At 32.6% G+C, this 71,160-nt stretch overlaps 9 protein-coding genes across 10 annotated transcripts; 4 read left to right on the top strand and 5 right to left on the bottom strand.

Moving 5' to 3' along the window:
• The first annotated feature begins 10,853 nt into the window (after positions 1-10,853).
• On the top strand, positions 10,854-12,658 carry LOC107640748 (small ribosomal subunit protein uS17). The gene is made up of 6 exons (XM_088502206.1): positions 10,854-10,984; positions 11,104-11,144; positions 11,254-11,354; positions 11,937-12,081; positions 12,215-12,304; positions 12,390-12,658. Exons 1-6 carry the CDS (start codon positions 10,973-10,975, stop codon positions 12,478-12,480), a joined length of 480 nt encoding a protein of 159 aa, XP_088358332.1. The 5' UTR covers positions 10,854-10,972; the 3' UTR covers positions 12,481-12,658.
• A 6,038-nt stretch (positions 12,659-18,696) lies between these two features.
• On the top strand, positions 18,697-20,862 carry LOC107640753 (putative protein phosphatase 2C 27). Of its 2 annotated transcripts, XM_016344254.3 has the most exons (5): positions 18,697-18,919; positions 19,016-19,229; positions 19,458-19,661; positions 19,747-19,955; positions 20,079-20,862. In XM_016344254.3, the coding sequence occupies exons 2-5, from the start codon at positions 19,041-19,043 to the stop codon at positions 20,638-20,640; spliced, it is 1,164 nt and encodes a 387-aa protein (XP_016199740.1). In that variant the 5' UTR covers positions 18,697-18,919; positions 19,016-19,040; the 3' UTR covers positions 20,641-20,862. The 2 variants fall into 2 exon arrangements, with proteins under 2 accessions (XP_016199740.1, XP_088358331.1); XM_088502205.1 differs by lacking the exon at positions 18,697-18,919 and having other exon boundaries at positions 18,926-19,229.
• An 838-nt stretch (positions 20,863-21,700) lies between these two features.
• LOC107640763 (110 kDa U5 small nuclear ribonucleoprotein component CLO) lies at positions 21,701-26,736 on the bottom strand. Its single transcript, XM_016344265.3, has 10 exons — positions 25,824-26,736; positions 25,480-25,548; positions 24,197-25,390; positions 24,004-24,102; positions 23,728-23,886; positions 23,563-23,648; positions 23,270-23,468; positions 22,839-22,949; positions 22,482-22,688; positions 21,701-22,203 (listed from the first exon to the last, which is right to left on the bottom strand). Exons 1-10 carry the CDS (start codon positions 26,592-26,594, stop codon positions 22,105-22,107), a joined length of 2,994 nt encoding a protein of 997 aa, XP_016199751.1. The 5' UTR covers positions 26,595-26,736; the 3' UTR covers positions 21,701-22,104.
• Positions 26,737-30,366: 3,630 nt separating this feature from the next.
• Positions 30,367-33,776, top strand: LOC107640770 (uncharacterized). The gene is made up of 6 exons (XM_016344272.3): positions 30,367-30,811; positions 31,543-32,535; positions 32,662-32,835; positions 33,076-33,218; positions 33,321-33,431; positions 33,538-33,776. The coding sequence occupies exons 1-6, from the start codon at positions 30,686-30,688 to the stop codon at positions 33,611-33,613; spliced, it is 1,623 nt and encodes a 540-aa protein (XP_016199758.1). The 5' UTR covers positions 30,367-30,685; the 3' UTR covers positions 33,614-33,776.
• Positions 33,675-35,713, bottom strand: LOC107640777 (uncharacterized). The gene is made up of 5 exons (XM_016344278.3): positions 35,303-35,713; positions 34,584-35,228; positions 34,425-34,504; positions 34,279-34,350; positions 33,675-34,187 (listed from the first exon to the last, which is right to left on the bottom strand). The coding sequence occupies exons 1-5, from the start codon at positions 35,633-35,635 to the stop codon at positions 33,959-33,961; spliced, it is 1,359 nt and encodes a 452-aa protein (XP_016199764.1). The 5' UTR covers positions 35,636-35,713; the 3' UTR covers positions 33,675-33,958.
• A 21,227-nt stretch (positions 35,714-56,940) lies between these two features.
• Positions 56,941-57,743, bottom strand: LOC148578865 (uncharacterized). Its single transcript, XM_088500129.1, has 2 exons — positions 57,499-57,743; positions 56,941-57,417 (listed from the first exon to the last, which is right to left on the bottom strand). Exons 1-2 carry the CDS (start codon positions 57,655-57,657, stop codon positions 57,199-57,201), a joined length of 378 nt encoding a protein of 125 aa, XP_088356255.1. The 5' UTR covers positions 57,658-57,743; the 3' UTR covers positions 56,941-57,198.
• Positions 57,744-58,938: 1,195 nt separating this feature from the next.
• Positions 58,939-62,755, bottom strand: LOC107615397 (increased DNA methylation 1-like). Its single transcript, XM_088503239.1, has 3 exons — positions 62,739-62,755; positions 60,462-60,706; positions 58,939-60,371 (listed from the first exon to the last, which is right to left on the bottom strand). Exons 1-3 carry the CDS (start codon positions 62,753-62,755, stop codon positions 58,939-58,941), a joined length of 1,695 nt encoding a protein of 564 aa, XP_088359365.1.
• Positions 62,756-62,854: 99 nt separating this feature from the next.
• On the bottom strand, positions 62,855-65,729 carry LOC107615408 (beta-amyrin 28-monooxygenase-like). Its single transcript, XM_016317474.3, has 4 exons — positions 65,188-65,729; positions 63,890-64,317; positions 63,621-63,808; positions 62,855-63,157 (listed from the first exon to the last, which is right to left on the bottom strand). The coding sequence occupies exons 1-4, from the start codon at positions 65,727-65,729 to the stop codon at positions 62,855-62,857; spliced, it is 1,461 nt and encodes a 486-aa protein (XP_016172960.1).
• Positions 65,730-69,084: 3,355 nt separating this feature from the next.
• LOC107615415 (uncharacterized) lies at positions 69,085-70,384 on the top strand. The gene has a single exon (XM_088500134.1). It carries the CDS (start codon positions 69,412-69,414, stop codon positions 69,835-69,837), a length of 426 nt encoding a protein of 141 aa, XP_088356260.1. The 5' UTR covers positions 69,085-69,411; the 3' UTR covers positions 69,838-70,384.
• The last annotated feature ends 776 nt before the right edge of the window (positions 70,385-71,160 follow it).

The following is a 71,160-nucleotide window of genomic DNA, read 5'->3' on the forward strand; positions in this document are numbered from 1 at the left end:
CACCTCATTGTGTTCCAAAAAAGGCCCACTTATAGATAGCCTAGAAGTAACAAGGAAGCTCGAGTAGACTTCAGTGAGCCTCTCACCTCGGACCAATCAACCAACATGTAAGATATTAATATATATTATATTCAATAATTTATTCAAATATTTTATAATTTTTTTCAAAAGTACGCGCCACCACAACAAGTTGCAGTGCAAAAGCCAATCTCCTGCCTTACAACAAAAATAACTGTGGCTAGTAAAAATGGCTTTATAAAATGAAAATGACTTTTGATAGTATATTATTTAATTTAAAAGAGAATAATAGTTATGTAAAAGTAAGATAACGTTGGGGGATGAATCATTTACATAATCGATTCTCTCTCCTAAATCTATTCTCTTATTCTCATAAAATATTAGTATTGATTTGAATATCAAATTTGTTTTTGTAGATACTCACTTAACTTGTGTTTAAAAATAAATCAACGTATAGCTTATTTAGAGATAACAACGAAATTTGGATACACTTTCCAGAGCCTCTCACCTCTAAATATTTAACAATTATTTTTTTAAAAGTACGTGCCACCGCCACAAATTTGTAGAGTAAAAGTCAATCTCCTATTTTCCAACAAAAGTAACTGTGACTGATAAAAATGGTTTTATAAAATGAAAATGAATTTTAATAGTATATTATTTAATTTGAGAGAGAATAGCAGTTAAACAGGAGAAAACCAATGAAAATAAAAGTTCAAAGATTTACTCAAATTATAGAGTTATGTTACCACATTTAATCATTCATTCCAAACAAATTTTGAATATTTAGTAAAGATATATATTAACAAATACTAATTTGGATAATTAATAATCTTTATTGTTAATAAGAACCTGCAAAATTCAATAATTGACTTCATGCATGATTTTCCTCTCATAATGCTAACAGATGAAATATATATTTACATGTATAAGATAGGGTTAACCACAAAAAATATCCCTGAATTATTTAAACGCCGACAAGAATACACTCGAATTTTACTATTGACAAAAATGCCTTCAAATAATTTAAAAACACAATAACAATACCCAATAATAAATATATATTTTTAAAAAATACCTTAGAGATTGAATTTTGAGGCAATTTTTTGTAAGTATGATTATAAAAAAAAGATATTATTATACATAAAAATTGGTAATTTTTCGTTAAGTATATATATTTTTATAATTTTTTTTGTTAACAACCAATAATACTTTTAAAAAATCACAAAATAATATATACTTAACAAAAAATCACCAAATTTTAAGAATAATAACATCTCATTTTTTTTAATCATGCTTGCAAAAAATTACATCAAAATTCAATCTCTAATATATTTTTTGAGAAATACATATTTAATGTTAGATAAACGTTAGTTTTTTTGCAAGATTATCTAACATTAAATATGTATTTCTCAAAAAATATATTAGAAATTAAATTTTGATACAATTTTTCGCAAGAATGATTAAGAAAAAGAGATATTATTATCCTTAAAATTTGGTGATTTTTCGTTGAGTATATATTTTTCTTGTAATTTTTTTGTTAACAACTAATAATACTTTTAAAAAATCATAAAAATATATATACTTAGAAAAAAATTACCAAATTTTAAGATTAATAATATCTCATTTTTTTAATTATGCTTGTAAAAAATCACATCAAAATTCAATCTCTAAGATAATTTTTAAAAATATATATTTACTGTTGGGTATTGTTGTGTTTTTAAATTATTTAAAAGTAATTTTGTCGATAATAAAATTTGGGTGTATTTTTGTCAGTGTTTGAATAATTCGGAGACGTTTTTTATGGTTAACCCTATAAGATAATACATTTTAAATATGTACTTATTACTGGCTTAATTTTTATCTAAAATAATACATAGTTCATTAATATATATATATATATATATATATATATATATATATATATATATAAGTTGGCTAGTTGAATCCGGAAGAATAACCATAGAGAGATGGATAGCTGAGAACGTGCAGCTTGTCATTAAGCTGCAAGTGGCTTCAGCGCCACCGATCGGTTTATGAGGATCAAGCTGCAATTGATGGGGACCTGTGATCGGTTGACGAGGACTTGCATGCTCTTCTTGTCTTTCTCTATTTTTAACTTTTTATTATGAGAATTAATTTATATTATTTAGATTATTTTTTTATTAGTTTAATATTGATGGTAATTAATTATAACAAGAATACATAAAAAAAAATGATTTAACCACCAAAAATACCCCCAAATTATTCAAACGCTGACAAAATGCATCCGAATTTTACTATCGATAAAAATGTCTTTAAATAATTTAAAAACACAACAACAATACCTAATAGTAAATATATATTTTCAAAAAATACTTTAGAAATTGAATTTTAATGTCATTTTTTACAAGTATAATTAAAAAAATGAGATATTATTATTTTTAAAATTTTGTAATTTTTTTCTAAGTATATATTTTTTTGTGATTTTTTAAAAGTATTATTAGTTGTTAACAAAAAAATTACAAAAAAATATATACTCAACGAAAAATCACCAAATTTTAAGGATAATAATATCTCATTTTTTTAATCATGCTTGCAAAAAATTATATTAAAATTCAATCTTTAATATATTTTTGAGAAATACATATTTAATGTTAGATAATATTGCAAAAAAACTAACATTAAATATGTATTTCTCAAAAAATACATTAGAGATTGAATTTTGATACAAATTTTTACAAGAATAATTAAAAAAATAAGATATTATTATTCTTAAAATTTGGTGATTTTTTAGTAAGTATATAATATTTTGTGTTTTTTTAAATGTATTATTGGTTGTTAACAAAAAAATTATAAAAAAATATATACTTAACGAAAAATTACTCATTTTTATGTATAATAATATATTATTTTTATAATCATGCTTATAAAAAATTGCATTAAAATTCAATTTCTAAGGTACTTTTTGAAAATATATATTTACTATTGAGTATTGTTGTTGTGTTTTTAAATTCTTTGAAGGCATTTTTGTCGATAGTAAAATTTGAGTGTATTTTTATCAGTGTTTAAATAATTCGAAAGAATTTTTGATGGTTAACCCTAAAAAAATTTTATATCCTAAATTATTTAAGCTGCGATGTAAATAATTTGACAAACCAAAAAAAAAAGAGGAAGAGTGAAAGTCAAGAGAAGAAAAAAAATTAATTCTTCTTATTTTTGATAATTTTCAATAAATAAAAAAATAGAAAAGTAAAAAAGTCACCTATGCATGGTTTTACTTTCACAAACATTTTTTTTAAGTATTTAAATAAAAATTTATTTTTATATGCATAGTAAAAGAGGTGAGAGTTGAACTCTCAATCTCCTTCATGTGTAGTAAGTAATTAACCACTAAACTAGCTACTTACTTTAATAATATATTGCATTTGTATATTTATGAAGTTATCATAAAATAAAAATTAAACAAAAATAAAAATCATATATAATTCATGATTCAAAAATCACTCAAATCAGAAACCCTAAGACTAAGTGGGAGGCTGGTAGCGGCATAGCACCCTTTCTTCCCAAGCCATAAGCCTCAGTGCTTCACTGCAAGCTCCAACTCTCCTTCCTCGTTCCTCCATTACCGATTTGCCGCCACTCTTCTTCCTCCTCTGTGCTCTCCTCGCAACGCCGCTGATTCGTGACCTTCTCTCCTCTCTACGCTGTTGCTCTGTGCTCTTCTTGGTATGTACTTTGCGTTTGAATCTGTAAAAATTGGGGCTTTACTTTGCGTTTGAATCTGTGACTTTTGCTCCTTCTCTATATCTCTGCTATCTTCTTTCAATTCGTTTAAATATATGTGTATCAATCTTAATAATTATACTCATGGTGAATTTTGTATGCATATATTGCCTATTTTCCGGTCCATGCAATTAGATATTTATACTGGTGGTGAATCATAAGTCTTTCATGCTAGAGTTTGGTTAGATGATGTGATTGGTAGCTGTAAGGAAGTAGCTATACCAAAAATAAGAGAGAAAAAAAGAAAAGAAAAACCAAGTTCATGTAATTATTCGGTCCTACTATTACAGTTTATGCAATATGCATGTGTATATATATGCCTTTGCATTACACCATAATTATCTGTATTATTTAGTTTTATTCAATGCTTGCTGTGCCCAACCAGCTCAGTTTTGTTTTCTTGGAATGTAAATGCTTGAATTGATCAAATTTGTTGCTTCAGATTTATAGTTGATGTGAATGCAATATATATTAGAAAATTGTATTCTTAAATATTATCCTCAATTTAATCACATACGATTTTTCAATGTGAAGTCAGGTCATAAAAGAAATTTTCAATTTTTATAAAAGGATATTGTTTTTTTTTATCAATTGTATATTAGACAAAAGAAGAAGAAAAAAGGTTCATTTGTGAAGACGGAATTTGATCACTATGTAGAGGAAGATGTTCATCCTTTAACTCCTGATTTTGATATATTAGCTTGATGGAAGGTAAATAGAGTTAGGTTTCTAACTCTTCAAAAAATTGTAAGAGACATATTTGCCATTCCTGTGTCTACTGTTGCTTCTGAGTCTTCTTTTAGCACAAGTGGCCGTATAATTGCTACTCATTGTGGTAGTCTTCATGAAAATACGGTAGAAGCTCTTATGTGCAATCAAAATTGGTTGTGGGCAGAATATTATAAAAGAGGTTATTTATGTTTTCAAGTTTTTTAATTTATTTAGAAATTATAATTGTGTTAAAATTATATATAATAAAATTATTGTATTTAATTTTTAGGTGAAAAACCTGATTATCAAACTGCTAATGAAGATGATGATGCATTTTCTGAGCTGACGAAAGAATAATGTTGCAAGAACTTGGAATTAAAAGAAATGTTTGAAGACATTTATCTTTGTTTATGTTATTTTAATTTTATTAAGAACTTGATAATTATGCTATTTGTAATTTTATGTTGGATTTGTTTAGGACTTTATTGTTTTTAAATTTAATTTTAACTTAGTTTTTTATTTTATTAATATAACAATATGTATGTTTGTAATTTTATGTTGAATTTTTTAAAGATTTTATTGTCTTTTATTTTAATTTGAATTTAGTTGTTTATTTTTTATTTTATTAATATGTATGAAATTTTGAATGATTGAGTTTTATATTTATTTTTAAAAAAAATTAATATTTCTGCGAGTAAGGTAGGGTAGGGTAGGGTTTTGTAATTTAAAGTGCGGGTAGGGTTCGGGTTTAGAGATTCTCAACCCGCGGGTAGGGTAGGGTAGGATTTTATTGAGATTTTTTACCCGTGGGTAGGGTTAGGGTAGGATCCAAACCCTACCCTACCCTACCCATTGCCAACCCTACCAACAAAGGCTCGAGCAGGATATTCAGCCCATGGGGGATAATTCGGACAGACTATATCGTTTGGATGGAGTAGCTCATATAGTCGCGGTGATCAACGAAAAGGTTAGTACGTAATATTTTTTTTAAGTAGGAATAACTAACTTATTCGTTTAATTATATACGTTTTGTTAGTGGTTTTGTTAGTGGTTTTGCAAGTGATTTTGTTAGTTGTTTTGTTAGTGGTTTTGCAAGTGATTTATGTTAGTGGTTTATGCAAGTGGTTTATGTTAGTGGTTTTGTTATTGGTTTTGTTAGTGATTTATGTTAGTGGTTTTGCAAGTGATTTATGTTAGTGGTTTATGCAAGTGGTTTATGCTAGTGGTTTTGCGAGTGGTTTTGTTAGTGATTTTGTAAGTGGTTTATACAAGTGGTTTATGTTAGTGGTTTTGCAAGTGATTTTGTTAGTGGTTTATGCAAGCGGTTTTGTTATTGGTTTTGCAAGTGGTTTATGCTAGTGGTTTTTGTTAGTGGTTTTGTTAGTAGTTTTCGTTAGTGGTTTTGTTAGTGATTTTTGTTAGTGCTTTTTGTTAGTGGTTTTCTAATTGGTTTTGTAAGTGGTTTTAATTATCTGGTCCATCATATGTGCAGCCCCATCGATGCATCTCGAGCATGCGACGGCAGCAGGTCATGCGACTCGACGAGAGGTGCGTTTCATACTTGCAGATGGCGGGATTATACCATCTTGCGAGACTGAACGAGAGATGGTTCAGATTGGATGAGCCCCTAGTGAGTGCTTTCGTCGAGCGGTGGCGTCTGGAGACGCACACATTCCACATGCCGTTCGGGGAGTGCACGATCACACTGCAGGATGTGGCGTACCAGTTGGGGTTGCCGGTCGATGGACGTTATGTCAGTGGTTGCTTGACAGATTTTCAGACATACATCCAGGGTGGCCGTCCACCTTGGGTGTGGTTCCAGGAGTTGCTTGGTGTGATACCTCCTGCGAACCATATCCAGAAGTTTGTAGTTAACTGCAGCTGGTTCCAAGAGAAGTTTGGAGAGTTCCCTTAGGGAGCCGACGAGGAGACAGTCAGGCACTATACTCTAGCGTATATCATGATGCTGTTAGGTACTCAGCTGTTTGCCGACAAGTCCGCTACAGTTGAGATCAGCAGCGAACGACGGGGAGGCGACAGGCTCGACTGGAGGTTCATTCACAGGGACGAACGAAGATGCACCAACAGGTCTGGAATTAGAACCGGCTACCGTGCCTATAGTGTGGGTATTCCGGTTCGAACCCCCAAGCTAGATACCACATCAACCAACTTTGCCAACAGCTCAGGTATCCTAATCTCGGGAAACTGCCGACGACAATGAAACAAGACCTGCAAGTCCTCATCACTCCCGATCTTGAAACAATCATACTTCACGATTTCTTGCAGCACTGAGATTGGAATGCGATAGAAGAACTTCTTAACCCGTTTCACGCCTTGCAGACCAAGTTTCTGTAGTATAGAATTCACAAGGTCATCATAGCTCGTCGTAGGCCTCATAAAAATACTGAGAGGATCCTTATCTGTGAACTTCACACCAGATCGTGCTTTCCTCTTAATCGATCCTCTGTGATGAACCAACACTACAAAACTCTCCTCACTAGCCATTTTCTCACTCTAATGAGATCAATTCACGTTCACACTATATTTATACACGTCTGGCCCTGTATAATTCAAACCAGTGTAATTCGAATTAATCTTTGTGTAATTCGAATCAGTCAGGTTCAAACTGAAGATTGTGGTAGGCTTAGAGAAGGGGGTTGAATCTATGCTTCCTTTTAAGTTGCTGTTATGACCCTTTTAAAACAAACTTTCAATCCTGATTCTGTTTGTACTCAGCAGCGGAAATTTATGAGACAATTTATTTTTGTCTCATGAATATCAGAAAATAGAACTCAGCAGAGAAGAGAAAAGCTAACACCAGCATATATCCTGGTTCGGTTGTCTTGTGCTATGCAACCTACATCCAGTCTCCTCCACAACAGTGGAAGAATTTTCACTATAGTTAACAGTATTACATACACCAATTTCACAGGATTGACCCAATCTTTTCACACTCAAGTTCTAACCTAACTTGACATTGGCTATGCTAATACCTAACTATTCACTCTTAGTGCTAACCCAACTAAGAAAGGGATACCTCACAGGTACAAGATACAAGACACAGACATGCCTAAAGAAATCAGAAAATAACCCTAGGCTTTTCTCTCAAGTGTATCACTCAGCCTTTTTCCACTCATGGCTTTTACTTGAGCTTTCTCACAATGCCTTTTCTCACAAGAAATTACAGAAAGATAAACATAGAAAAGTACATCACAATCTGTAAAATATGAAGGAGATTGACTTCATCAGCAGCCTCTTTGCTATGTGCAAAACCAGATTCGTAAACCTCAGATACAGTTCTTCAGTATTGGCCGAATGCTTCTTTGAAAGAAAGCATTATCCAAGTAGAGGAACTTCTGTTCAGAACACTATTCTCGAACTCTGATTTTTTTCTCCTTGGTTCTGAATGAGCACAAAGTCTTCTTTTATCTCCTTGCATGTTGCTTGGTTCTTCTTCCAAGGTCAACACCTTGAGCCTTGAGCTTCACCAACCCACAGATTCACTTTTCCTCATTAAACCTTAGAGTGGAAACTTTTATTCTGACTTCCTCATCTTGACCGAAAGTCATAAAGCAGCAACCACAAGAGTCTTCTAATGGTCAACTTGATCTGAGCCCTTGAAAATCAACTTGGTCCCCAAGACATGTTTGAGACCGTGGATTTACAGCAGAGAAGAACAGAAATCTTCTTTTCCATATAACCCAAAATGGAGATACAGAGAGTTGAAGATGAAGAGAAGAAAGTGTGTTACATGTATGAGGAAATTGGTTACCTTTAACCTAAGCTTGATATGGTTTGAATTTTCTGATTAGACTTCTGTGTTTCAAGCTTGAACTTTCTCTTTCTTGCTTCTTTGATGATCAACTTAGGGAAGAAGCTTTCTCTTTCTCTTTCTCACTTTTCTGAGTTTGTGATTTGACTAAGACAGAGGAGAGAAGAACGTTGCTTTGGTAAAAGCAAGTGAGAGGGAATGAAGACTTCAATCTTGTATGAGAAGCTTGGTGGGATCAACTTGGATTTATGGATATGGGCTTGGATCGGGTTTGATTAGCTTGACCCGTTGGTTCCTTTGGCTTTGTTTCTTTTGGGCTTTGCTTGTTTATTGACCCATCAGCTTTGCTATATTATTTTCATACCAATTTGGGCTGCTAAACATATAATAAATAATTAGTAACATATAATTATTAGCACTCAACACTAATTATTTATTTTTCCCAAAAATAATGTTTGTCATCACTAATTAATTTAGTTAATTTCTTAACTCAACACAAACTACTTAGGAATGCGTGCTTGGGTGTAATTTGAATCACCCTGATTCGAATTACTGTATGTGTAATTCAAATCAGGTTGATTCAAATTAGTGTGTGTACGTGTGTGTAATTCGAATCAGAGTGATTCAAATTACATGAAAATGCAGTTTGAATTAGGTAGATTCGAACTATATAGAAATGCCTCTTGGTTGATTCATGAACCAGTTTTTGATTTGGCTTATTTGCGTAAATTTTTACTCCCCTTGGCTTATTGACGTGATTTGCCCTAAAAAAATTATACTGATAGTTATAAAATTAACTCAAAATTAATTTTTTAAAACAATTAAATCTTGATTCTAACTTTTAATTATAACATTAGTATTCTCTCCAAATTATATGTCATAAATATTTGAAAAAAGAGAAATGAAAATATATATTAAAAAGATAAGCGGTAAAAATTTAAAACTAAATAAAAAATTATGTATATAATAATAATAATAATATTTTTTATTTAAATTATATTATTTTGTTAATTTTATTTTCTGTAAAAGAGAAAGATAGAAAAAATAGAGAATGAGAGAAAAAAGAGAGAAAGATAAAGATGAAGAATGAGAGTGAGAGTAGGAGTTTGTTAATTTTGGAAAAAAAATTATTTTAATTGTAAAAAAATGTCGGATGACATATTTTGATTTGTCAAATTTCTAATATAAAATATAAATTCTATATAGAGTAAAAATAGTAGAGAGAAATAGAAAAATTGAGAGAGGTAGATGAGAGAATTTAGGAAGGGAGTTTATTAATTTTGAAAAAAATATTTTCTCTTAATTTTATTAAGAGAGTATCATGTGACACATTTGATTATTAAATTAGATAGTAATATATGATACATAATATATTTCAATTTCAATTTTAATTTTAATGCAATTAAAGAATATTATGTTACACATTTTGATTGTCAAATTAGTATTTAGTTATTGATATTGATAATGATATATAAAATAGATAGAGTGATTGAAGGAATGAGAGAAATAGAGAAAAGAAGAGGGAGGAGGGGAGAACTCTTTAACTTTAGAGGGAAAGATTTGATCTTAATTGTAACGAGAAAGTGACATGTGGCATATTTTGGTTGTAAAATTAGTAAGGATGAGGGAAGAATTCTTTAATTTTGGAGAGAAAAATTTAATTTCAATTACAATGAGAGAATGTCACGTGACACATTTTGGTTGTAAAATTAGTAAGAAGGAGAGGAGAATTCCTTAATTTTAGAGGAAAAATTTTGATTTCAATTATAATAAAAGAGTGATATGTGACACATTTTAATTGTAAAATTAGAGAGATATTAGGGCTGTCAAACAGACTAGCCCGGCCCATTAAACCCGTGGGTTAAATGGGTTGGACCGTTTAAGCCCATTTTATTCACGGGCCATAATTTTTCAGTCCAAACTGTTTATGATTAGCCCGTGGGTTAAACGGGTTAGCCCGTTTATCCTATTTTTTAAAAAATATTTTGACAAAAAATATTATTTTTAGGTCAAAAACTTTTAAAAAAATAATTTTTTTTTTGTTGATGGGTCGGATTTTCGGGTTAGATAGAGAAAAATATCGACTAAAAGTCTAAAAGTACTACTTTTTTTAAAAAAATGTAAAAAAAATTTAAACGGACCACCTGTTTAACCCGCGGACTAGCCTGTTTAACCTGTCATTTTTTGCGGGTTAATCGGACTCAACCTGTTTAGTCCAAAATTTAAACAAACTTAATTTTGGAGACAAAATCTACCCATTTAAATAGATAAACAAACTAGCCCGATAAATTTGGTCCATTTTGACGGCCCTAAGAGATATAATAGATATAATAGATTTCCGTTGTGAATGCGACTCGATGTATTCAAGTTGGTTAATGCGATTTTTTTTTTTTCGGTAAATTGCGATTTATTTTTTATTCTGTAATGTTTTTCTTTTGGCCAAATATTCAGTAATGTTGTGTTTAGCGGGGATATTTGTCATATCAGTTAAGGCCCATAATGATGGAGAATCCAAAAAGTTCCGTTTTGGGCTTAGAATTCAAACCAAGTTTAAGGCCCACTATAAGAAAATCAAAACAAAATGAAGATTCTCTGATGAAAGAAGAAACAGAGTGAGAACTGAGAAGTGAGTACAGATTAGGGTTTCTGAGTGCGGCTCTCATTCTTCGACTCTGCAACTTTCGCCGTTAACCCCCTTCACTCGTCACAATGGCTGAACAAGTAACTAACTTCTTTCTAGTCTTTATTTTCCTCTTTCCCAGTTCGTTTTCATCAATAGTTCTGAATTCTGTTGCTTCCTTTGGATCTTCCATTTATTTGTTTGAAATTGTCAATTGCAGACCGAGAAGGCTTTTCTCAAGCAACCTAAAGTGTTTCTATGGTATGCTATCACACAAAATTGCCTTTTCTTTTTTTAAACGGTTTTGTAGTGTTCTGTTCTGATTTTGATGTTGATTCTGAATGGTTCATTGTGTTGCGTATCTTCTCAGCTCGAAGAAAAGTGGGAAGGGAAAGAGGCCCGGAAAGGGTGGAAACCGTTTCTGGAAATCCATTGGCCTTGGATTTAAGACTCCCAGGGATGCCATTGAAGGTATCTCACACACTCTCGATAGTCGAGTATGATGTGGTCAATGTATATGTCCAACAATTATTTAATGTTATTATATGCACATAATTAGGGTAAAAGCTTAAATCTCCGGGTGCTGTATTTTGCAAATAGTGTTGAAAAATAGTTATAATCTAGCAAACAGAATAATGTTCATGAGTCCAGATTATTTTAGGATCCAAATTTTTAATGAGTGAGAATCTGATGGTTCTTGATATGTCTAGTCAAATCTCTTGTTCGTTTCGGTGGTATTTGTTCATATCAAAGTCCTTGTCAACCAACTTGGGTTGGTCGAGTGGTCAGCTCACTCGTTTGCTTAAGCAAGTGTCAGGGGTTCAAATCCCGCCTTGTGCATGCAGCAATCCATTGGCCAGCGGCAGACCCTTAAATGGAGCTCTGATCCGCGACGGATTAGTCCTTGGCCTATCGGGTTGGGGGATACCGTGGGCAACCAAAAAAAGAAAGTCCTTGTCTTTCATCAAAAGACTTGGCTATTTTGCCCTATCTAAATGCTTTTACCCGTGCCTCTTATACAGCTGATTTTGACTTGTGTTTTCTCCAAAACAGGAACCTATATTGACAAGAAATGCCCCTTTACCGGAACTGTTTCCATCCGTGGCCGAATCTTAGCTGGAACTTGTCACAGTGCTAAGATGAATAGGACTATCATTGTTAGGAGGAATTATCTTCATTTTATCAAGAAGTATCAGAGGTATTATCCTTTTGTACTTTAGGTGCCTAGTTTTTTCACATTTTGTTGTTGTTGTTGTTGTTCCGTATGTGGACACCTGAAGAGATGTAAATAATGATCAAATTTTGCTTTGTTTGCTTATTTATTTATTTAGATACGAGAAAAGACATTCGAATATTCCTGCACATATATCACCCTGCTTCCGTGTGAAGGAAGGAGATCATGTTATTATTGGCCAATGCAGGTAAGGTTTTAGGGTTTTATGTATTAACCTGAAGATCTTGTCTTTGCCTATTGTATGTGTTGATTGCATGTTGCTATCTATGCAGGCCACTTTCAAAGACGGTGAGGTTCAATGTGTTGAAAGTGATCCCAGCTGGATCTTCAAGTGGTGCAAAGAAGGCATTTGCTGGAATTTGAGATTTGATTCAGTTTTTTGTTGAAGGATAATGTTATCTTATTAGTTAGTAAAACTGATTCCTGGAAGATTATCATATAAAGATATGATCAATTTTGGATTTTTCCTTTAAGATTGTGTTTGTGAATGACCAAGTGTTATCCTTTTAAATTTATCAATTCTAGCTTGGTATCTATGCTATCTGTATGGTTGATATATGGTAAGTGAAAAATGACGTGCGATACACAAATTGCATTCAACCGATAGATCAACCACTTGAACTTTGTTACCTTAGCTACACATGATTTCTCTCATTCCCTTGCGTGAATTCGTTATTCTGTATTGAGCTGCTGTTACTTTTGGAGGATATTGTTTTTGTCCAGGGGTACTTTTTCCAGATACCTAAAGGGAGCATAAGGCATGCAATTTTTTTAAAAATATATGTTTCGCCACATTTTAATTTACATATTATAATCCTAGCTTGTATTTTTTTCACCGAAAAAAGAATAAATATTATGTAGTATAAAGGATATTTTTTATTCATAAATTTTTCAAAAATTTTAAAAGTGTTCTTAAGGTTTATCTTGTTTTCCTTTTATTTTAAAAGTTTTTGATTTGTATAAAATATATATTTAACCGCTAAATTTTTAAAAAATTTAAGTCTAATTTAGTAATAATGCATAACAATTATGTCTAATTTGATTGTTGTTTTTATGAAATTGTCGTTGAATTGGTTTTTAAGTTTTTTAAAAAATTAGCCATTTGATACAAATAAAAAATTTGAGATAAAATTAAAACTAAACAAAATAATTTTAACGATAAAAAGTAAACTTCATAAAATATAACATGAATTAGATCGAAATGATTAAGTTTTGAATCATTTACCTGGATTTTGTCCAAGGTGCCAATGCCCAAAGGTAAGGAGAGGAAGGCCCTGTTTCAATAAATCCATTCCAAAAATGTGTTTTTTTTTTTGTGTGACTAAATTCCAAAAATGGTTTAGAACAAGATCAAACCACCGAAAAAAAGGTTTTAGTCTTTAGTCTTTAGTCTTTAAATTGGCTCTTAGATTTTCTTTTTAGTTATAAATATTTTAAAATATATCTTTTAAACGTATACTCAATTTATAAGAACTTGAGAAGTCTAATTTCAGCTACTCATACTTGAACCTTTTTTATTAGCAAGTTCAAGATAGAAAATGAAAAAAGAAAAAAAAAGTAGAACACATTGAGAAAGTTGATAAAATTGCATGACATGAGGTGGCATGGATGCATATGTGAACTTATTTAACAATAACATGAAACATGCCAAACCGTTCGTTTGTGATGTGGCAGAATGCAAGGCAAGAATCTATTCGGAAAACATTATAACTGTGGACAGTCAACAAAAATTTAAGAACCAACCAAACCAAAATTGAACCATAAAATTTGCATGTTAGTTGTGTTTTTACTTTTATGACATGAAACTAAGTCTGAGTTGTTATCTGTCAGTGGTGTAAACAGTGGCATTATTGAGTATTGATGAGACATAGCTGGAAATGTTTTGTACCTCACTCACTCATGCCCTTCTTTGTGCCACTTGCTATGCTTTGTGCCCTATGCCCTAACTTTGTCACTTTCACATCTTGTGCCTCAGCTTCCTCAATCAATATTATTATGCTTTCAATTGAGGTAATTGCTATGACAATTATAATAATATTATAGGGAATTCTCTATTATGGTATGCTTTTAACTTAAGGTTAATGATTTAACAATGGGATCCGCAAAAAAAAAAAAAATTATCTGTTATCTTTAGTAGCTGATGATGTAATAGAGATTCTAATGGTCACAATTTTTATCTAAAGTCTGCTCATTAACTTTTCCTTTACTCGGAAAAGTTATATTCGGTTTACGCTGTGGTGCTAAACTCGCTCATTTAATTTTAACCATTTAAGTTTAGAATCTATAATCAAATTATTAATGTTATTTACTACTCATAATATATTTCATAATAAGGGGCCAGTGTGTTCTACAAATATTTGTTGTTGTTTGATGCTGAGTTGACTTTTTGATTTTGTTGGTCCTTTTGGCTCTTGTTGGTGTGTCCATTACCAATGAAATATCTCATAAAAAGTAGTATGTAAACCAAACAATCAAACATAGACGCAAGATATAGGATATTATATTAAATTATTAATTATATAATTTTCAAGGCCTTGATATAATGATGGAGCACAAATCTTGAGTGAACAACGTTGTCCCACGTGTTTGTCCAATAACACCCATTATTGTTCACACATTAAGCCATGAGAAAAAAAAAGATTCCTGTGCATTTCCATTTGCTATTGTCTTGGCAACTTCATACCCCTTCCTTTGGGGATAGCTTATGCCTTATTGACTTGACCATAAACATTATATGCTATGCGAATATCGCTAGGAAGCAATGCATATTTATACAATGTGTATAATGGACTGCTTATTTATTTAGTTTAATATAAGTTAAAAATAAAAATTATTCATGTTTATTCTAATTTCAAAATTATTGTTTATTTTTATGTTAACACCATTGTACATATTATACACCAATTATATTAACTCCTCATATTTTTTTTTATGCTAAATAATAATGGTGAAGTATAAAAAATATATAAAATTAGTCTCATATTAAAAAAAAGTAAAATAATAAATAAATTTTTAAAAATTTATATTTTGAATAGATTAATTTTAAAAAAATATTAATAAAATTTTTTAAAATAATAAATATAAATATATTATCTTTAAATTACTCTTTATAATTAAAATAAAATATTTTAATTTAAATTAATTTGTTCACGTTTATTATCTTAAATGATTTTATTGATATTTTTTTAAAAATTAATCTGTTTAAAATGTAAACTTTTAAAAATTTATTTATCAACTTACTCTTAAAAAAATAACAAAAAATAAAAAATTTATAAGATAAAAAATTTATTAATTTAATATCTTAAAATTTTAAATTAAATATGATATCTTTTTATTTTGTATTTTTTTTATTTGATTCTTTTTCAAAATTTGTCCGGTGGTCGAGAACTTCTCTCTAAATAATGATCAGTTATGGTCCTAGTTGGGGTAATACCCACTATATATTTATACTTCATTGATCGGATGAAAACAAAAACAAAAACAAAGGACAAAATCAATTCACTTCTATAGTTCTATTCCACTAGTATTGCATATTTTTATATGATTAACTCAACTATATGGCACTTGTATAGTTGTATTATTGTACGAGTGGTGGTGGGTCATACAGCACCTGAGTAAACAAAATCATAGAGCTATATATACGAAAATGCCAAAAGGTGCTGTTTTAATTTCTTGGCAAGAATACAACCATTGTGTGTATAGAACTTTAGATACATTGATTTTTTTATTATATTATTTTATTCAAGTAAATAATTTTAATTTAATTTATAAATAGAGAGAATAATTTTTTTCTTCACTAAGCAAATCCTTTATTTTCTCAACTAACCAATCAATGTTGTGAAACTTTCTTGCGTCATTATTCTTAAATTAATAATTAAACAAACTCCGCGGTCCAACTTGTCCTTTTAAACCTGTTATATTATAAGAAGAATTTCTAAGTGTATTGGAGAATACCGATATTTCAGTTATTTTAACAGTTGATTTTAATTAATATATATTATATATATTTTTTTATAATTCAAATCAACGGTTAAAAACAACCGACAATGTTCTCAATATACTTGAAATTCTTCTTATATTATTTTGCACCATCTTGCAATTACCTTTATTTTGTTTTGTTCGATTGTGAAGAGATCGGGCTTCAAATAAACAAAGCAACTTGCATAGATAAACCATACCCTAAACAAATTATAATCTTATTGGTAGCATGCTCTAATTCGTAGGCAAATTAATCCCTTCCTCAAAAAGTTATGATCTCCTCTCAACAATTCCATGGCTTTTTCTACTTTCCGTTTTTTCTCCCTTCTTACATAAAAAATAAAATATACAAATGTTGTTCTAGATAGAAGTGATTATTTTCGTATAATTATTTTTATTTAAAAATAATAATTAAAAATAATCAGATAATTTGATAGATTTGATTAAATTGTTATTTATTATTTTTTAACTATCCTCTTCGTATGAAAATAATTGTATGTGAATTTTTATTATATTATTTATATATAAATACCTTTTTTTGTATTACCAAATATTAAATGAATTTAATTTTGATATCTAATTATATAACGCCATATTAGTAAAAATAATTACATTTCACATTGATCGCGTGAATTGGTCGTCCAAACGAATGACGATTGTATAAAACGTTTTATACCGTCAATGTATTAAAATTAAACTCAATATTAAATATTAAAATAATTAGGTAGGTTTATACGGTCTCACCTAAAAGCATAGCATAGCCTTATTTAAGAAGCTAAGTAGAAAAGATGGCGTGGAATAATAGTACGTATAGTATGAAAACCTGGCCACTAAGTTAAAGATGGTTAACCAAAAGGTAGAAATATGAAATATCAAACATGGCTACCTATACAACCAGGAAACCTAACTCTTAAGAAATTATTTACTTATGGTTGCCGTCCTCAATGAACTAATTAACTTTGCGGAATTTCTTATAACTTTAATTTAGATTTACAAATGATGGTATTATATATTATTATAGTATTTATAGAGACAACAATAATTGGTGACAGATTGCTACCACAATTATTTATTATTTCTTTAAAAGAAAGAATAACATTATTTAACATTTATCGTGTATTAGGACCACAGGTATGACTATTTTTCATGTAAAATATTAGATGGATTTCTCAAGAGAAAATAAATTTGTTAGAATAATCTTTTGGTGGTTGCTGTAAATGTAGAATATCTATCTAAAACACAACTATTTTCGACTCCGGAAATATTTGGTAACTAAAGAAAATCAGCCAAAAAAGTCATAACTTATCTTATTTAACATTTTTTGGCTGTTTTTTTTGTCTACATAACATTATCCTTTGAATTTCTCGTATTTTCTGTAACTGCCATAAAATAACTAACTAGAGTAGAATATAATTAAGTAGCTAATCAAAATCTGAACACATTATGTTAACCGTTAAGATGTTGATAAAAAATTTGTCAAATTATTTAATATTATTAATTATTATATTCATATAAAAATATTTTTACATAAATAATCACTATATAATTATTAACGATAAAAGCCAATGAGTTATAGCTCATATAGCATAGTTTCTCATACTCACTTAAGAGGTCGCGAGTTTGAATCTCCATATCTTTGATAAAAAAAAGTTATTAACGATGAAAAGTTAAAAAAATTGTTTGTATACAAGATTTCAAATTTAATATATATATATATATATATATATATATCCAAAACCCTAAATTTTTCGACTCAAAAATATATAATCATTAAACGAGTGCAACTAGATATCCTTTAAATATTATCTTTTATTCAATCTTTAGAAGAGAGAGAAAATAAAAAACAAGTAACTTTCTTGATTTTTTGAACAACTGATACGTGAAAATGAATATTCAAATTAATTAAATAATAATAAATTCTTAAAAAAACTGAATTTTAAAAGACAATAGTAATTTTTTGTAAAAATTTTAACAAATAAAAGTTGTGGTCAACTGTTTGTGGTCAATTAAGCTTATTGAATTGTTTCCCAAACTTCCACACATGCTCTCCAAATTTTCTCAGAAAGTGTTGCTATTTTTTCCATCAGAATCACAAAAATGAAACCAATTAGAGAGACCAAAAATTAAATAATAACAATAATAAGAAGAAGAAGAAGAAGAAAATAAAAAGAAGTGGATATGATATGCAGATGCATAATATTTGGTATAAATATCTCAATATGATAGGATTTTTTCAATTGTGATTTTTTCTTTGGATGCTTACATAGGATGTGATTTGCATGATTGCAATAAAGGTAGGAAAAAGTGAAGGAAAATAAACAAATATCAAATGGATTGGAAGGGATGGGAAGGCAATTTGAATGTGATAAGGTATGCAAAGCAACATAGAAAACGACATCAACCAATCTTATTTCTCACTCTCACCAACAATATTTTAATACACCATACAAAAAATAAATATTTTTGTACACCGAATTTCATACCCATTTATTATCTTTTAAACTTTGACTAAGTCTTTACTTTTAAGTTTTAACACATTAGGTTGCATATGCTTAATTAGTTTCTTTAAACATATAATAAAGTTTTTAATATGCAAATAGTGGCTACATGATATAAAATTAAATAAATAAAAGGGACCAGAATTTGGGCCACACTTTTGATAGAAAAATCTGGAAGTTAACGGCTCACATTGTTTCTGAAATTTTGTTAAGCAATGTTATATCATAGTTATTTGGAACTCAATCTTTTTCCCCAACATATTCTGAGAATCTTCCTTTTAGTCACAAAACTCCATCAAGTTGGTCTCACTCTTACATGTGAAGAGGTTGTTACTTGTTTCTGTTTCTGTTTCTGTCTCTGTCTCTCTCTCTCTCTCACTATATTTTTTTTTTTACCTTCCAATTTTGTTCCATGCCTGAAGGTGAAGGTGCAAGTGCAAGTAGCCCATGACTGCAGCAGCCACCATGTGTGTTGAGGAAGCTGAGCAAGTTGAGCATCATGATCATCAAGATATGGAGAATACTAAGAAGGAGGACATGATTCATAACAAAAAGTGGCCTTTGCATTGTGATAATCATAATCTCTTGATGGACACCACCTCTTCTTTTGCATCTTCCACTGCAAACTCACTCCCTGTCAGTACTTTCTTCTTTCTCTTCAACATTGCTTTGTTTTCATGCTTCACCATAAATATGGCTGTTTTTATTTCACTGATTTATTGAGGTTTAAATTCTTGTACTGTTTAATAACATTAATTTATTGGTTCATAATTGTAAAATTTCTTGAGACCTTGGATAAAGTACAATTTCAGAATTGGAAGATTAGATTCCTATTATATGAATTTCTGGTTTGGCACATTGTAGCTGGAAAGCATATGTGAGGAGACAGTGATTGCAGACAAGAAACAGAACGGTTCAAGCTTTGTCCCGGCTCTGCGCTCCGGCGAATGGTCTGATATCGGAGGCCGGCCTTACATGGAAGATACACACATATGCATTGGAGACATGGCAAAAAGATTTGGATATAATAACAACCTACTTTCTGAGGAAGCTGTTTCATTTTACGGTGTAAGCATGAATGAATGAATGAATGAATGAATGAATGTGCAAGTGCAGGCCTTTGAACTGAATTAATGGTTTGATTTCTTTGCAGGTATTTGATGGACATGGAGGGAAGAGCGCGGCTCAATTCGTGCGCGATCATCTGCCTAGGATCATTGCTGAGGATGCAGGCTTTCCTTTGGAACTTGAGAAGGTTGTTACAAAGTCTTTTTTGGACACTGATGCAGAGCTTAAAACATACTCTCTTGAATCTTGCCTCTCTTCTGGAACCACTGCACTCACTGCAATTATATTCGGAAGGTATATCTTGAAACCGCTCGTCCCAAAATTAATGGTTATATCTCTAACAGTAACTGCACTGCAGTGCCTAATCTTGATTCTTGAATCATAGGGATGAGTTTATCTGTTTGATGTGTTGCACAGGTCATTGCTTGTAGCCAATGCAGGGGACTGCAGGGCTGTGTTGTCACGCCATGGCGCGGCAATAGAAATGTCCAAGGATCACAGGCCTTACTGCATCAAAGAGAGAAAGCGAATCGAGTCCCTAGGTGGATTCATTGATGATGGCTACCTGAATGGTCAGTTGGGTGTTACTCGCGCTCTAGGCGACTGGCATCTTGAAGGAATGAAGGAAACAGGTGGAGGTGGTGGACCATTGAGTGCTGAGCCTGAACTCAAATTGATGACATTGACCAAAGAAGATGAATTCTTGATAATAGCAAGTGATGGAATTTGGGATGTTTTCCGGAGCCAAAATGCTGTGGATTTTGCTCGGAGGAGGCTTCAAGAACACAATGATGTGAAGCAATGTTGCAAGCAAATAGTAGAGGAAGCAATAAAGAGAGGAGCAACAGATAACTTAACGGTTGTGATGGTGTGTTTTCACTCAGATCCACCACCCCCTGTGGTTGTGGAAAGAGCAAGAGTTAGAAGAAGCATATCTGCTGAGGGACTGCATAACCTCAAATGCCTGCTACAAGGTTAGGTTAGAGATTATGTACATACACACACTTTCATCTAATATATATTTACAGCCAATGCTCAACACAAGAAGGTGACACTAGATACTGCAGCAACTCATTGATTTGGTTGTAACTTGCAAGAATAATGTGTGTAGCATTGTACTATTATTTTTCAGGTATTAAAAGCAGAAATGAATTTGTAAATAATTGTTTGATGCTATCTATAAGAGAAATGATTTGGAGCACTTCTTTTTGTGTATATCTTTCCTTTTATCTTATCCCATTTCTTATTACTCACTTTTAATAAAAAAAAATAAAAATTATTTATACAAACTATCTATATATGTTATTAACTTCTCATTGTAGATGGACCAACACATGATTTCTCTAGCAAGCTACATAAGCATCAATAGCCTCTCTTCTTTTTTCCATGTATCCTTCACCCTTCGCTTAATGGTTGCTCTTGGCACATCTTTGAAGTGTAGACTGTAGTGGTGGCTATGTCACTTTTTTTTTTTTTTTGGTTTGCGTGGCTATGTCACTTAACCATGCAAACATCTTTATTTGTGAGTTTTCCAAGATGCTGTAAACGTTTTTTCGTTGAAAATTGCATCTAACACACAGATTAACAAGTGCCTCACTGTAATTGGAAGAGGCTTCTTTGAGCCTTAATAACACATCAAGAGAATGTAGAAAGCGACATTCAGCGAGACAAATGATGCCAACACATTGCACGATCCATAAACGTGAGAAAATACATAGATATGCGGCTGAATTACCTTTCCGTTTAGGGAGCAAGAATAGACAGAGAAAAGTGATCTACCAGAAAGGGTGGAATTAGCTCACTAGAAACCAATGGTTGCTATACATTTGTTATGTTTTCACCATCAGCGTATATTTAATGGAAACCACCCGTTTAAACGTGGATGAGATATATGTCATGAACCTGTTACAATCCAATTTTTTAAATTAACAATAAGAGATCATTATCATGCATGATGGTCACAACATATCCAACCTTTTTGACCAGAATTGGAACTTTAAGTAGCTACATGATTAGGCTGAAATTACTATAGCGGTAACTTCAATGAAAAGTAAAAATTTTGGTATCTTGTATCCTATGTAAGCATTGACAATACAAATATGAGCCCACTCTTACAATTTTTACGATTTGAAGGAAAAGGGAAAAGTGTTAGTACTACAACACTAACAGAGTAATGATCCATTCAATATTAACTTCTTGTACAAATGATGCCCTCACCGGGAGTGTGTAAAAACATTTTCAGAGGGCAGGTATGATGGTCCCTACTATTACAAAATTAATGGCACAGATGCTTTACTCCAGTAGGAACCGATTCGCAAAGCAAAGCACATAAAATTTAGCTTTTATCACCTTGGTTATTTGATTTCCACATCACAGTGGAACAGCCTAATGCCCAAACTCCTAAGAAAAATAGCACAGGGTGATGTCAAAACTTTATAAAGAATCACATCATTTGTTGATGAAGATCTGCTGCCTGCTGTGCCAGTTCCACCATCATAGCTTCATCGAAGAACTTGCTAATGCTTACATCCTCGCTCATTCCCTGCAAAATTGGGTGCAAGAGCATGTTAAATTATTGGCAGCTGGCATAAATGCTCTTCTCCGAATACATAATAAATATTTGTCGTAACATTGATCTAACTTCCTTACTATTCTCGAATATATTATTTATTGGAAAAAATCTCACAAAAAAAAGCAGCAAATGCTCAGCTAGAACTACTTCAAAAGAAGCATGGAATGAATAGTGAGGAAATAAATAAATAGAAGCATAGTAAAATTTATGGTAGTTAATGACTGAAGATCCAGGAGGAAAGGCTATACCTTTCTACGCCTTGTTTTCACCATAAACTCACGAGCAAGATGTTGAATTGGTGCTGGTTCAAGTGGACGCAAAACAATGCTTTTGTCCAGAGGATCTCCAGGAACAATAGCCCAGTGATCAAAAACAGAGAGGCAAAATGCTTGACCTTGAGTGTGATATCTCAGGTCTGTCTCGAAACCAAAAGATTCAATCACGGGCAAGAAAGCCTGCATAGTGAGGAACAAAATAAGTAAAACAGATTGATGGTGCACTAACAAATTCAGGCTTACTCAAGTTATCCTTATCATGGGAGCAACCTAAGAACAAGAAGCAACGCCAACTAAATCAGGTTACAGAGAAAAAGTTAACCCACCAACCTTAACAATATAAGCTGGGGTGCCTGGTTGAGGAACATCAGCAGTAACATGTCCACGCCTACGAGATAACACAGTGTAGATTGCAGATACACAATCTATTGGTGTTTGAATCTGATGGAAAGGTCCAAAAAAAGAATACCATCCAAGCATCAGTAAAATGGTAACATGACTGTTCTTAATAATCTATTTAAAAGAAATGCAAAAGCAAGTATTGTTTTAATGACTTTCATGAAACTATTATTCGAGCCTTGTTTTATTAGGGCATCATGTAAGCATAAGACATGAAAATCAACTTACTACTAGCTTGAATGCACAGCCTTCACAAATAATATGACCATGGGTTAGTCAGAGAGACAAAACCAGATAATTATTACATTCAATTACATTTGATATGCAGCCATCATTATAAGCTAAAAATAACAAGAATGTACCTCCACATAATATACTGGTTCCATAAGCCTAGGGGTAGCCATAAGGAAGGAAGAATAGGCCACTCGTCGTGCTGTTGGAATTAACTGGCCAGATCCCCTATGAAGTGGCTCAGGAGCAATTCTTGCATCAACAATCTTGAATTTAACATTTCTGATGGGTTCATCACACAGAGGTCCCTCTCGTGCACCCCACTGAAATCTGCTCCCAAAATATATATATATAGAACCTCATATCAATTTGCAATCAATTAATTAATCACTGAATAGCAATATAGTTCAATGCATTTATTTACCCCTGAACAATGGAATCCTTGACAGCATTCAGCAGGCTCTTGTCAACTTCAGTTGGAAGAGTGTCATCTAACAGAATATTGGGGCCCTGCATTATATTTGCACATATGACACAAAAGTTCAGAGACGGAACCATAAAAATAAAAGAGCAGAGCAAGTCAATTTACCTGCTTATCAGGGCCAAACGCCCAGATTGACCGTGCAGCAAGGAGATCCCAATCATACTTAGTCTGAAAGAATTCACCTAGTTTTTTCCGATTCCAGTCAGCACTAACAACACCATTCTCTATGTCCTCAGCAAGACCTCTTTCTAGTGGTTCAGCAATCTAAAGAAAAACCAAAAGTGAACAATAAATCAGCCCAGGAAAAAAGTACTCATGAAAACCATACACCATACGTTCTTGAAAATGCTTACACAACAAGTTTAGGAGATAGGTGCCTACCATAGTTATTTTGTTCTTCTTATTTGGTGTCTCGGCAAAACATTTCATTGAAGACGACTCGACAACAGTTTCACAGAATGATACAACAGGATCTGCCACCTATAGAAAAGCAAAGCAAAGTATAACTTTGAGTCAACAAATAGGAGGCACATTAATGATAGAAAAATTGAGTAGGGGTGAACAAATAGATTACCTTGACTTCCACTTCAGAATAAAGCTCCCTGAGGTCCTTCATGATTGAATCCAAGTACAGCTCACCAGTCCCTAGTATAGTGTGCTCCCCAGACTCCTCCACTTTAGTAATGGCTAGAGGATAACTTTTGCTGATTTTCCTGAGGCCCTCTACCATTTTCGGCAACTCACTTGGATTTAAAGGCTCCGTAGCTGTTTTAACCACTGACAGAGTATTGAACTGAAGAGGCCGGAATATATATACATCCTCATCATAATCTACATTACAAAGAGTGGCAGTTTTCATGATTGAAGCATCCACGCCTTCAATTAAGACCCAAGACCCAGGAGGAGCCTCAGCAATTGGCATCCTATCTCGAGCTTGATACACCCACAACTTTGTTACCTCTTTCACGGTCATGTCCTCCTCATCATCCGGTGAGTATCCTTCTCCTAGAACACGTACAGTTTGTCCTGTCTGTATCTTGCCACTATAAACTCTACCAAAAGCATCAAACACACTGCAATCAGATTTGGGGTACAATTTGGTTACATTAACCATCAGGGGCCCAGAAGAATCACAATGTGCCATGGATTTATAAATGATCGAGTCTTTAGGCCCAGTATATATATGATCAACTTTTTTAATTGCAGCATCTTTTGGTGAAGGAATATGCTGAACAAGCATATCAGTAAAACCAGAAGCTGAACCAAAGACTGTCTTACAAGCCAGCCTTAACAAAGGTTTAACATTTAATCTATAGGCTGCATTACTTAGTTTAACTCCAAGTTCTGCCAGGGTTGTCTCTACACTCTTTTTATGTTCTCCAATCACTTGGCTATAAATCTTGTAAAGTGGTTCCAGTACAAACTCAACAAAAGATCGTTCACCTCCACTGGCAGGGGGTTTCTTTTTAAAGGTTCTGGTATCTGGATGAAAATAGTAGTCTCCCCAAAGGCGAGAAGCAAATTTATTAGCTTCCAGAGGAATTCCATGCACCTTCCCGTACAGTTTAGCAAATGATTGCAATGTAAATGACCATCCAGCAGTGCCACTTGCAAAACAAACGTTCCCAGCAACTGGATCAATAACTTGGACATCCCCAGCAATAGAAGATGCAGCAGATATGTGACTATTGATTACTTCCAGTGTATGCCTTAGTTTATGGTAAGCATCTTTTGGGGGTAATTTAAGCTCAGTTATGAGCCTGTCAACCTAAAATCAAAATCCTTTCTCAAATAAGAATTAAATGGGACATGAAAAGGATTTAAAGTTGCAATCAAGACTACAGAAAGTTCGTTTACCTTATTGATTACAACAACTATAGGCAGCCGCTCCTGGATTGCATGGCGTATTGCCCTCTCAGTGTTTACCTACAAATCACAAGAAACTAAATCCTCAAAATCTTACAGTCATTGTCATTGTAACTAGAACTATCCCTAACAAGGCCTAGTCATAATCTAACTAGCAGTTCGCAGCTACACTTTTGAAAACAAATCACTTATGTAAAGCTTAAATACCCGAAACCAACCAATTCCGGAATTTCAAGTTATCGACACTATAATTTAATATTTTCTTTTAAATCCAAAAATCAAGCTCACTACAGCTATAATGACAATGACAATATCATTAGATAAGAACACTTTACCATGACTCCTTCAGCAGCATCGACGATCAAAACGGCACCATCAGCGAGCCTCAAAGCCGCAGTCATCTCATCAGAGAAATTAACATGGCCAGGAGTGTCCATAATATTACACAAAAACGACTTGGCATTACTATCCTCAAGCACGAGCGACATTGGAACGGCCTTAATTGAAATCCTTCTCTCCTGTTCATCTTTCCTGGTATCAGTGTACCTCATATGCTTCTCACTCTGGTCATCAAACGTGGCCATACGGTGGGTCTGCTCAACAAGCATGTCCATGAACACCGTCTTACCATGCTGAAGGTGCCCGATAAGCGCCACGTTCCTCACAAGCGCAGGGTTCGACATCAACCCTAACAGAAACTGCGGAGCCACGTAGGTTGAAGAGTCCTTCACGCCAACCTCGAAGTCCTTCTTCTTTACTTGCTTGATGATTGACTGTTCCAGAGACTGCTCATCTTCGTCCATGACTAGGGTTTCCACGTCTTCGCCGTAAACCTCCTCGGCGGTGGGGTAGTACTTCTTGTCCTCCGCCAGGACCACCTGGTTGTCCATCATCTCCACGTCGTCGTTCCCTGAGGTCGTGATCCAGCCGTTCGGATGGGCCTCGCCATCGGATGTAGCGCCGTCTTCGGCGGAACGGTGGCGTCGGTCACCTTGGTCTTCCTCATCCTCTTCGTCGTCGTCGTCAATGTCTCTGTCGGATTCTCGGTCGGACTCGATTTCGGGCCCGATGTAGTTGCCAAACTCGTCGTATAAGCTATCGTCCATGTTCGAGTGTTACTGTATTGAGTGAATCTGGGAACAGAAGAGAGAATGATGTTCAGTGAGCTTCACCGTCGTTTCAAAGAGTGGAGGGGTTTTTGGACATGTTTACTGCTTTAGCCGTTTAGGGTTCAAAACCAGCAACCACAAGGGGGAACACGATAATTCTAGTTTTTTTTTTTTGGTTATTGGGCCTAATTCAATCTTGGCCCAATGATAACGACCTATAGCAAGCCCAAAATGAACCTCGTACATTACATTCTTCTTATATTAGAAGACTCTCATTCCTTTTATGCAATTTACTTTGTTAAATTAGTCATATTTTCAGTAGAGTGAGTTAAGTATCATCTCTCAGTTGAAATTATTAGAACCAAAAAAAAAATATTTTTTTTTAAACCATAATAGAAAAAGAGACGAAAAGAATTAAGAAATGTATTGAACATTTTTGTGATTTTTATTCTAATATTTTATTTCTATCATTAGATTGAATTGAATATAATAAACGCTTGCTTTCTTTGATTGTATTAAATGTTTGAAAGTGAATTTATTATTCTTTTTCAAGCACAATTTTATTGATTATTACTTCGCCGAACTTTCAAGATTTACAAGCTTACCAAACTCATTTATTTGCTAATTGCTTTAAGATGAAGAAGATCAGATGAGAATGGTAGTATTCATCAATTTTCAAACCCTACAATTGGGTTTCTTTCTTTAGTCAATTTCTTTAATATCAAATTCTCTCTCTCTATATGCGAAAACGAGTGTTTAGCAATTTAAGATTGATGAAGAATCATCTTTAAACACGGTTGTATTAGTGTTTAAACTATTGTAATATGAATTTATGCCTAAAATATATCCGTTTGCAGTTATAATTAGAGAATTATTCATGATCATATATGTCTCCGTATTGCTCACAATTTACTATATATATACTTAACTTAGAAGGCAACAAAAAATTTCCCATCAGTCCATGGTTTGAGTTCAGAGAAAACTTCATTATCTGATTTGTATTACTTGTGCTAGAATTTATGTTAAGATTAAAAGGCTCTCGTTTTATTTATATATAAGATCTTATAAGCTTGTACACACACCACATGTACATACGTACATGATACATGATACATGGTAACTACTGATAGGTGAGTAGTGACTACAGATAATGGAAGGAAATGAAAGGGCTCAACAACAGAATAATCAAGCTCCAAGCTCAATGGGGGCCATGGCCATGATGAGGATGAGGCTGATGTGGACCAGGTGGAGGTGACGCCCCTACTGCTGGAGGACCACCAGGAGGAGGAGGAGATGGTTGTGCATGTGGCGGTGGAGCAGGCCCAGGATGTGGAGGTCCCGGCGGCCCTGGAGGGTGGTGGTGAGGGCCTGGGCCTCCTGGTCCTGACGGAGGAGGATTGTGCATTATGCCTGCTTAGTAGTGCTTAATCACTCCTTAATTTACTTCTCAACTATGTATATACACAAATGTATACATGTATATATAGGGGACAAAAGACCTATGTAGATCTATATGTTCATCTACTAGTCAATTGCTGTGTTACTTTTCGTGGCCTGGTAGTTGCATGAAATATGCCGACATATTACAATTTTTGGTTGTTCATGACATCCTTTAATCTGATAAATTTAAACTCTATTTAAAAGTTTATTGTATGTTGACCACTAAATTACTATGTACATAAAATAGAATTTAAATCTTCATTATTTACTTAAGCAGATGAGTGACCTGATCATTTAACCTAGAGCTGCACACGGATTGGATTGGATCGGATATAGTCTAAAATTCTATCCGATCCGCACTACACTCATCGGATCGGATCGGATACGATATCCGCATTTTTTCAGGCCGGACTTGCAGATCGGATCAGATACTATCGGGTATATTCGCATAATTAAAAAAAAAAAAAACTATTTTAAAATTTTTGTTTGGCTGTTTTTAAAAAAAAAATATCTAGAAAATTCATTTTTTACCTATTTAAGCTTATTTACTCCTAAAATATTATCAATAAAAGTTCTTTTGAATAACAACACAGAATAATAACACAAGATTTAAGTTTAATTATTCTAAGTTGAAGTACAACATGAAAAATTAAAAACAAGATATCATAAAATTTAAAAAATAATACAATAAAATTCATATCACATTAGGATTTATTTTCTTAAACTATGCTATTTATATGAGATGTGCGGATATGTGGATTTGCGGATCGGAATCGCGGATATCACTGACAAATCCGCGATCTGATCCGATAGTTCTGCGAATCGGATAATATCCACAAAATTCGGATCAGATGCGGATAATTACCGCGAATATGCGGATATTATCTGATGCATGTGCAACTCTAATTTAACCAACCTACGTTGGTTTGACGACATATTACATATTAGCCAACATTCTCCATGGGCCAAACTTGGGCTTAACAATTCCATTGTTCACAAACACCCAAGTAGCTATTTGGGTTTTCCTTTAATGGGTTTGGAAGAAAACTTATATTACCGACCAAAAAAAAAAGAAGAAAACTTATATTTAAATGGGTTTATGATCACGACAAAACAAATATGTTTATGATTCCACCGTACTCATCATTGAAGAATTAGCATAAGAATATGTAGAACTGTAGAAATAAATTTGTAAAACGACGGATGAATTAGATTGCGTTTACTGAATATAAAGAAAACGTAACAAAAAAATTATTCGTTAACCGTAAAAGAAACAATATAAAAAAAGAAACGGACGAAAGTTTATAGTCAATGGTTCATATTTCACGCAAAGTAAGTACACTTATTGTATTTACTCTTCAAATGACTTATATTCTCACTAAGGTAACATGAGTCAAATAACGTGTAAATTAAAAATTAAAAACCTTTTAATTTAATATAAAAATTTAATAAACTAATTTCACTCGTAAAATCTAGAAGCACACATTTACTCTAATCCAACCACTCCTAGAATCCTAATACAGAAGAAAACAAAAAGCAGAGGAGAATGTTAATTGGTATGAGCTGTTATGGATTCGATTTTGTGATTCTCTCCATACTGTCTTCTGCTAAATGTCACACAGGCATTCGGCTTATTTATTTTCCTACTTCGATTTTTTGTTTCAAGCCAAACATAGTCAAAATTAAAACATATCATCCGTTACTTAATTATTACTAAAACTGGCTAGGTTGATTCCTTCTTGGTTTTGGTTGGAACAAAAATTTCAATTTATTTTCGTTTTTTCCTCTCTTTTTGTTCTATTGTAACTTGTAAGTTTGTTACCAACAATTTTGTTTTCTTCTCATTTATATTTATTTCTTATCATGTACCCATGATTAACATGTCAATAGGCAAATCGAAATCAATTTCATCCATAAATTATGTGTGGACAAGGCACAAGATACAGCCATACAGGGAGCTAAAATGCACCCTTTAAGGAAAATAACTACATAAATAATTCTATACTCGAACCCAAAAATAGCTACAAACAATTTAAATGAATTAAACATGCAATAACAATAAAAAAAACAAAATAAAACAAATATATTAGATGATAATTTAGTCAAATTTATTAAATTACATAATAATTTTTAAATATTAACTTTATATAAAAATAACTGTAATTAAATTTTTACTCATAAAAAATTAATTATAAAAATATATTTATATATAAAAAATAAGTTAAATAATATATAATAATTAATTATAGTGGTTAAATTTTTGTGTACATAATATTTTTGTAAAATAATAAAATAATGGACAAATATATGCATAATACATAATAATTATACAGAAGAAAAAGAAAATACATTGAAGGAAGGAGAGAGGAGACAGGGCATGTAGAATGTTTCATGTGGAGGTAGCCTGAAATGTAAGGAAGGAAGAAGGTTGGGGGAAATGATTGAAAGAAAAGGGGGAGTTTCATTCTCAAAGTTGGTCAGCTTTCCATTTTGATGAGTTATGAGAGAAGCAGCAGCATAAGATAAGAATTAAAAGAAAGAAGCAGCATAAAGCATAAGCAACCATTCACGTCTCAAATTAAATCTGTGACACACACTTTTCTCTCCTCTTCTCTTCTCTTATTTTCTTCGACGTCATCAGTCATCACATGGGTTCCGCCACCAGTAGACTAGAGGGTTCTCGCCCTCCCACGCCGAGGCTCAACCGCAACAACACACGCTTCAGCCTCTCCTCTCTTCTCTGCGGTGCTTCCACCTCTCGCTCCACCTATCAGGTATCCCCTTTTTCTATTCTTTTTTTTTTATTAAATACCTTTTTCCTTTTTTCTCAATTCAAAAATTCGAATTTTTTTTTCTCGCATCTTGGATCCATCCCCTTTCAGACCATTGCCACCGTAACAAAACCATTTCTATCAACGTCTTTTTGAATCTGGTAGCTCTTTTTTAGTTCATGTGTATAAGTCATGTCCAAGCGCAGCTTTTTCTGGAAAGGCGAATCGATTGAGCGTTACTTATTCATAGTTCAATTTTCACTTTTGTTTCAATTGATTATGTGAGATCGTTTCAATACATGGATATGTACCTATATGAATGTCATCAACGTGTTCATATTCTGTTGGTTTTAGTGATTATCTTAATTGTTGGATTATGTAGAATCTTGCAGCTTCACAAATGGTTGATATAACTTGTGTTATTGTCTCTGCTTGTTATAGATAACAATTAGGAATTTCTCTCCAAATATTGACAATTAGTGTGACTCTGTTACTTTCTGTTGATTTCAGGAATGGTCTATGCTTTTTTGCTGCTATTAATTTACATCTACATTGGGATGTGTTTTTATCATATTTTTTCTTATATTAGCTTGCTGTTGATATCCTGACATGAACTTTTATGCCTAACCCACCATAATTGTTCTCGTCGTGCAACAATACAGGGATGGCTTTTACATAGATACTCAGCAAATAACTAATACTGGAAGTGACCTTCTTATATTGTTTTTATATAGATGGAAGAACATCCATCTGAACTTCAGGTAGATTTAGCAACAGAACCTGATGGTGGAACTCAGGATATCACTGAGGAATCATCTTTATCCTGTACAGAAGCTAGAATCAGCTGCAGCCACCATGCTGAAGCCGCTACCTCATCCAATACAAGAACTGAGTCTCATCAGTATATTGGTGTTGAAGGTTCTTCCATAAATGTTGCAGCAAGTAGTCAGAGGAAGTGCTTGTCTGAATGTAAGGAGCTAGTCCCTCCTCATCAGGTAAGTGCTGGTCATAGTGGTAATGAATCATATAGGGATAGTAGCAATACAGCTAGTACTTCTTTTGTAGATCAACAATCTTCAGATCCAGTCTCTGTAAATGTTTCTGCTAACAAAGATGGAGTCAATAATGTTGATGATCCAGTGGTTAGTGGTGTATCTCAAATCTCACATGAGACCGTGCATCCATGGAGTTCGAGCCCTCGGGAGAATGGATATTTTAGTTCTGGGGAAATTTCTGTTGAGAATGATGCATTAATGGCTACCCAAAGTCCTTCTTCGGATCCTGTTTCTCAAGTTTCCAATTTACCGGCACCTTCTCCTATGCCCGAAGATGAACCTCACAGAGAGGCAATACCTTCAGGTTTAGGTATTCTTGTGTCTAATCGGGAAAGAGTGCAGGGAAATGATAGTGTGCTTCAAGTTGATGTTGTCACAATATCCTCCAACATCTTGTCTGGCAGCACTGCTGATGCCAATGATCATGATACCGGAAGGAGTGGTAGAAGAATATTTTGGGATGCTTTTTCACGGCGTAGTTCTAGAAGGCTTGGCGACTCTCAAACAATTGTCTTCTCTGCTGGCGGTGCCGATGATCCTAGATCTCAAGATAGATGGCTTGTTGATCTTGGTGGGGATTTCTCCAACGATGGGTTTGGAGGTGCTTCTTCTGGATATGTAGGCAGTAGAATTCACAGATTTAATGAAAGAATGCGGCACTCAAGATCCGAGGTGATTTTGAATATTTGTACTATAGAACGTCTCATATTGCTTATGTGACCTAGTTGCATCTTGCATGTGATAACTAGGTTTGTGATCCCTTTTATCTAACTTAAGCTGTTCTCTCTATTTTTATAGATCTGGGAAAGGCTTCGAGGTGGCCTTGATGATTTTGGTCGTTTGAATTCTTCATGTCCATCAGGACTTCATGCAGATGGTATGTGCTCATGTGAGTCTTTACCAACAGCTGAAGAATCTAGCACTCGAGCAAGTATTTCAAGAATTGTCATGCTGGCTGAAGCACTGTTTGAGGTTCAAGCCTTTACTGAACTCATTCATTTGTTTTTTCTTTGATTTAATTTGTCTTGGCCTTCTATCATTGTCATATGTTCTTATTGGTTTATCAAATGGTTATCTAAACAAGAACATAATTTCCAAATAAGCTTGTTTCCAGTTTCTTAGAGTCATGTACTCTTGTTTATGATAAATTAGATTATTTGACTATGTGGACCAAGACCTATTTAACTAGAACCATATTTTTTGCCTCATCAGGTTTTAGATGAAATCCATCGGCAACCTGTATCGCTTTCCCTATCCATGGTTTCTCTCCCCGCACCTGAATCAGTTGTCGACTCTTTTCCTCTTAAGTCTCACAAAAAGGTCGATGCAGCTGACGGTGGCAGTGATGCTGAACAGTAAGTCTCTTTTAACTCCAATTAGCTTTAGCCAAAATGTTATTAAGCAGGTCTATGTGTTCTTAATGTGGTTATACTTATGCTTACTAATCATTTTGGCAGATGTTACATATGTTTGGCGGAGTATGAAGAAGGGGACCAAATAAGAGTTCTTCCTTGCAACCATGAGTATCACATGTCGTGCGTTGATAAGTGGCTTAAAGAAATACATGGGTATGGTCATTACAACCAAAAACTCATCATTCTTCCTTATTTCATTCTTCCTCGTTCGTTTTGTAACCAACAACCAATTTTCTTTTTCTGCTTCATCCTTTTACAGCGTATGCCCTCTTTGTCGTGGCAATGTTTGTGGAGGGTTCACGGAGTCTTCTGCCAACTCAGTGCCATCTCATTGATATTGTTGTACATATGATGTAAATATATAAATGACATGTATAAAATAGCCATTTAGATTACCTATCTATTCTGGCAAAATAATGAGATATTTTTGTATTCCAATTTTGTGATATTCCTTCCCCCAATTACATTTTCATATTGTATATTGCCTTGTCTGTGAAATTGTGTTATTATTCTTATTTGAGTTTTGCCTAACAGGTGTGGCATAAATTTGTTAGCAGCAAACTCTATTGATATCAAGAAAATAAGATTATTGATAATTAAAGCAGTAATTACAGGTCTTTTTATGCATGCTTGACATAACAATACTTAATACTCTAGAGGAAGCTGATCCAGATCACAGCTTAGTTCCACTTGGTCTGAGAGTAACCCTGAGAAAATGGATTGATGTAACTGCTGCGAATTGAATTCGGATGCATGTTTTCGTCATTGCCAAACGTTGTCCACCGATTTGAGTTGCTGCTGTGTTTCTCTCTCGCAATGTTGCGCATGTTCTCCATTTCTCCCACATGTTCCTTGAATTCTTTCTTCACCACATCCAGCACAACGTCGCCGTATCGGTCACACCATGATCTTCAATACAAACAAGAAAAGGACGAAACTGTAAGATACACAAAATCTGGAATAACATCAAAAGTTGAACTGAACTGAAATGTTGACTCACTTGGGAAAGTAATTTTTCAACTCAGCCTTGTCCACTGGTATTTTGGTAGAGATTGCTTCAATCTGATCATTCCTGTTTTCACACAACAAATGTAAGCAACAGTTACTTAGAAAGAAGGAGAGAGAATGTTATTATAGTATACTAACGTGAATCTAAGATTTGGGTTTGTGGTGCTGAGTTCTGTCTGGATTCTAGAGAGCTCCTTCTTGATCTTGTCTCCCAAAACCTATTGAGAAAGAGTGCACATAAAAGTATATTAGTATGCATCAAAACCAGCTGAATGTTTTGAATACACAGATCCCAACCTTGTCTATGAAGAAATCAGATGGGGAACCATCAGCATGCAACTTCTTCTTGATCAACTTGGTGTCTGGTCCCTCCCCAAGATGTTGACAAGCCTCTCTCTCATTCTCATCATCTAACTCACTTCTCTTCCATTTCTTAAACCCCTCAAACCCCCATTGCTTCTTCACTGATTTCCCTGTTATCTGATCTGCTTCACCACCACCATGTCCCTCTTTTGGCTCCCTTTGGAACAAAGTAACAAACGGCTTTCTCTTCAACTTCTCTGGAGGCCCACTTTCCTCCATGAGAATTGAACTACCCTTGGATGGATGTGAGGGTAATTCAAAGACGCTTTTCTCCATGCCATTCTTGCCATATTTGTGAGAAGATCCAAACCCGAAAACAGAGGCTGCTCCTTTAATGTGCTTCCTAGCTGATTTATTCTTCGAACTCACGGAGCTGTCTTTGTCCTTGTCATCTCTTAAGTCAATGACCGACCACTCTTCTTCTGAAGTCGTCTCTTTGGGGTCCTCCTTCTCCTTAGGCCTTGCCGCAATGACATCTGTAGCTTCAATATGAGCCCCTTGAACCGCCAATCTCTGCAGCAAAGGCCTCTTTGAAGAATGGTATTCTTCTTCAGAAATGCATTTGGCATAAAGCAGCTCCTGCTAACACACAATACATGAAACAAAACAAGAGAGGAAGAAGATAGAGTTATGCAGTAAAATAAAAGAAGTACCTGTAGAAAGAGCAACTTGTCTCTCAAAATAAGTGGGTGTTCTTGTTGAGGGGGAGAAGCAATGAGGGTGTCAAGCAAGTTAGTTCTGAAAGCAGTGACCTCAGATTGAGCGAGAATTCCTTCAGAGTGAAGGGCCATGAGGTTGAGAACCTGATGGAAAGAGTCCTGCTGCCATTTGAGGTTATCGGATTGGAGCTTGGAGAGGTTGTGTTCGGAGGCCGGGAGAGAGCGTTTCTTGAAGCTGAAAGGAAGAATGGATTTACAGAGTGTGGCAATGGAGTCTTGGAGTGTGGAATAGTACTTGGGTGTGTAGTGATATGAAGAGTACACCATTTTTTCCCTTCCTTCTTCACCACTAAAAATGCTAAAATGAATGAATGCCTTTGTGAAATTCTTGTCTGAATCTACAATTTGAATGTTTTACAGCTTATAAGAAACGGTCACTTAATTGCTCAAACTAGCCGTTATCTACATTTACATCTCTCATGTTCCACATTCAGACACACTATTTTTAAGTTTGAACTAAAATAAAATGATCCACTCAATACAAATGTTAAAACTAATAATAAAAATTCTAATCAAATTTAAATATAATATTAATATCCTTTAACTATACTAAACTGTTTTAATAGAAAAATTTTATTACTAATACTAAATAAAAATATTTTGCCATATTTTAGAAAAGAAGACAATATAAAAAAGATAAATAAAGTACTCATGTTGTACTCCACTATGAAACATATTCAAGCGTAAACTACTGAAATTGTGCTGCATTCTTTTGAAATGTTGTTAAAAATAACTTCATTTTTTATAACAAAAATATCCTCAAAATATTATGAAACATAATAATAATATCTAATATTAAATAGATATTTTTTAAAAATAATTTAAAAAATATTTTTTATTTTAACTTTTTATAAATATTATTAAAAAATAAGACAATTTTATGGTTAAAAAGTAAAAATTGATTATTTTCTATTTGTGACTTTTTTTTTGTTAAAAAAATTTTAATCAACTTTATTAATTTAAAAGGTCATTTTTATAAATAAAAGTATTACAAGAATACACGATTAATTCATTTTACAAAATACAAGAACTTTACAAAATACAAGAACTTTAACAATACGCAAAACAAATAATTTAAAGATGATTTATACATTTAAAAAAAATTATTCAAAAAATTTATGACTAATCAAAAGTTCAATTCATAGAACCCTTTTAAAATTAAAAAAAATGCATTTTCGTTTTGGATTTTCTAATGTGCAGTCCTGAGGTAATAACTATGATAATAATAGAGACAAAGTGAAGTTTTAATCAGAAAAAGGAGATAAAGGAAACTTTTGGGGTTTTGATTCCATCTTCCACTATTCCACTTAAACATGCATATCATAGGCGCATGCATGATTTTTGCTTAACAAAAAATTAATCCTAGTGGTACAGAAATAAAGCTCTCTTATAAAATTTTTACCATTTAAATTTTTGATAATATTAAATACATAAATAAAGAGTTAATCTTTAAATTAATTTTATTAGTAATTTAATTTTACCAAAGAGTCAACAGCAAAATCAAACATCACAACCTCGATCTAAAACTGGTAATCCCACTATTCAATACTAAAAATTCAATAAAGGTTACTTCTAATTGATAAAACTCTGTATACACAACTGAGTAAAGACATGGATACTAGAATATTTATCTAGTATATCTTATGAAAAAGAAAAAAAAGTTGATGCTAACCAAGATCTATGTATAGAAAATTAAAAACAGTTGTACATAGAGGTTTCAAAAATATAAGTGTGACTCGATGAGGTACAGTCTGGTACGTGGTGATTAGTGATTGGGTTGTAAGATGGAAGAGGTGTTTTGGAGTTTGCAGGGGGCATAAGCTATCAGGAACCACCAAAAGAGTCTCTTTCTCTTATTCTCTGGGGCTTCTAGTTTTCGTTGTTGCCTAAACTTGTCGTCCAATTTTTGTTTAGCTTCTCTGGCTGCTCTTCCCATATCCTCATCTAGATCTTCATGCTTCAACGCCTTTCTCTTATTCTCCTTCAGTAGGAAAAGAATATATCAAAATGCATCGATCTCCATCATCAAAAGATATAACCAAGTAAAGAAAAGGCAAGTACCAGTGAAATTGTGGGGAGTGATGAAGGTAACATAAGAGATTCGAAATTGGTTGGGTAATACAAAGAGAAAGAGTGCCTTGTTAAATAATTATCTTCAACAGCGCTACTTGAGATTGTGTTACCATGCACGCGTCTCCTTCGAGCACATTCAACTCCAGGAAGCATTCCAGCCATTAGGAAATTGATCCAGAACCTGAGAATGAAGCCAAGCTAACAAAAAAACTCTATATTTAATCTTTGCTCGAGTGTTGTGTTCTCAGAATATAGTATAGCCCATAGAAAATGATTTTTTTTTTTTTCTAATTAAAATACATGAAACCGCGTGAAGATTCGGCAAAGGCTACAAATTAGGAACCATCCTCGAAATTTCGGATTCAAATTCTTTTCAACATGTGGGGCCCAGTCAAATTAACTACGCTAATTGTATAGTGCCCTTGATTTAATATTTATTTTTTAATTTATTTTTTATAAAAAAATTTAAATATGTAAAATTTTTATTTTTATATTTTTAAATTTAAAATTAATTATTATTTTTATATTTTTATTCCTGAGTATCATGGAAAACGAAACAAAGGTACTTAAGTAAAATATTTTATGTAAAGATAATAAATAAAATATTAAATTTTTTTATTTTAATTAATAAATATTTTAAAATATTAATTATTTTAATTAAATAATTTAATTAAATTTATTAAAATATTTAATAATTTTTTATTATTGTCAGCTTTTTTAGGTGGATAGTCATCAATTTGGATTAGATTACATTAAGATATATCAATACATGCCAAAACTCAAAAGCCATTAATAATTAATGGGTTGTTTTTTCCTCTATTATTTCTTGTTCTAATCTTTTCTTTTTTGTATTTTCTTCTTTCTTATTTTATTTGCATTGTTTCTTAAATCGACTTCAATTCAATTTTTACAAAATTAAAGTTGTCCAATTTTATATATTTATATTAAAAAAGTTAGTTAATATTAAATTTTAAACAATTGTTTTCTGTCCGTGGACCCAAGACATCTCTCATGCTCCACATTCAAATGCAATATTTTTGAATTTGAAATAAAATAAAATGATCCACTCAATACAAATGTTAAAACTAATAATAAAAATTCTAATCAAATTTAAATATAATATTAGTATCATTGACTATACTAAACTGTTTTAATATACTAAATACAAATATTTTGCCACATTTAAAAAAAGGACAAGATAAAAAGATAAATAAAGTACTCATATTGTACTCCATTATGAAATATATTTAGAACTTATTTAGGTGCCATTTTAAAAAAAAAATTAAAAGATATTTTATAAAAATAAAAATAATTTTATATTTAAATATTTTATATAAAAGTATTTTTTTATTTATCAATTATATTTAACTAAAATAAAAATATTTTTTTGTTCATTTATTAGATAAAATACATCATTTTTTAAGAAAAAAAAACCTTTAAAAAATTATAAATTGTAATTTCTCTTAAAAATTTTTTTTATTTTTTTAATATTTTTGCTTTTATTATTAAAAAATTGCTAAAAATACTAAAAAATTAAAAAAATATATTAAAAAAATATTTTTTTTATCGATTTAATAACGTCCAAAAAAATACTTAATTCTCTATGATAAGATAAACTATTAGAATTGACCTGATTTTGTTTGAAATGTTGTTAAAAATAACTTTGTTTTTTATAACGGTAAAAATATCTTTAAAATATTATGAAACACGATAGCAATATTTAATATTAAATATACAACAACATTTGTCTCACTAAGTGGGATTGGCTACATGAATCGAATAACGCTGCTGTAATCTGTTATGTATCATGTTAACAGAGAAACCGTTTACATATATATTTCGTTTGACCACTTCATGGATGACCACTTTATGGATGGTCTTCTTAAGTTTTCTGGAGACAGCAACTCGTATCCTCTCCAGTCTCCACTCGCTGAATGCTGGTGGTGTTGAAAAGCTTCGGTGGATCTGGAATAAACGAAAGCAATATAATGTCTCTATTGGGTATATGATAGCTTACGGTCTCTATCATGTTCCAACAGAACAACTTCCCCCTTTGTTGCAAAATCAGGGAATTTGGAAGCAGATTTGGAGATTAAAATTTAAACCAAGCTACAACTATTTATATAGAGAGCTATTTATGAAAGGTTACCTGGATTAAATCTTATCCACTACAAGTTTACACCTCGTCCCTATGCCCAAGATGCAAACTGGAAAATGAAACAATCATTCACTGTCTCCATCGTTGTGGCCCTACTGTAGCGGTCTGGAACTCCCTCTTCACGGCTGGGACTGTTGCTCAAAATGGGTCTCCTGATTTCGCATCGTAGTTGCTACGGGTCACCACCAGTAACCAGGGTGGAGTCGCTGAGCTTGCTCGAATTGTGGTCGTTTGCTGGGAACTCTGGAAAGCTCGAAACAGAGAAGTTTTTGAAGGAAGGAATTCGACAGTGGAGGAGAGAGTTAAGGTAATGTCGCGGTGCCGCTGAGCTGAAGCTATGGATTAAGCATATATCTTCATGTTTCCTTCCTTTATCTCTTTAGCCATGTGTTTTTTTTTTTTTTTTTCTTACTTTTTTCATTTGAGTCATACTGGGAAATCTCCAATTGTTACTTTTTTTTTTTCCTTTTTAGATACTGTTGTTTCTTTTTTAAAGAAAGGAAATTAACCTATCTTTAGTAAAAAAAAAAAAGAGAGATATTATAAGAATACACTATTAATTCACAAGAACTTTACCCATACACAAAACAAATAATTTAAGATGATTTATACCTTTAAAAAAAATACAGTTAACAAATTTATTTAGACAAGAAGTTAAAAAATTTATTCAAAAACTTTATGACTAATCAAAAGTTTAATTCGTAAAACACTTTTTAAATGCATTGTTTTCAAATAGTTAAAATCTTACTCTTTGATAAATACATAGGTATTTTACTGGTCAAATATGTATCGTATTCGAATATAGTTATATGAGATATATCAAATATTTGGATCTTTAACGTTTCCAAACTAGTAACCTTAATTTACATATTATAGATTGAAGTTTTGGAGATAATGAAAATAAATTTTTAAATTTTGGATAAAATATATTTTTGTTTTTAGTATTTATAATTTATTATACAAATATCTTAATTTATAATTTTATTCAATTTTATCTATAATATTTTTAACTTTGTCCTTAATGTTTGTATTTGTATCAAAATTATTCTTATATATTTTAAATTTTGTTTTAGTATTTTAGATGGAATTAATGTTGAAGAGTAATTTTAACAGAAATAAAAAAATATTAAAAATAAAATTGAATAAAATTAAATATTAAAAATTTAGGTGAATATTTATCTCGGCTCTTGTCAACGACCAGAAGGCCTTTAAAAAATTCTAATTTTAACCTCTTATAATTAATTTTGTGAGACTGATCTTCTTCTAAAACATGCTTATTTGACTCGTTAATCACTATTATATCTTTCATTTAATTTTTATAAGTAAAAATAATTTAAAAAGTACTAATATTTCATAGTTTTACGCAATAAATTTAGTTAATATATTTAAAAAAACTAAAAAAATAAAAAAAACTAACAATTACTCTAATTAGTTCTTAATAGATAAATCAACAATTATGTTATGTAAACTTATTTTAAAATAAGAGAAAACGACAAATAGGTCCCTCACCTTTTGTCCTGTGGACATTTTTGTCCCTAACCATTGAAAAATACTTTTAAGTCCCTGACCTTCACAAAACTTGGACGGATCAGTCCCTCCGTCCAAATGCCTCCATCAGGGACTGATTCGTTCAAATGCCTCTGTCAGGGACTGATCCGTCCAAGTTTTGTAAAGGTCAGAGACTTAAAAGTATTTTTCAATGGTCAGGGACGAAAATATTCGCAGGGCAAAAAGTCAGGGACCTATTTATTCTTTTCTCTTTTAATAATTGTCACCAGCTGTTTAAGACTTTTTTAAATTTAAAAAAAATTATAAATGAGACAAAAAATATACTTCTTACTAGGGGTGTTCATGACCCGGCCTAACCCGAAGATCCGGCCGGCCCCGAATCTTTTAGGGACTAATTTGGTGTGATTTCACCGGGTTTATTAAAGTCTCAAAAATAGACCCGGTCATTATTTCGGGTCGGGTCCAGGTCATAGCTCGATTCACCCGAACTCGACCCGGTGGCCCTATCATCATATACAATTAATATTTTGTGTTATTAGTGATGGATGATGACTATTTTTATGTGAAATTTAAGTATTGTAAACCTTAATATTTTATGTTATTAGTCATTATTAGACTATAAGTTAATGTTTTATGTTTAAAATACATAAAACTTTAGACTAATGCATAATATTGTGTTATTTGTATTGATTTAAATATTTGATATTATTAGACAATATTAGTATTGATTGTGGTTATGCTTTAATTTTAGGGAAGTGTTGGTTCTTGTTATATTTTTCTAAGTGAATTTTACCATGTCAAATAATGGTTGGAGTCTTGAAAATTTGGATATTTTCACATGTTAGCTTACAAGAAAGTAATGTTAACGGCCCGATTTTCACCCGATTTTTATCCGGTATAATTATAATCTGAAAGTGTGTAGATTTCATCGAATCTAGGGCCGAATTCAAGTCTAATAAATAAACCTGATATATATTTTAGATCGAGTCTAAATTACATCAAATCCAGTTTCATCCGACCCATAAACACTCCTACTTCTTACCAAATACATATATTGAAGCTTAACAATGAAGAGTAGGTTCCGTTAATATATTGAGGCATCAATGAATTGGTCTGCTTTTGTAATTTGATGACAGATGGATTAACTTAGACTAAACATAATTCAATAGACTGTTAAAATTGCAGTCATGTTTTTTTTAAATAATAGTTAAGTTTAAAAAAATTATCTATAAATGATTTATTAGTATTTATCCTTGTATTGGTAAGGATCAATAATGTATCCGGCCTACGGTATATACAAGGCCAAAGTAAAAAATACAATTAAACATCTAAGAGTGATGCGATATTAAAAAAAAAAAAAGAAAAGAAAGGCCAATGCTACTATATAGATGGCCAAAAATTTTTATATGTATAGATCTGAAATGTTAAAATAAGATTAAATTTTGTGAGAAATTTTTTTTATTTAAATTAAAAATATATAATATTTACTGATTTAAATAAATGTGTAAATATTTACAAAAATATATTTTGAGTCGATTCAGTGAGAAAAACCACAATACGAACGTATTTCAGATGTACTGCACCAGTGTTGTGATACAGCACGTGCAAATCTGCCCAATCATATCTCGGATGCACTCGAAATATGGCTTTAATAATAATTTTTTAATAATAATACACGTAAATTTAAATTTACAAAAATATTGTAACGTTTATAAATAAAAATTGTCCTGTACACCCGAACGTATTTCGAATGCACTGCCCCAAATCAGTATAAATGTGCATATCTCGGATGCAGTGGATTAAGGCAAATTAAAGCCATATCTAGGATGCACTGTATCCGAGATCTTGTCCTGTTCATATCTCGGGTGCATCCGAGATATGACTGGTAGGTGCCGTATCACAGCACGGGGGCAGTGCATCCGAGATACGTTCGTATTGTGATTTTTTCCATTGCATTTGAGATGTGACTCAAAATATATTTTGGTAAATACTTACACGTTTATTTAAATCGGTAAATATTATATATTTTTAATTTAAATAAAAAATCCCAAATTTGCCTATAATAATGGGACCCGCATTGATGAACAAATTACTATTGATGGACTGTAACACCCTACTATACGTAATCTTATGCTTAAGTCATAAGACTGAGATAGTAAGGTATTACGACCTCTAGAAATAGAAATATATATATTATAATAGGAAAAAAGATATTTAACTAGGAGCCTTTGAAAAACGGGTAAAACAAAATTGCAAAATAAAAAGCGCAACGCTCAAGAAACAGAACTACTTGCGTGCTAAGAAACCTAAAGATTATAGATATAAATAAGTAAAAGAAAGAAAAGAGAGCCAAGAATACAGTAAAACTAGCTCCTGACTCAACCTGCGAAGATAAGGCTGGCCGGAGAATATTTACATATATATATACCAGCGTCCCAAAATACCCAAAATACAGAAATAAAGTCCTAACTCTCCTGTAACCTCTATGAGGAACAAAATAACCAGTTTCTTGGAGAGCAAGATAAGTAACTAAGTACATATATACATAAATTGATAAACCAAAACATCCCAGGGACTACTCCGCTTCAGGAATCCAGACACCTAGCGAGGAGTCTCTCGACCTGCATCTGAAAACAGCAACACAGTATGGAATGAGAACTGAAGGTTCTCAGCATGGTAAAGGTGCCACGCGTATAATAAATAAGGTCCTGGGAATGCCAGAGGCAATCCTAGAACTCCGTCATACAATTGTAAAACTTAATTTCTAAACAGAAGCCATAAATAAGGGTAGGTATACTAAATCTACCTAAACTCGCTCAATCTTAAACCTGACCTAACATCAAACCATTTCACCCTTCCTCCGTTCCTCCGTCATCCATAATTCAGCAAAGACAAGCAACCAGACAAATTCATGCACAAGTAATAAGCAGATAGTGCAAGTAGCAAGTATAGCAGGTAGCAAGATGTATACATACAGTTAGGCAAACTCAGGAAATGCATAGCAATCAAAACAAACAAATGCACATGATTCATGCCTGTCCTATGGCTGATGGGGCCCATCTGTCGGTTATCCAGCTAACCCGACAAGTCCGAAAACCTTAGACTGTCCCCCTTCACGCATCCCCAAGAGCCTATGCATAGATTTCACATTCAAACATCAAGTAATCGCTCAATGGGGCTATCCATACCCGGAAATTTATACGTGCCCGATCACCTTTACGACGTAGGGTCAACAGAGTGTCGAGATTCAACCTGGAACACGTGGTGGTGAGCCACGGTTCTGTTACCCAGGGAAACTCGTATCTCAGATATCATTCATAAGTCATTTCATATTTATAATCAATATATCATCATTTATCAAGCCTTGGCATTAAACTCCTTTAATATTCTTATCTTCTTCATATACGCCATCAATTACCTCTTACTTCACCCTCAGGTTATCCTATTTTTCTAGCTTCGCTTATCCACTGGACTTAGTACTACACTTTGAGTCTTAAAAGGAAGAAAATCGAGGTTTAGAAGTGAAAATTTGGTTTAAAATAGTCAAAATCGGTTTTTGCAGTAGGCAGCAGCCATGCATACGCTTAGGCCATGCGCACGCGTGGAGCGAACAGCAAGTCACGCGTACGCGTGAGTCATGCGTACGTGTGAAAATGCATACACGCGTACGCATGCTTCTCGCGCATGCGTCATCAAAATGCCACGCCACGCGTACACGTGGATGGGCGTTTTTCCAAAAATTTGGCAGAATGCCTAAGAGCTTGCTGCAACCAGTTTTTAGTTCCTGCTTCACAGTTTTAAGTATCAATTTTCTATTGTCCATAACTTTCTTCTCAAAATTTCATTTTTCACAAAAATGATATCGTTTTGAAGCTTACAAAACCATCTTTCATTTGCAACAAATCACAACTCAATCCAAAATTTGAGGAGTAAATTATGGACTTCCAAAGTTCATCAAAATTTGGTTTTTAACCAATTCTCAACCAAACCTCATTTTCATCAACTCATGTTCCTTACCATTACAACTTGCATTTTAATACCTTATCAACCCATTTCATTAACAATCATTATCAATATTACCTTTAACCAATACAACAAACCTTGATCATCAATAAATATCAACACTTTATTTACACATATCAACATCTTCATCAATCCCTCACTAATGATCTCAAACACAAATGTTCAACAATAACAATTCTTGCTCATAACTCTCAATACTAGCTCAATCACAAGAATACATGCTCTTTACTTCCACAACTCACAAACACACATCATATTATATATATATATATATATATATATATATATATATATATATATATATATATATATATATATATATATCACTTATATAAACAACCTTTCATTATTATATATAAACACTTCACATTTGTTATCCCTCCAACACATAAATCAATCCTTTATTACTCATTCAATTCCAATACAAGTTCAACCATAACTTTATCCAACAACTTCACAAGGCTAATCATTTAATGCACATAATCAATTCAACTTATCCTATGGTTCTTCTAGCCTAAGTTTTCACAACACCTTAAATATTAAACGCGCGAAACCTAAACCATACCTTGGCCGATCACCGCGCGTGGACCAAGGCAGCCACAAGAACACAATCACAGCCCCTCACAAGCTTGAGAAACCAACCCAAGTCTTGACTTCAATCACCAACAAGCTTCCAAATGCTCCCAATTTAATTCCAATGCATATATATGAACTTAATTCACACCTAATACACATATATACTCCAAATTCAGATTTTATCTAATGAAATTAAAATTGAGTTAAGGTTTAGGGCATTCTTACCTCACCCATAGACGTAGCAACTCAAACCCAACAACTCCCGCAAGCTAGATCGAACCTAGAACACCAAATTGGGAAGAATCTCACCATAGGGTTTCAAATAAAAGAATAGAAGGGAATAGAGACTCTGGAACAAAAAGGGAGCTTATCGGTGAAATTGATCCGATAGAAATATAGAGCTCAACGCGCTGGACACGTGGCCGCAAACGGTGCGGCGATCGGAGATCAAACGAGGAAGTTATGGTGGATCAAAGGGTTGGTAAGGGTTTGGGAGTCTTCCTTCTTCCCCAATCGATTGAAAGGGGGATCATAGCAGGTCTCAACGAGCCTTTTCCACGATGCACTTCCAGTAATGGGAGGACTTGTCTTTGCCCTTATACTCTAAACATAAGGAAATTGCCTGGTTCAAGCTCCTAACTCATTTACGCTTTTGCTTTTGGCATAGAGCTATAGGAATGCTGCTTTTAGGCGTGATCTATCTCTCTTTCTTTACCTTGAATCCAGTGAAAGGAAGAAGAAGCTGATGCTTCTTTTAAATTATGGGTCCGATTGGACCCACGGGCCCGGTTTGGGCCCCGGTTCAACCGGTTCGGTCCATCCGATCTAATTTTGGGCCAAATTTTTTGAAATTTATATCAAAATTCTCGTTTCAACGAGCTCTATCCTATTTTGATATTAGTTTTGTATTTTTAATTTTTCTAATTAAAATTCAATTTATTAACTAATTATTTACCAATTTTAGCGGGATTTACATGGACCCTGTTCATACCCTGACCCAAGTAATAAGCCAGGCCCAAAATACAAAGAGTGCACCGTTACCAATGTAACCACCCTCCACTTATTAATGCTAAAAGACAACGCGACACGACAATTCATAATTCAAAACTCACGTCCGTTCCAAAAGCTACATCACGTCGGTTTTCCGACGTGGAGGTGAGAATGTCAACTTGAATATTCCTGAGTTCAATACTCGAATCCAACTCATAGTGAAGAGATCGGATTCGAATAGGAGCACTGTTTATACCCTGGCCCAAAATAAGATGCGAGGCCCAATCTTAAAGGTTGGCCTTCACCGCCTATCCGACCTCCTCAAACAGGTCGGAGCCAACCCCAAGTAAGCAGTCCACATTTATCCACGAGCATAACTGCTTCCTAAAATCTCTCACCTACTTCTGGAAGAGATATCCCAACAACTCTAAGATAAAGGAACGATTATACACCATCAAAAGTGAAACAACTCCAACGGTAGTTATTGGTTCACCACTATAAATACACTGACACACTCAGGTAAACCTAAGTTCCAATACTCTAAACCTGCTTAACCCCTTGCTGCCTTAGGCATCGGAGTGTCATTGCAAGTACCACCCCCCATTCACCGCCATGCATACCGCCGCGCATACGAATCAACTTGGACAGAGGCTCTCAGGCGCGCTACAAGTCAGAGACCACCTTCCTCCTCTATTTGGGCCTTTTATCCTAGCCCAATCAATTGTTAAAAAAAATTAAGAGTGTAAAGTGTGATTTCTAACCCTTCATTACTCTCTTTCTCATATTTATTCTTGGTCTCACTTATAAAATTAATAGTGAGAGATCACATTTTACTCCTTCAATTGTTAAAAAAATTGAGAGAATTGTTGTGATAAGAACAAAAGTGGATGTCCATTGAATAGTTCAACCTTTTTCCATGATAAATGATCATGTTACCAAGAGAATATCATTAAATTAAGGTTGAAAAATAAATCCTTCATACATGTATAAATAGGACATGATCTGAAGTCATATATGTACAAGTAATAAAAACAATTCTCGATCCTTTCTTATGTTACAAATATTACTCTCTCCTTCTCTTTTATTTCTGTGTGGTTTTAAACTATAATAATTATAATATCTATAAATATATAAATTACTTATATTATAGTGAGATAAGAGCATATTTATTTGTCTGTTTTATATTTACGTATTCCTTATTTATTTATTTATTTCACAACACGTTATCAGCACGAGACTCTGATCAAATTTTTAGGAAGACTCAGGTAACAGATTTTCATTATGTCGAAACTCTCTCATCTTGAATTCAATGCTCTTGATATATTTGGAAATAATTATTTATCATGGATACTAGATGCTGAAATTCATCTTGATTCAATGGATCTTGGAGATACCATTAAGGCTGAAAATAATGCATCCCAGAAGGATAAAGCCAAAACCATGATTTTTCTTCGTCGTCATCTTGACGTATGATTGAAAAATGAATATCTCACATTAAAAGATCCTGCAGATCTGTGGAAAGACCTTGAAGAAAGGTACAATCATGTGATACTTCCTCAAGCCCGATATGTTAGGAAAAACTTTCTCGACCTTCCATGCCTCGAATGTGCTCTTGCAGTAGCAATCGAGAAAAAGGATTTAAAAATTTTTTTGAGATAATTTCTTGCCTTGTTGTTGAGCACAACAATGAGTTGCTCTTAAAAGAATCATGAAGCGCGCCCAGCTGGCGCCGCCCCATTTCCTGAAGTAAATGCGGCAAACTACCCCAGAAGAGGTAAATGGCAAGGTTTTAGTAACAAGAAAAATTATGGAAGGAAAAAGAATTATGTTCAAAAGAGAGGATCTCACCAGAAGTGGGATAAAAAAAAGAAATAATGGACAAAGTAAATCAATTGAGGATAAATGCTTCCGTTGTGGTGGAAAGGGCCATTGGTCACGTACCTGTCGTACCCCAAGGCACCTAGTTGATCTTTATCAAGCATCCTTGAAAAATGATGACAAAGGAAAGGAAACAAATTTTGTTTCAAATTATGAAAATTTCACCACTCATTATGATGTATCTAATTTCTTTGAGGATCCTGAAGGAAATATTGGCTATTTGATCAATGATGAAATAGTTTAATATGTGTGTTTGTTAAGTATTCATGTGAATAATTTTACTGTGCATGTACTTTTACTCATTATTATTATTATTATTATTATTATTATTATTATTATTATTATTATTATTATTATTATTATTATTATTATCATTATTATTATTATTATTATTTGTTTTTGAAGAAAAATGGCAAGGATATATTCTGAAGATATTTGCCTTGCGGATAGTGCAAGTTCGCACACTATTCTTAAAAGTAATATATATTTTACCCATCTTGTGTCAAAAGAAGAATGTGTTAATACTATTATTGGTTCGGGCAATGTGATAGAAGGCTCCGGAAGAGCTATAATTTTGTTTCCTGGAGGAACAAAATTCATAATAAATAATGCACTATTGTCTACCAAGTCTCGAAGAAACTTATTGAGCTTTAAAGATATTCGCCGAAATGGATATCATATTGAGACTATGAATGAGGGAAATCATGAGTACTTATGTATCACAACTCATGATTCAAATAAGAAAGTTATATTAGAAAAATTACCCTCACTTTCATCTGGGTTATATTATACCAAGATTAGTGCAATTGAATCACATGCCATTGTAAAAGTTTACTAGTCCAAATGATTTCATAACTTGGCACGACCGATTGGGTCATTTGGGAACAACCATGATGAGGAGAATTATTGAAAACTCACATGGAGATTCACTAAAGAATCAGAAGATTCTTAAAATTAGTGAATTTTGTTGTACTGCATGTTCTCAAGGAAAGTTAATTTTAAGACCATCACCAGTAAAAGTTGGATTTGAGTCCCCTGAATTCCTAGAAAGGATTCAAGGTGATATATGTGGACCTATTCATCCACCAAGTGGATCTTTTAGATATTTTATGGTCTTGATAGACGCATCTTCGAGATGGTCACATGTGTGCTTATTGTCCTCTCGCAACCTGGCATTTGTAAGATTACTGGCTCAAATTATTCGATTAAAAGCACCATTTCTAGAAAATCTAATCAAAGCAATTTGTCTTGATAATGCTGGTGAATTTACTTCCCAAGCTTTTGATGCTTATTGTATGGCTAATGGAATAAGTGTTGAACATCTAGTAGCTTATGTTCACACACAAAATGGGTTAGCAGAATCACTTATTAAACGCCTCCAATTGATTGCTAGACCTTTGCTTGTGAGAATAAATCTCCCAACCTCGGTTTGGGGGCATTGTTTTACATGCCGCAGCACTTATTCATTTGAGGCCAACGAGTTACTATCAGTTCTCTCCTATGAAATTAACTTTTGGCCAGCAGCCAAATATTTTTCATTTAAAAATATTCGGGTGTGCGATATATGTTCCCATTGCACCACCTAATCGCACCAAAATGGGACCCCAAAGAAAATTGGGGATATATGTTGGATATGATTCTCTCTCTATAGTGAGGTATCTTGAGATACAAACCGGAGATGTATTTAAAGCCAGGTTTGCGGATTGTCATTTTGATGAATCAAAATTTCCAACATTAGGAGGAGAAAATAAGCTTCGTGAAAAGGAACTTAATTGGAATGCATCATCCTTGATACATTTAGATCCTCAATCAGGGTAATGTGAACTAGAAGTTCAAAAGATTATACATTTGCAAAGAATAGCAAATGAATTGCCCGATACATTTTCCGATACAAAGAGAATAACCAAATCTTATATACCAGCGGAAAATGTCCCAATTCGAATTGATGTCCCAGTAGGACAAGTAGCCACTGAAGCAAATTCACGCCAGAAGCATGGCAGGGCGAAAAATGTCCCAATTTGAATTGATGTCCCAGTATGACAAATAGCCAATGAAGCAAATACACGCCAAAAGTGTGGCAGGCCTATCGGTTCCAAAGATAAAAATCCTCGAAAGAGAAAAGATGTAAATATTATTCCTGTTGAAAAAGACACAGTAAAGACACCTGCAGTTGTCCAAAATTCTGATATAATTTTAATGCCAAAAGACGTTTAAGTACCTGAAATTGTGAAAATGATGAGATCTCGATAAATTATGTCTTTACAGGAGAGAAATAGAACCGAAATAAGACAATTGTCAATGAAATACTTGCATATAATGTGGCATTAAATATCATGCATGAAAGTAAGGATCTTGAGCCAAGATCAGTCGAAGAATGTCGACAAATGAATGATTGGCCAAAATGGAAAGAAGCCATAAAGGCTGAGTTAGACTCACTTGCAAAACGTGAAGTCTTTGGACCTGTAGTCCATACACCTGAAGATGTAAAACCTGTTGGATACCGATGGGTATTTGTGAGAAAATGAAATGAGAAAAATGAAGTTGTGCGCTACAAAGCCTGACTTGTGGCACAAGGTTTTTCACAAAGGCCCGGTATAGATTATGAAGAAACGTATTCCCCTGTAGTGGATGCGATAACATTGCGTTATTTGGTCAGTTTATCTGCATATCATAAACTGCATATGCATTTAATGGATGTGGTAACAGCCTATTTGTACGGCTCATTAGATCGGGATATCTATATAAAAGTCCCTGAAGGACTAAAGATATCTAAACCATCCAGTGAATATTCGCAAAGGTTATACTCAGTTAAATTGCAAAGATCTTTATATGGTCTAAAGCAATCTGGACAAATGTGGTATAATCGTCTTACTGAGTATCTGGCCAAAAACGGATTCAAGAATGATGATATCTGCCCTTGTGTTTTCATAAAGAAAACTGCATCTAGATTTATCATTATTGTTATGTACGTTGATGATTTAAATATCATTGGAACTCTTGAAGAGATTCCAACAATTATAAAAACTCTAAAGGAGGAGTTTGAGATGAAAGATCTTGGAAAGACTAAATTTTGTCTCGGCCTGCAGATCGAGCATACAAAAAATGGGATCTTTATTCATCAAACAACATACACAAAAAAGATATTGAAAAGATTTTATATGGATAAGTCACATCCATTAAGTATCCAAATGATTGTAAGATCTTTAGATGTGGAAAATGATCAATTCCGTCATAAAGAAGAGAATGAAGATATCCTTGGTCCTGAAGTACCATATCTTAGTGCCATTGGAGCACTAATATATCTTGCTAATAATACGCGACCTTCACATCATTCGCGATGAATTTACTAGCAAGATATAATTCCTTTCCAACCAGAAGACATGGGAGTGGAATCAAACAAAATTTTCGATATCTTCATGGAACGGTTGATATGGGATTGTTTTATCCCTATGGATCCAAGTCACAACTAGTTGTCTATGCAGATGCTGGATACTTGTCTGATCCACATAAAGGGAGATCTCAAACAGGATACCTGTTCACATATGGTGATACAGCTATATCATGGAGGTCCACGAAACAGACGATAGCAGCAACCTCCTCTAATCATGCTAAAATACTGGCAATTCATGAAGCTAGTCACGAGTGTTTTTGGCTGAGGAGTTTGATTCAATATATTCTGTCGTCATGTGGACTGATTGATCATAAGATAGCTCCAACTGTCCTATTTGAAGATAATACAGCATGCATTGCTCAACTTAAAGGCGGATACATCAAAGGCGATAAAACAAAGCATATTTCTCCCAAATTCTTCTTCACTCGTGATCTTCAAAATCAAGGGACAATTGATGTCCAACAGATCCGTTCAAGTGACAATCTGGCAGATTTATTCACAAAGTCACTCCCAAAATTCTCCTTTGAAAGATTGGTACATGAGATTGGGATGCGCCGATTTCGAGACATTAAATGATGTCGGCAAGAGGGGGAGACTGTACTCTTTTTTCCTTAATCAGATTTTTTTCTATTGGATTTTTCTTGACAAGGTTTTTAATGAGGCAGTCCCTATCACAAAGGATATTGTACTCTTTTTCCTTCACTAAGGTTTTTTCCCACTGGATTTTTCTTTAGTAAGGTTTTAACGAGGCAATAATCCTAAATGGACATCCAAGGGGGAGTGTTGTGATAAGAAGAAAAGTGGATGTCCATTGAATGGTTCAACCTTTTTCCACGATAAATGATCATGTTACTAAAAGAACCTCATTAAATGAAGGTTGAAAAATAAATCCTTCATACATGTATAAATAGGACATGATCTGAAGTCATATACGTACAAGTAATAAAAACAATTCTCTATCCTTTCTTATGTTACAAATATTACTCTCTCCTTCTCTTTTATTTTTGTGTGATTTTAAACTATAATAATTATAATATCTATAAATATATAGATTACTTATATTATAGTGAGATAAGAGCATATTTATTTCTCTATTTTATATTTACGTCTTCCTTATTTATGTATTTATTTCACAACAAGAATCTATTTTTGAAAAAACAATGACACCAGCAGAAAGTTTTAAAGTTTGTGTCTCATTGTAAACAAAAAAAAAAAAAAAAAAAACGTGTCTCATTTAAATTAGTTAATAATTCTAATTAATATTTAATGAAATTTTTTGTATTAGGCCAGTTACTGAAATTTTTGGATTGGACTTGGGAGCTAACTTTTTACGTTAGTTCAACGTTTTGTTGCCGTGATAACAAATTTTAGGTTTAAAAATTATTATTAATTAATAAAACTAATAAAACTATATTAATTTGTTAAAAATTTTGTTTTATCAATTTGAATAATATAAATTTAATTTATCCTGTGTAAATTACTATGACTTGAAAACTTTATTTGGTAAAATTTTTTAATAAATTTTTTTTTCTTCGCGCATAAATTTGATGTAATACTAGAAAAAAATTAAAAATAATAGTAATAGTTTCTTTAATATAGAAATATATATTAGCACTTAATTGAAAAAAATTGTAATAAGTCATGTAAAAGAGGGAATAGACATTATTTCATGACTATTTCCACCATCTTTTAATTTTTTTTTATTATCACATTAAATTTACGTAACAAAATATTTTAAAGGTATAGTATATTTGTACCATTATTTTTTAAAAAAAATAATGTAAAATGCTTTTCATTTTATTTTTTGTCACTCAGGATAAATTAAATTTATATTATTTGAAATTATAAAAAAATTGTCTTTAATAAATCAATCTAATTTTATTATATATATAACTAAAAAGTTTTGTTCAAAACTTTTTTTAAAGATAATAGTATTTTGTAAATATTCATAATTACAATATAAAATAAGAATAGTAAAAATATTATATAATAAAATTTTATTTAACAAAATCAATACAAATAATAATTTTTAAACAAAGAAAAGTTTTATATTGACATAGAAAGTATGACATCAAATTCAAGTCCAGAATTCAACTAATGTTATGGTCGAACACCAAAAAAAAGTTATTAATACTAATTAAATTCAATTTATCTAATTTAAAGGATGCAATTATGCAAAGAGTAGTAAAATTGTTAACATTTTCTACATGCATTCTGTTTTTCGCTGCAACAATTTAAATGGTGGGCCATCAATAATAATTTGTTCATCAATGCGGGTAAGGTAAAGTCCAATCTCATTTCAATATCTCAAATCTATACATGTAAAAATTTTTTATCATCTACATAGAACTTTTTTATATAAATAAATATTAAAAAAATATTATTTTTGAAAATACGCACCGTGAAATCTCTTCCACAAATGCGCAGGGCCACTTCTTGGGAAACGCCTGCGAAATGGGTTTGCACTTCAATTTCAAGGTGGAGTCAACGAAATGGAGCTGACACTGGCAGGTATCACCATTTCGTGGCTACCATCAACGAAATGCAGCATTTTAAACCCAGCGCACACGAAGTGGAGCATGTCAAGGGAAGCATTGGACAACTAGCAGAGATGTTACCAGTGAGTGAGTTATCGCTAACATCAAAAGACTGAAACATTGGACAACTACCAATAGAAGGAGGAATAGAACCTGAAAGCTTGTTATTGAAGAGATAAACACCTCTAAGATTTGGAAGGAATCCTAAAAAAAAAGGGACAGAACCAGCAAGAACATTGTCATGGAGACTCAGCTTCCTGAGTGCTTGGCTGACCAATTTTCTGAGATTCTTCCACCTAAACCCCTCTATGGAAGCTGAATTGCAATGACTTCACTATTGACACACTTGATACCTGTCCAACCACCAGAACAAGCACCAATACCACTGTCATTCCAGTTCCTCAGAACCCCTTTGAAGTCAATGAACTCATGCTTGATGGCCGTCAAGGCCTGGTAATCTGATTGTGTCACAATCACTCCATCATACAGGTGGCATGCAACAGGTTCAATGGTAGAAGCCAAAACATGAATGAACATGAAAATGGCCAAAGAATCTATGTTGGTTTCTTTACTACTACCTTTAACGTGGAAACCCTTGACATGCCAACTACTGCTATAAACAAAAATTCTCACTTTCTGAGACCAAGTTTAGAGTAGTAGCTAGTTTAGTATGACAATAGAAAAAGAAGAAAGAGGGGTGAAGGAAGAGCAAAGTGAGAGGGTGTGTTAAAAGGAGATGGAGTACGGTTTCTCATGAATGCATGTGATTGAAGAAAAGATGGGGGGTGGGGTTATTGTTATTGATTCATGTGGTAGAATGAGTCAAAGGGTACTAACCCTGACTTAGAACCAATTCGTGACTGCCGCCCCTGATTTCACCAATTTGCAGACGCTAGCCACTAAATGGCTGCTGCACCATTTCGTGTGCGCCGTACCAGAGGTGGCCCCTGCTGCTGTTAGGCTCATTTCGCTGGCGTCGGAACTGAGTTGACGGGGAACTCCATTTCGCAGGCGATGGCATTGATTTGGCCCTGCGTATTTGTGGAACAATTTCATGCAGTGCGTATTTCAGAAATTAATGTTTTTTAAATATATATTTATATAAAAAAGCCATCTACATAGTAGCATTGGCAAAAAAAAAAAAGCATTTCCTTTTTGGGTTTTCTAATGTGTGATCCTGCGTTCTGAATTTTGATTCAATCTTTGCTTAGCTTTGGCTTTTCTAGCTGCTCCTCCCATATCCCCATAATCTAGGTATGCATTCTTTAACATATTTCTTTCCTAATTATGGGAATATCCTCATGATCTAGGTATGCATGCTTTAACACATTTTTTTCTTAATTATGGGAATGCATACTAGTAGAAGACGTCATATTATTATTATGCAAATATCTCTAAACAAGGTAAGATAGTAGGTAAATTATACAGTGTAAAGATGTGAGTTTATAGATTTTTTTTAATGAAATGAAAGAGATTGAAAAAAATTAGGATTTACATTTTGAATATTAATAAAATAATAAAAACAACTATAAAAAAATTATATAATAGAATATACAGTAGAATTTCTTAAGGTAGTAAGGTAGTAATTACGAATTTACGATAGAATCAACTTTTATTTTCTTTGGCCGTTTAGTTGATAATTAAGGAGAATTATTGTATGTTGTAAGTAGTTGTAACAATCTGAAAAAAAAAATAGAGAAAGAAGTGAAATTTTAATTTGCATGATGATAGGAATAATAATAGAAACATGCATACCATACGTACATGCATTATTATTGCTTAACAAAAAATTAATCCCTATAATGTTACTAGTAGTACAAAAATAAAGATCTCTAATAGATTCTTTAGCATTTAAATTTTTAATAATATGCATTTAAATTTTTAATAATATTAAGGGTAAAGTATATTTTTTGTTTCTAAAATTTGATAAAATTTTTAAAAATATTCTTAAGTTTTATTTTGTTTCAATTTGTATCAAATATACCCATAGCGGCTAATTTTTTAAAAAAATTTTAGACCAAATCAACAACAATTTCATAAGAACAACCCTCAACACAAGCAAATCAAGCATAATTTTCATGCATTATTGTTAGATTGATCTTAAATTTTTTAAAAATTTAGCCGTAGAGCATATATTTGATGCAAATTGAAAATTTTTGGGACAAAATTAAAACAAAATAAAACTTAAAAATATTTTTAAAATTTTTACCAAACTTTAGGGATAAAAAATAAATTTTATCCTAATATATATATATATATATATATATATATATATATGAAAAAAGGAGGAGTTAATCTTTAAATTAAATTTATTAGTAGTTTAATTTTGCGAGTTGTATTTTGAAAGAGTCAATAGCAAAATCAAACATCCCAACCTCAATCTAAAACTGTAATCCTACAATTGAATACTAAAAATTCAATAATAAAAGTTATAGCATTGTTGTCAACTTCCATGATCAACTCTTCTAATTGACAAAACTCTATATACAGAACTGAGAAGACAAATACATCAAGGAATGGATACTAGAATATTTATCTAATATATCATTTGAAAGAAAATAAAATTAAAAAAAAAAAGGTTAATGCTGAAAAATAAATTGTACAAGATCTATATATAAAAAAATTTAAAATAGTTGTATATAGAGATTTAAAAAATATAAAAGTGAAGGGAGGTGTAGTCTAGCATGTGGTGTGATTAGTGATTGGGTTGCAAGATGGAAGAAGTGTGTTGGAGTTTGCAGGAGACATAAGCTATAAGGAACCACCAAAATGGTCTTTTCCTCTTATTCTTTGGTGTTTCTAGTTTTCGTTGTTGTCTGAACTTGTCATCCAATTTTTGTTTAGCTTCTCTGGCTGCTCCTCCCATATCCTCATCTAGATCCTCATGCTTTAACGCTTTTCTTTTATTTTCTTTCTATAGAAAAAAAATATATATATTAGAATGCATCGATTTCCATTATCAAAAAGTATAATCAAGTAAAGAAAGAACAACTACCGGTGAAATTGAGGGGAGTGATGAAGGTAACATGAGAGATTTGAAATTGGTTGTGTAATACAAAGAGAAAGAGTGCCTTGTTGAATAATTGTCTTCAACAGCGTTACTATGCAAGCGTCTCCTTCGAGCACATTCAACTCCAGGAAGCATTCCAGCCATTATAGGAGATTGATACAGAATCTGAGAATGAAGCCAAGCTAACAAGAATCTGTGTGTATTTAATCCCTTATTTAACTGTTGTATTGTCAAAATACAGCATAGCCCACAGAAAAGGATATTTTTTTTTAATTAAAATACATGAAAACTGGTGAAGATTCGCCGAAGGCTACCAATTAAGAACCATCCTCGAAATTTCGGATTCAAATTATGTTAAACATGGGGCCAGTCAAATTTACTGTGTTTAATTTTTTTTAATTTACCTTTTTAATAATTTTTTTAGATATCCTAACAAATATCGATTAACAAATTAATTCCAGAACATTATGAAAGGTACGTAAATCTTTTAAAATATTTTATGTAAAAATAATAAATAAGATATTACATTTTTTTACCTTGATTAATAAATATTTTAATATATTAATTATTTTAATTAAATTTATTAAAATATTTAACAACTTTTCATTATTGTCAGCTTTGTTATATGGATAGTCATCCATTTGTATTAGATTACATTAAGATATCTAGATCTTTTCTTTCTTGTATTTTTTACTGTCTTATTTTACTTGGATCGTTTCTTAAATGGAGTTCAATTTAGTTTTTACAAAATTAAAGTCGGCCAATTTTTCAATGAATTCAAACAAAAAGTTAATTATAAAATATGGGTAAAAGAAACTGATAAAATTAATAAACAAAAAGTAAATCAGTAAAATAAAAAAACAATCGTGGACCCAGACGAGACACTCGAAATTCTCTCTTTTGTTTACACTTTTCTTGTCATGATATTAAAAAAAAGTTCGGTAATTGTCAATCCAAAGAATTTTATACAACAACGTTATATGAACCCTTAATGTGTGTTGGATACAGTAAAGGAGTAAAGGAAAATAGAAGATAAAAAGAGACCCCAAATATGCAATCAACCTAAGGTTGTAACTTGTTTACTAATAAGCGAAAGGGGAATGCTAGGTACAATGAGTTTGTTAAATAATATGAACAACTACGAATCAAATAAAAACACACTACACCTCCAAATTAATCTTTTAAATTTTAATATTAAAATAATTATTTGTACACTAATAAAATGAACATCCAATATATCTATTATTTACATTGTTTAATATTTTTATTGTTTACCTATATTTTTCCTAAGCGAAAACAGCATATATAATAGCAAATGGATTTGACAAAACACACTGCGAATCAGATATAAAAAGTGAATGCAGCAAGCAATACTAAACATACACCATGGTCACTACTTCCAACTCCATGCAATCGTTTTAGACCTCAATACAGCATCAAAGGTTGCTTCAATGATTTGTGGCACAATGTTGTGTCTTGAAAATTTGCAAGAGGATAGCCTACACAGTAATACTGATCTGAGTGTGTCATTTTTGCAAATCCAAATGAGTTTGTCCAAGTTTCTACTAAATAAGGAGCAGCAGGCAATAGCAACCTCTCAACACCCAACTTAACCAACAGCTTCTCAAGCTGATCCATCAGAATTCGACACATTCCCCGGTTTCGATACTGGTCCCTGGTCGCGACAAGCGGCACTTCTGCAAGCTTTTGGCCATAAATCCTTGTGTTTGCAACAGAGATCACCTCATCATTCCTCTCTAGAATCACAGTGTAGAACCCTGTAAAGTTCATACGTGGCAGCAATGAATATCTGCTGAACATAATATCTGCAGCAAAGTCTCTTCCAAATACAGGATCTATGATGGGCTCAAAACACTCATGAATTATTCCAAGTGCGACATTTAGCTTGCTCTCCATTTCAGTAATGGTTCCATCGTCATCATTGTCATTAGTGCTTTTCTTGAGGCTCGTCAACAATGTCCAAGTTAGATTACCATCACCCACAGGAATTGGTTTTCCCAACATGTTATTCAGTGTCAAAAATATCTTGTGACAATCTTCATTGCAAAACCAATCGGTTTCCATGTTCAGAAAAGCAAAGCCTCTAGAAGCTAAACATCCAATGTGGAATCTGCGTTGACACTGATAACAAGCTATAAAATTGTTAGCCGAATGACTTTCCTCTCTACAAGAATCTTCTATGCATTTGGGACGGTTGCAAATTCTGCAAGAGCATGAAGGGCAGAACCAATCACCAGGGGGAACATGATCAAGGCCAATACATTCGGCGTGGAATGACGCCGGACAGTGATCACAGAGAAGAATGAAACCCCCCTGGAGACAAATTGAACAAATGGAATCATTTTCATGATGATGATCATTATCCCCATTGTTGTTAGCCTTGATCATCATCAATGCTTGTTTTTGGCAATCCAACAAAGACCTTTTATCTTGTTCCAAGAAGATACTAGCAGAGGGAGGTTGACCTTTGCAACCGGCATGAGCCTGGAATTGAGAGAGTGTGTATAAAGAATCACAACAATGGCAGAAAATACCAGAACGAAACAGCTTCCCTCTCTTCACCAATTCTCCACGGCAGAAAACCCACGCCTCCTGCGCCACCACATTGTTGTCCATCAGCCAAGAAAGAATCGTTCTTGGATTCCGATTATCAGAAGAACTCCGTCTCCTTACTTTTCTTGCAGCATTAGGACTTTCACCAGAACGAGGACTTACTAAATTGGATACTTGCGTCTCCGGAAGAGTCCAATCTTCATCGTCACTCGGTTTCTTGCGTCTCCGAGGCCTACCACCGGTTACCTTGGAACTCGTTGGTTGTTCAGCAGAAGATGGTGATCCTTGCAATGAATTGGAACTAGATGAAGAATCTTTCTTTTTCTCTTCAATGCAGGCTTTGCATGCAGTTCTGAGAGAAATATAGGTCTTACCAGAAGGGGATTTGTAACGAAGTTCCCAGCGAGTTTTCTTGTCGCAATAAGAAAGGGTCCAACCCAACGAAACGAGGTGTTTCTTCGCCTTCAACCTCAGGTCAAAATCGTGTCTTTGATCCTTTGATTGGTACCATTCCACAGCACCAGGGCAATTCTCTCCTTTAATTCTGATATCAGGAGGGGGTTTACGAGTCAGTGACATTGTTTTAAGTAATAAAAAGGGACAGAGTAAATAAAGAGTACTATAAATAAATTTTATTGATTATTGATGGATTGAAAATTGTAAACTATAAAGGTAAAATTAAGTATATATAGAATATTGGCTTATGAAAGATAAATGTAAAAAGATAAGATAAAAATAAAATAAAATAAAAATTATAATTATAATTAAATTTGTATATTCTGTTGAGCGTAAGATATCTTTCTTATATTTTCTTCTAGCTTATTCTATTTATTAGCAAAAAAATGACAAAATCTATCTTTGGGCTGGTATATTTTTGATACTGCTCCTCCAGATATTACTTTAGTTTTAGATTTTGATTGTATGGAATCTTTGTCTAAGAAGATCTTGAGTAATTTTTTTTTTGTTTTTTTTGTAGCTCTTTTTGTTTTTTTTTTTTTGAGGTCGTTGACTCCTGGTCATCAAAAAATTTAAACTGTCAGATGATCTAATTTAATTAAAATAAATATAAATATTATATATAAAAATATTATCATATAATTAATTATTTTTTTATAAAAATTAAATTTTGTCTAACACATTATTTTTTAAATCGAGTTCAACTTAGTTTTCATGAAATTAAAGTCACTCAATTTTTTTTGATGAATTCAAATAAAAATTTAGTTATACAATATCGGTTAAAAAAAAGGTAAATTAATAAAGAGAAAGCAAATCAGTAAAATCGGTTTGTTTTTGCAAAAGATTATTAATAATAATTTTTTATTTTAAATAATTATATTTTATATATATATTAAAAAGTTAGTTAATATTAAATTTTAAACCATTGTTTCTTGTTCGTGGACCCAAGACATCTCTCATGCTCCACATTCAGACCCACTATTTTTAAATTTGAACTAAAATAAAATGATTTGCTCAATACAAATGTTAAAACTAATAATAAAAATTCTAATCAAATTTAAATATAATATTACTATCCTTTAACTATACTAAATTGTTTTAATATACTAAATAAAAATATTTTGTCATATTAAAAAAAATTAAAAAGATAAATAAAGTACTCATATTGTATTTTATTGTGAAACATATTTAAGATTTATTTGGACGTTATTTTTTTTAAAAAAATTAATAATATTTTTGTAAAATATTCTTTTTATAGAAAATAAAAATAATTTTATATTTAGATATATTATGTATTATTCCACCACTGCACGAGAACAATTTTCTCCTTTAATTCTGATCTCAGGAAAAAGTTTACGAGTCAGTAATATTGTTTCAAGTAATAAAACGAAAAGAGTACATAAAGAGAGTATAATAAAAAAATTTTATTGAGGGATAAAGACAAATTGAATCATGCATGAGTATAGATTTGCTGATAACAAACCTAACAATAGGCCTCTTGGTTGTGACTTGGGTAACAAAAAAAACTCTCTAAGAGTATGTCAATTATTTTTTATCATCCATATTAAATATACACTAACAATCCATCATCATATAAAATATATACATATTTATAAACTAATATTAATAGTTAATTTTTTAATTTTTACCTTTTTTATTATTGATAACTTGTAAATTTTATGCGATGTTTAATTATATGTAAACACATATTAGTTACTTATTAATTTGTTTAGATACGAGGAAGATTATTTTGATAAAATTTGGCTAATTTGATTTGGATGATTTTGTGCAGCTTGATGATTGGGTATTGTGCCGAATCTACAAGAAGAACAACACACTTAATAAAGTCGGCCAATTTTTGGATCAATTCAAACAAAAAGTTAGTTATATAATATCCGTAAAAGAAATTGATAAAATTAATAAACAAAAAGTAAATCAGTAAAATCGTTTTTTTTTAATAAAAAATTAATTAATATTAATTTTTTTAAAAAACACAATTGATTCCTGTCGGTAGATCCAGACGAAACACTCGAAATTCTCTCTTTTGTTAACACCAAGATTTTATTTTTGATCATGTTGTCATTGTTTTTTTTTCGTTTTCAGTTTATTCATTCGGACTCCATAATTTGTTTTATTGTATTTAAGCCCAAATGTTTGAATCGCTCTAACTTTATAGCTCAATGGTATTTGTTCACATTGGCCCGAACTGCATTATTACAGAGTACGAGGATGACCAATCACAGTAGCAGGTTCTTGTTTTATTGTACTAAAAATGAAAAAACAAAAGGTTTACTTATATCTAATAATTAATTTAGTAGGGATTGTGAGGATAAAGGCGAACTGGGAGGTTGTTTGTAGGCATGGGGAATGGATCAATGACAATTTTCTCATGAGGAATCAACATTTTCCATTTGAAGCGTTTCACCAAATTGTGGACGAAAACCATTATGACTAGGCGTGCATACTCGTTTCCTGGGCACATTCTTGGTCCTCCACCGAATGGCACAAATGTGTAGGGAGCTGGTCCATTTCCTTCGAATCTACTTGGATCAAATTTCTCTGGCTCCGGAAAATACTTTGCACTCTTATGTGTTGAATTTGCACTCCAAAACAACTACATACATAAATCACATCAATCTTATAATATAGGAAAGGTGGATTCTATAGTGCCATTTATTGTTGTGCCTAAATTGCCTAACTTACTTTTATAAGTAAAAGATAAAATGTAAAAAATAAAAATAAAATATTTAAAATTTATTAAATATTATTTTTTTTTTATTTTTTTTTAGTAAGTTAAGTACCAAGTCTTAGGCACCATAGCATTCAACTATAGAAAAATGCATGGAAAGATAAGAGTGTACACCCTAGTTAGGGTTTTAATGTAGAGGAATGCTAGGGAGGCCAGCAACTTTGTGATTTGTAGCCATCAAATGGTTTTAATGGTGTGAGATGAGTGTGAGATTTCATCCAATGGCTCACTTTTCTTTGCTGGTTACATGCTGGTCAGAATTTAACAAAGTTACTGGTTCTCTAGACTTTTCTTTTAATGTATATATAGATAGATATTAGCTTGTTACCTTCCATCCTTTTGGAATTGAGAAACCATTGAAGGTAAAGTCATGAAGGGCTTCCCTGAAACCTCCAGGAGCTATAGGAGTCATTCTCATAGCTTCACAAGCTACGTTCCATGAGTATCTCATCTTGTTGATGTCATTCCAATTCAACAAATCTCCTTCTAATTTTGATTTTCCTATTTCCATTTGCTCTGAACAAATTCCACATACATCACAATCTTATATACAAATAAGAATAATTGCCATATATACAAGCTTGATATATGGACTACCTTGATAGACTCTATCATATATGTGAGGGAACTCAGCAAGGTATTTGACAATTAAAGTGCAGGTAGAACTAACAGTGTCATAGCTTCCAAACAAGAGTCCAAGCATCTGATCAGCAATTAACCATTCATCAATCATATAGTCTCCATTTTTATTATTGCCGCACATGAACAACATGTGAGACAATATGTCTTGTGTTGGGGACGCATTCCCTTCACTTAGATCCACCTTCCTTTGCCTTATGATTCCTATAAGATCCTTCCTTATCGATTTGCTTGCTTTGATTGCTTTGTTGAAGTTAGTTCCGGGAAAGTCAATAGGCAACGATATCAACCCTGCACCCACATGCTTAAAATGCTTTGCCAGCTTTGTTACGTGCTTCTCCTCCTCAATGCTTACCAACAAACGATATGACAACAACAACGTGTACCTATATTACACTCCTCAATGCATACACCATTTTCAAATTCAATTAACTCATTTCTATTACTACAAATTTCATTTATTAAATTAAATAATGAATAAATAATAGTAACTACTCATACTAACTTATTTTCGTATAAAGACAATAGACAAAATTATCATCTAACTTAACAAAATAGGAATAATAGATAAAAATATACATAAATTTTTATATGATAGACAAATATACATTTTAATTTTTTAATGAGTCATCTGAATACACTAATATTAAGTTTTATTGTTATTTTTATCTTTTTATTTGAGAAACTTTTTCAACAATAGTAAATATCAGATGACTTTATGCATTGTATGATGTGAATTTTTTTAATGACACAGTAAAAACTAAATGATAAATTATTAAATTTATTAAATTTAAATAATTGAAAAAAAATTCAAGTGACATAAAATTTTCATTCTCCTTTTTCTTTTTCTAAAAAATGAATGTGGATAAAGAATTGCAACTCATAAATAGGAATAGTAATGTAGCTTGTAAATTTTTTTATTCAAATTTAACAAATTCAATAATTTATCATTTAGTTTTTATATATATGTCATCAAAAGGTTACATTACACAATGCACACAAAGTCATCATCTGGCAGTCACTACTGTTAAAAAAATTATTCATACCATAAAAAGATAAAAATGACAACAAAACTTAATATTATTGTGTAAAATTAGAATATACATTTGTTCACCATAAAAAAATTTATATGTATTTTTATCCATTTTGCCAACCAAATATATTATCCTTATACAAAGAGAAATTCACGTGAGTAGTAGTGACTATAAACGAAAGTGAAATTTCTAAAAATTGAAGTATGTTGATTAGGGTTTCACCTCTTGACTAAAGGGTATACAGAGACTTGAAAGTTGTGTTCCCAAAGGGAAGCAAAGTGGGTGTGTGCCATGGAGTCGACGACAGAAACGTAACGTTGGAGTGCTTGAGGCTTTATGAACTGAGGGAGCATGGTTCTGACCTTCTTGGCAGCATCTCCATTGGAGCTGGTGTCATGAAACGAAGAGGGAAACAACTTGTGCACATTGTCGGGCATCCACAGCCTCACCAGCTTGTTCTCATTCGAGAATAACAACTTGTTACCCTCGGCTCCACCCATCACAACCGTTGGTTCCCCTAACAGCGATGTCTTGAACAATTCTGATGAATACTTTGCCGTCCGGTCGAACACAAACTTCTCCGGCTCTCCTTTCCACCCGGTCGACAAGAACTCCAAGGTCTCCCCCATAATGGGGTACCCCATTGTCCCTGGTGGTAATTTCGGAGCGATAAATGGAAACACGTGACGGAACAAGAGGAATAGGAAGAGGAATAGAGAAAGGAAACAAACCCAGAGAAGGATGTTCATTATGATCAAGTACATATTTTAAGAGGATCGGAGGATATGTTGTTGCAATGTATTTTGGTCACCATGGCTATTTATATACTTGCACTGCCGCTAGGCCTCTTGTGGGGGCCACCTGCAACCACCACAACTTGGTCATTTCGGCAAATTAACCACCACATATCAAACTTTGTGGTCCTCTTGGGCAAATTTCCAAAACCAAACAAGAGAACAATATATACAAGAGATGGATGCAAGGGAAGAAAATACATTAGAATTTGTAAAAAGATATAATAATAATAATAATAAGGGAAGAAAATAAATTAGAATTTGTGAAGAATATAATTACTGGAAAGTTCTATGGTGACATAGAAGGTAGTAATTAAGAGTGATCAAGAGTTGACTAACTTATAAGAAGAGCACAGGTGGTGATACAATGGAACGCTTCAAAAGAGATTCAAACTGTTGCCGTCATAAATACAAGAAAGGTAATCATATCACTGGGATACTTCTTATTGTTATATAGACAAATTATAATATATATATATATATATATATATATATATATATATAATTTATTTTACTTATATTCAATTTTTTTTAAAGTCTTATTTTAAAATTATTTATATTTTATTTAACTATAAATTTTATTAAATATATACAAATTAAAAAGATAAACAAAAAATTTATTAATCACAATTTATTTTTTTATGATTATATGATATCTATTAATATTATTTTTTTAAAAAATACTTGTAGTATATAATAATAGGTAAAAACTCACATACATTCGTCTTCATATAAAGTTAATAGTTGAAAAAATTTAGATGATATTTAGTCAAACTTATTAAATCATCTAGTGATTTTTAAATATCAACTTCACATAAAAATAATTGTATGTGAGTTTTCACTTATAATAATAGAATAATACAATAATATAAACTAATTAATAAAGTATTAAATTTTGAAAATAATAAAAAAATAATTAAATTTTTTTAATTATTTAATTATACTAGGTTAATCGGTTTGATCAATGACTTACTGATTGAACCAACCGAGTGACCTAGTTTTATATAAAATTAATAGTTTTATAATTACAAAATGAATATAAACTGATTTTGGGTTCACCAAGGACCTTTCGGATCTAGCGCTCTAATACCATGTCATGATACCACTCATCCCAAAAGTTTTAGTTGATGAGAAAAGATAACACTAATGGTTATATCTCTAATACTCCCTAAACCTCCATTGTACACATTATACAAATATTTCATTAGCTCCTCGTACTTTCCCTTGACTAAATTACCGTAATAATAAGGCACTGAAACAAAATGCATGACAAAATGTTGTGTATCATTACAACCACCACCTTCATAAAACCAAAACAAAACAAAAACACACGCGACTTCAAGTCTAGGTAGAGAATTAAACACCAAAAGAAATTATGGCCATTATTTATTGCATGATGGTTTGTTGTTTATAAGAGGTAGGTGGTCTGATCTAGTCAGCTTTGTGAGGAAAAAGACGAAGTGGTAGATGATTTGCAGGCACAGGGGAAGGATCAACAACGATCTTCTCATGAGGAATAATCAAAGCTTGCCATTTGAAGCGTTTCAGCAAATTGTGCAGGAACACCATTATTACTACCCTCGCATACTCGTTTCCTGGCCAAAAGTGTAAGAAGCTGGTCCATTATTTCCTTCGAATTTCTCTGGTTCTGGGAACTACTTTTCTCTTATGTGTTGAATGTGCGTTCCAAAACAACCAGTAACAATAACCACCAATTCAAATCATCACTACCTTCCATCCTTTTGGAATGTAAAGTCATGGATGGCTTCCCTGAAACCTCCACCTGCTATAGGGTTGATATATATAAGCAATCATCATCATTGTATGCACGTACGTGGATACAATTTACTGGAAAATTGGACAAACCATTATAAATTGCGTTCATATTTACTGGAAAATCAAGCTATTATAAAATTTATTTTAATTTTATTCTTCACATAAGAAAGGATCATTTTTTCGAGTCCCTCAAACAGAAGAATTAGCAGGAGTCATGATCTGTAGATACTTTGTGAGAAATCATCATTATTCTGGCGTGAACCGATATAATTTCTAATTAAATGCGATGAAGATTGATACAACTGAGTCACGGTCATAATAAAAGCAAAACCGATCCATGCATATGCTCCTCGTACCATGATTTTAGGAGAATGTTGTTACTCAATTTAATTTGGAAAGTATGAGTAGCCAATGGAATATTTATACAATGTATACAATGGAGGTTTAGTGAGTATTAGAGATATAATTATTAGTGTTACATTTTCTCATCAGTTGAAACTTTTGGGATGAGTGGTATCATGACATGATATTAGAGCGCTAAATCCGAAAGGTCAAGAGTTCAATCCTTGGTGAACCCCAAAATCAATTTAAACTTTTGAAAAGATGTTTATTATCGCTAGTACTCGGATGGTTATTCTAGATAATATGGGGATGTTCATTTTATAACTCAATAGCTCATTGTACAAATAATCCATTGTCTCTCTAGCGGGATCCAATTAATTTTTCTTCAAATGTACGTGATATTGCTTCACTTTAAAGTTTAAATTACTAGCACATGATGATTATTGGTTGACCTGGAATAATTTAGTCAGCATCGCTTATATATGACGATGAATATTGAAGATTAACCATACATGGAAAGATAAACACTAGAACATATACATACGTAGATGCACCTATATAAAATGTAGGTGAATACTACAATGAAGATGTTATAATTGTCTTTATGTGAAGATGTATTTTTTTTATCATTAGATGATGAATTGAAGGGTTTGATTTTGATATGTTCAAAAGTATTATCTTTCTCTAAAGTGTGGCCAAACAAATAAAGTACACTTTTAACACAAGACTCTTCATAAGAAGATGTTTTTAACATCTTCATTTGAGTAGGTGCCTAAAATGTAATATGCACCTATATATTAGATGTCAGTCTAATATCAATTAATATATATAATATATATATATATTAAAATATTTAAACTATTATTTTTATAATGGCAACAACTCGTATGTAACAAAAACAATTAAATGCCATAAGTTTCTACCTTTTTATTCATGTAACCGCATATAACAATATTAAATATTATTTGTGTGACTTTATTATCATAAATTCATAATAATGCTGGAATTAAGTGTATATATGCAAAGAATAAATTATATAAAACTATTAAATTAAAAAAAAGGTAAAAATCAATAAAATTTATTATTTTAATATTTTTAAATATTGTTAATTAAAAATAATAAATTCTGACTAATATAACATGCCTGTAAGTATAAAGGGTAAATGTGAAAGAAAATGGAAAGTAAAACCAAAAGGAAGATGGGCCAAGTAATAATTGGTTTTTGATTAGCATTAGCAGTACAGTTATGCAAATGCACCACCCACCAACTCTTTCAATGTACGCACTGACTCACACTAGTGGCAACAAACTGCTACGATATTTACCACCCTGAATTGACGCAAACACCCTTCCTTATAATGCGATACTCCCGAAACTAGTCTCCTCCTTTTCTAACAGAGGCCCGTTTCATTTTCGGCCGTTCCTTTTCGTGACCACCCACCGCAACCTCCGTGCCCTTTCTCGTCATTTCAGTTCCCCTCTCACTTATTTACTACAATTCATTCTCTCTTTCTCTCTCTATTTCTCTCTCGTTCATGGCGGCAGAAGATTCCAGTCCAGGATCGCCTCACTCTCTCAAACACAAGCTCAGATCCTCCCTTTGTTTATCATGTTGCTTCCCTCAAATCCTCCACCACCACCGCGTGCAGCCAAGGATTGTTCGGAGTGCCTCGCTTCACAGCAAGTCCCGCTCCAACGATTTCCCGCAAATCAAGGAAAAGTGCTGCAACTTCATCGCACGCATCGGCCGCCACCATCACCATCATCGCCGCCACTCCGCCGATTTCCACTACGACGCTTTCAGTTACGCCTTGAATTTCGAGGATGAAGCAAGCGATGACAGGTCCGTCGATGATCTCAGGAGTTTCTCAGCGAGGCTACCGCAGTCTCCGCCTCCGAAAGAATCTCCGGTCCCGGCCAAGACCGCATCCGCAACCGTGGAAATCGCCGCTCTTAGTTGATCTATAATGTAGCATCCAGATCTGAAAACGCCGAAGATAATTTCTGGTTGCAGTTCAGTGCAGCTTAAGCAGCCGCAGTAGTACCGGTTCAAAACCAAATCGCCGCCGCAAGAAGCTTTTTAAAGTAGGTTTTATTTTCTTTTCTTCCGTTTTTATTATTAGATTCCATAAATGTTGTATATAACGTCATTGTGAGATCCGCCAGCGGAATGAAAAACGTAAACAGGGATTAGATAAAAAGCATAAAAGTGAAAGGATAAAAGGCTGAAAGTGCGAAGTTGATGATGCTATGTGTTGGTACCATTTTTTTTTTCCTCAACTGCTTTGTTTTGTTACTATTGGATGATGCGTAGAACTTTGTATATAAATGCAAATATTGAAATGGAGACAATACCGGACAGATAGCTGAAACTCTGGTAAATGACGACGATATTCTTGTATCGTCATGCTCTTGTAGCGAATGATTAGAAGTATACTTTAATAGTATTACATTTTCACTCAAACTTAGTAATGTTATTTGCACAAAATATAAAAATGGTTGTTTATTTATAAGATGTTCATTTCATTTATTTAACTGTTTATTTTATTTTAGACGTTTATAAAATTAATTTTTTCGGTCTTTAGGCATTTATAAATTTAAGGTTGTAATAAGTGGATTAAAAAATATATATTTGATTGAGGACCTGGGCTTCAGCCCGTTATAACACAAAAATAAGAATTGATTGAGCACCCTAATTTTGTAGGGATGGTTTGGGTGACAATATTGAGAATATGCACTTTATCTACGGATATCCAACCCAACTCCACTTGATCGATAGGATTATTATTTATTAATTTGATTAGCAGTGGGTAAGATAGAATTTTGGTAGAATTTTTGTGTGAGTTAGATAGGGTGCTAGTTAAATCTCAACTCTATCCGACTAACTTACACCCTATATATGTATGTTATATAGTTATATAAAAATATGTTTTCATTCGATATTAAATCAAAGACCTCTCAATAAATACAAAAAATCTTTAATTACTAAAATAAGATTATTAATTGATAATTTAATATTTTTTTATATAAAAATCAATTTTATAAATTATTATTAAATTATATAATAATATTACATATTTTTTGTAACCCATAAAATCCTATGTGAAGATTAAGAATGAATAAGATTGAGTTAGAATATTCTCAATTTACAAATAAAATTAAGATTGGCTCCAAATTTTACTCTCCATTGTCACCCTTATTTAGACACAAAATAGTAATTATTGTTATAATATCTAAAAAATGGTATTTAACTTGTTAAAAAAATATGTAGCTGAAGTTTAGTT

Source organism: Arachis ipaensis, chromosome B1 (assembly GCF_059453495.1).
Source record: "Arachis ipaensis isolate K30076 ecotype BB chromosome B1, ASM5945349v1, whole genome shotgun sequence".
Classification (NCBI taxonomy): Eukaryota; Viridiplantae; Streptophyta; class Magnoliopsida; order Fabales; family Fabaceae; genus Arachis; species Arachis ipaensis.

Coding starts and splice junctions, on each gene's coding strand:
- LOC107640770 (XM_016344272.3), top strand. CDS start 30,686: ATGGGTTCCGCCACCAGTAGACTAGAGGGTTCTCGCCCTCCCACGCCG. Junction 32,536..32,661: donor TGCGGCACTCAAGATCCGAG/GTGATTTTGAAT, acceptor CTATTTTTATAG/ATCTGGGAAAGGCTTCGAGG. Junction 33,432..33,537: donor TGGCTTAAAGAAATACATGG/GTATGGTCATTA, acceptor ATCCTTTTACAG/CGTATGCCCTCTTTGTCGTG.
- LOC107615397 (XM_088503239.1), bottom strand. Junction 60,372..60,461: donor TCGTTACAAATCCCCTTCTG/GTAAGACCTATA, acceptor ATTCATTGCAAG/GATCACCATCTTCTGCTGAA.
- LOC107640777 (XM_016344278.3), bottom strand. CDS start 35,635: ATGGTGTACTCTTCATATCACTACACACCCAAGTACTATTCCACACTC. Junction 34,505..34,583: donor CTGATTTCTTCATAGACAAG/GTTGGGATCTGT, acceptor CTTTCTCAATAG/GTTTTGGGAGACAAGATCAA. Junction 34,351..34,424: donor AACCCAAATCTTAGATTCAC/GTTAGTATACTA, acceptor GTGTGAAAACAG/GAATGATCAGATTGAAGCAA.
- LOC107640763 (XM_016344265.3), bottom strand. CDS start 26,594: ATGGACGATAGCTTATACGACGAGTTTGGCAACTACATCGGGCCCGAA. Junction 24,103..24,196: donor ATTCTGAAGTGGAAGTCAAG/GTAATCTATTTG, acceptor GCTTTTCTATAG/GTGGCAGATCCTGTTGTATC. Junction 22,689..22,838: donor CCCCAGCTTATATTGTTAAG/GTTGGTGGGTTA, acceptor CTCACTATGCAG/GCTTTCTTGCCCGTGATTGA.
- LOC107615408 (XM_016317474.3), bottom strand. CDS start 65,729: ATGTACTTGATCATAATGAACATCCTTCTCTGGGTTTGTTTCCTTTCT. Junction 63,809..63,889: donor ATATGATAGAGTCTATCAAG/GTAGTCCATATA, acceptor GAATTTGTTCAG/AGCAAATGGAAATAGGAAAA. Junction 63,158..63,620: donor CAATTCCAAAAGGATGGAAG/GTAACAAGCTAA, acceptor TTATGTATGTAG/TTGTTTTGGAGTGCAAATTC.
- LOC107615415 (XM_088500134.1), top strand. CDS start 69,412: ATGGCGGCAGAAGATTCCAGTCCAGGATCGCCTCACTCTCTCAAACAC.
- LOC148578865 (XM_088500129.1), bottom strand. CDS start 57,657: ATGGCTGGAATGCTTCCTGGAGTTGAATGTGCTCGAAGGAGACGCTTG. Junction 57,418..57,498: donor CACTCCCCTCAATTTCACCG/GTAGTTGTTCTT, acceptor TTTTTTCTATAG/AAAGAAAATAAAAGAAAAGC.
- LOC107640753 (XM_016344254.3), top strand. CDS start 19,041: ATGACTGCAGCAGCCACCATGTGTGTTGAGGAAGCTGAGCAAGTTGAG. Junction 19,662..19,746: donor AAGCTGTTTCATTTTACGGT/GTAAGCATGAAT, acceptor ATTTCTTTGCAG/GTATTTGATGGACATGGAGG. Junction 19,956..20,078: donor ACTGCAATTATATTCGGAAG/GTATATCTTGAA, acceptor TGTGTTGCACAG/GTCATTGCTTGTAGCCAATG.
- LOC107640748 (XM_088502206.1), top strand. Junction 11,145..11,253: donor CAACCTAAAGTGTTTCTATG/GTATGCTATCAC, acceptor GTATCTTCTCAG/CTCGAAGAAAAGTGGGAAGG. Junction 12,305..12,389: donor GTTATTATTGGCCAATGCAG/GTAAGGTTTTAG, acceptor CTATCTATGCAG/GCCACTTTCAAAGACGGTGA.